This window comes from Heterodontus francisci, unplaced genomic scaffold (genome assembly GCF_036365525.1).
Source record: "Heterodontus francisci isolate sHetFra1 unplaced genomic scaffold, sHetFra1.hap1 HAP1_SCAFFOLD_152, whole genome shotgun sequence".
NCBI lineage: Eukaryota > Metazoa > Chordata > Chondrichthyes > Heterodontiformes > Heterodontidae > Heterodontus > Heterodontus francisci.
The window spans coordinates 4,028,444-4,100,532 of NW_027141229.1; the positions used below are offsets into that span (position 1 = coordinate 4,028,444).

Sequence of the window (72,089 nt, forward strand, 5' to 3'; positions counted from 1 at the left end):
GCACCTTTTCAAATGACCGCAATAAAACCAAAAACCAAAGAAAAAGTTATTTAACATTCTTACAACAAAAGATTTAACACCAGCTTTTTAAAGGGACAGAATCATTCCTATATCTCCTTTGTTTATTTATCTCTCCCTTAAAACAATATAACAGTCAGTAAAACATGCCTTCAAATTTGGACTGTAAAATAAAACAATAGCAGAGTTTCCAATTAAAACAATGTTCCAAACCCCAAATTAGATTTCTGCCAGACATCTTCAGGCCTTCAAGGCTGAAGCTTATCCCTCAGAAAATTGTTCATTGCCTTTTCACAGTTGGAAAACCAACTAAAAATAAAACTTTAACTTAAAATATAATTCAATTTTATATCCCATTCCTGGGTGCACAACACTAAGTCTAAATGAACACACTCAACAATCACTTTTCACACTCACTCAATTCCAAACAACTTAATAGAATTCGATTTTCAACATTAAAGCCAGACAACAAAGAGTTAACGACAGTCAGTTCTACAGAAAACAAGTTATACAGAACACAAGTTGTACATCCCAGATATTCAATTCATTTGTGGAAGCTTCCGACATTCTCACAGTCGGATCAAAGACACAGTTACTTGTTTTCATTCTAAAACATACCTATCTTTAAAACACATATTTACCATGGCACTTCTGCGTCTCCTTCGAGGGGGCAAACGGACGTGGGTCGCCTTTCTCCAGAGGACATGGTTTACTTGTCCCCGGGGGCAACCCTTCCTTCTTGGAAGCCGTTGAGTCCACTCTTACTTCTACTTTCTCAAAACCTTCTAAATTTACGAGTTCTTTTCTATGAATCAAGTAGCATTAAAACAAACGAAAACAAACAAGACACAACAAAACGAATAGACACAAGGATACGAACAGGCGCAGTTAATGTTAAATTCTCAAGGTCAACTAACCGAGTCACCCCTGTGTCTCAGGCCAACGCTCTTTCGTTCTCCTTCCGTCCCACAGCCTCTCTCTCTAGGGCCAGATTCCGGCTCGTGTACTCAGGAGCAACGATCACGTGCCTGTCGGGTCAATTTGTATTGTTTGGATACAGCCCCAGTCGTTCACCGTCCCAGACGGTTGTCCTAATTCCTTTTGTCCCACAGCCTCTTTACTCCACCCGGTGGAGGAACAGCTCGTGCAAACTCAAATTAGGATCACCAAATTCCCGGTATTTGGTACGACTACTACACCGAATTCGCCAAATTTTGCTGGATTTTCTACTTTAGGTTCCTAATCCCCGTTAGGTTCATTCAGGATCCCGTACAAAAGGGATCCTGCCGACTACGCCAAACTGTTGGAGAAAATCCAGATTGTGCCCAATTGTTGAACAAATTCTCCGGACTCAGGCGTTGAGAACAAACACTTTATTGCATGATATCATGGGCGGCGCACCTTTCCTAAAGGCGGTCCAGTGCTACTCCCTAAGCTACAGATCGCCGTGGACTTATATAGTATAACAAAGGCAGAGCAGACAGTTTCTCAATCAGACATAAAACCACAAGAGAACCACAGGACTGCCTAGGTGACTATTCACCATGCACAGTCCGAGGTCAGCTTCGCATAAGGTTGCAAGTCAATGCACACTCCAGGTACCACATCCGCCCGTTGCTGACGTCTGTCTGGGTTGCACAAGCAATTTGCAAGGCAGAAGGTTCAGCAGAATATTCTTTGCCCACTTCCCCACATCCGCCATGATCTCTGTCTCTACCTTATAACTGTTGATTGTGGTTAGCTGTTCTGTCTACATTTTCTGACCATTGGTTAAAATTAGCTACAAGCTGTGCCCTGTTTTTCTGCTTCTACAAAGTTGCATGACAATTAGCAAAGCTCAGGAAAATTCTCCAACAGGTATACTTGAATTTTCAGAAGGCTTTTGATAAAGTCCCCCACAGGAGGTTGGTTAGCAAAATTAAAGCACATGGGATAGGAGGTAATATATTGGCATGGATTAAGGATTGGTTAACAGGCAGAAAACAGAGAGTAGGAATAAACGTGTCATTCACACTTTGGCAGGCTGTGACTAGTTGTGTACCACAAGGATCAATACTTGGGCCCCAGCTGTTAACAATATCTATCAATGATTTGGATGTGGGGACCAAGTGTAATATATCCAAGTTTGTAGATGACACAAAACTAGGTGGGAATATGTGTTGTGAAGAAGATGTAAAGCGTCTTCAAGGGGATTTGGATAAAATTAGTAACTGGGAAAGAACATGGCAGATGGAATATAAAATGGAAAAATTAGGTTATCTTGAGTATGAGCACAAATGAATATTTCTTAAATAGTAAGAGATTAGAAAGTGTAGATGTGCAAAGGGACCTGGGTGTCAGTAAGTCACTGAAAACTAACATGCAGGTGCAGCAAGCAAGTAGGAAGGCTAATGGTCTGTTAACCTTTATCACAAGATGATTTGAGTACAGGAGTAATGAAGTCTTGCTTCAATTGTATAGAACCTCGGTTAGACCACACCTGGATAATTCTGTGCAGTTTTAGTCCACTTACCTTAGGAAGGATATTATTGCCATAGAGGTGTAACGAAGGTTCACCAGGCTTGTTCCCGGGGTGGCGGGACTGTCCTATGAAGAGAGATTGGGGAATCAGGGCCTGTATTCTCTGGAGCTTCAGAGAATGAGAGGCGATCTCATTGAAACCCACAAAATATTTAAAGGAATAGACCGGGTAGATGCAGCTAAGATGTTTCCCATGGTTGTGGAGTCGAGAACCAGTGGATACAATTTCAAAATAAGAGAGAAGCCACTTAGGACTGAGATGAGGTGAAATTTCATTACTCAGAGAGTTGTGAATCTTTGGAATTCTCCACCCCAGAGGGCTGCGGAATATCAGTCGTTGAGTATATTTAAAGTAGATATTGACAGATTTCTAACTACAAATAACAAAAGGGGATATAGAGATAATGTGTGAAAAAGACATTGAAGTGGATGATCAGCCATGCTCATATTGAATGGTGGAGCAGGCTCGATCGGCTCAATAGCCTACTCCTGCTCCTATGTCCCTATGTTCGGAAGCTGCTTAACTCTTTCAAACTCGAGGTAGGTTAGGTCAGGCTGCTTTCGGAGGGGTCAGAATGGTTGAGGGTACGCCTCCGGTACTATCTCACATGCACCCAGGAAAACATTTTTAGTCATCTCATAATCTGATGAAATTTCATCCGCCAACAGCCAATAAACCTGATGGGATTTTCCTGTTATTTTACTTTGTTGAAACAGCGTCCAGTTCTCTGCCAGCCATTTCAGTTGCTTTGCAATGTTTTCAAAAGTGACGAAAAATTCTGCCACATCCTTCTCATTGAACTTTGGAATTAAGTGGGTAAACTGTAAGAGCGCAGCACAAGGTCCTGAGCTAGGGGCAGCTCCCTCATTAGCTGTGTCTTCACTGGAGTATTGGGTCTTCCTCTAGTTGTTTGAGCTATCTTAACTCCCTTTCCTCCTTCTTCTTCTGGAACACCCTTACCTTTTCCCTTTCTTGACACTCACTCTGCTCTTTCTCGCTCTCCCTCGAATTCTAATTCTAGTCTTTTCTGTTCCAGTTCACATTAGCTCACATTACTCTATCTGTTCGTGATTTTAACCCTGTTTGAGTCTTCAGCTTCAAGTGAAAAATGGTTGGTCACAAGTCTTAGGATTTTGCGTTTCCTAGCTTTTGGACGGAGAGTAATCCCGAACTGTCCAGCTACATTACTCAACTTTTCAACAGACAGGGCTTTTAACCTGTCCCAGGTTACTTCACTCTGTATCCAACTCCTTTATTGCATACGTAACTCCTTTGGTCAGAAAGGGAGGGAGACAGAAAGCAGGAAACTACATGCCAGTTAGTATAACAACTGTCTTAGGGACCATGTTTGAAACAATTATTACAGATGGTACAGCCGGCACACAGAAAAAATTCAAGGTAATCAGGCAGAATCGACATGGTTTTATGAAAGGGAAATCATGTTTCACAATTTATTGGAGTTCTTTGAAAAAGTAACATGTGCTGTGGATAAAGGGGAACCGGTGGATGTACTGCACATAGATTTCCAGGATGCATTTGGTAAGGTGCCACATCAAAGGTTATGCGAAAATAACATCTCATGGTGAAGGGGGTAACATGTTGGCATGTATAGATTTGTTAGCTAACAGAAAACAGAGAGCAAGTATAAATGGGTCATTTTCTGCTTGGCAAGATGTAATGAGTGGTGTGCCACAAGGATCAATGCTGATGCCTCAATTTTTTGCAAATTATATAAATGACTTGGATGAAGGGACAAAAGGTATGGTTGTTAAATTTGCTGATGACACAAAGATAACTAAGAAAGTAACTTTTGAAGGGGACATAAGGAGGCTGCAAATGATTATAGGTAGGTTCAATGAGGGGGCAATGACCTGGCAAATGGAGTATAATGTGGTAAGAGTGAGATTGTCTATTTTGGCAGGAAGAATAAAAAAGAAGCATATTATCTAAATGAAGAGAGATTGCAGAGCTCTGAGTTGCAGAGCGATCTGGGGGAGTCTTAGTGCATGTATCACCAAAGGTTAGTTTGCAAGTTCAGCAAGTAATTAGGAAAGCGAATAGAATGTTATCCTTTATCGTGGGGAGAATTGAATACAAAAGTAGGGAAAGTATGCTTCAGCGGTACAGGGCATTGGTTTTAGATTTTAGATTTAGATTTTAGCCTTAAGATTTAGAGATACAGCACTGAAACAGGCCCTTCGCCCCACTGAGTCTGTGCCGACAATTAACCACCCATTTGTACTAATCCCATATTCCTAATACATCCTCACCTGTCCCAATATTCCCCTACCACCTACCTACACTAGGGTCAATTTATAATGGCTAATTTACCTATCAACCTTCAGGTCTTTTGGCTGTTGGAGGAAACTGGAGCACCCGGAGAAAACTCACGCTGACACAGGCAGTACCCAGAATTGAGCCCAGGACGCTGGAGCTGTGAGGCTGCGGTGATAGCCACTGTACCACTGTGCCGCCACATCTGGAGTACTGTGTACAGTACTGGTCTCCTTATTTAAGGAAGGATGTAAATGCGTTGCAAGCGGTTCAGAGAAGGTTTACTAGACTAATATCTGGAATGTGTGGGTTGTCTGATGAGGAAAGGTTGGACAGGCTGGGCTTATATCTAATGAAATTTAGAAGAGTAAGAGGCGCCTTGATTGAAACATAAAATATCCTGAGGCATCTTGACAGGTTGGAAGTGGAAAGGATGTTTCCCGTTTTGGGAGTATCTAGAATTAGGGGTCACTATTTAAAAATAAGGGGTCGCCCATTTAAAACAGGGGTGAAGAGGACATTTTCTTCTCTCAGTGGGTCGTCAGTCTTTTGAATTTTCTTCCTCAAAACGCAGTGAAAGAGACTATTTAAATAATTTTAAGGCAGCGGTAGATAGATTCTTGATGAGCAAGGGGGTGAAAGGTTATCAGGGGTAGATGGTAATGTGGAGTCGAGGTGACAATCAGATTAGTCATGATCTTATTGAATGGCCAGTGTCCTACTGGCTCATAATTCGTATGTTTATATGTTCGTGTGCTCTGGCTAAGGAATGTACTGTCTTCGAATGTGGACATTTTAGTGTTCAAGCAGTGAAAACCTCATTAAAACCTGCATTGACATTTTTAATTTTTTCTCAGGATCTATTGTTTTTCCGACTTCCAATTCCTCTTTTGTCATTGGGTTACAATCAATTTCTGTTACAGCCAGGTGAGGAGGGGTCCGAGGCTCCCCTCTTGTCATATATCTTATTTGACCACAACAGGGTTTATTCCATTTTAACAGTAGACGTGCTGAAGACCTCAGTGAGTATATGACCTTTTACCTTTGTTGTGATCGCAACAGAACCAATCGGACAGGTTTGCCTGAGTTTAAACAAGAGGTTAGTTTATTAGACGTAACAATCTAACCTGGATCTAAATAACATCACAAAAATATTACCGACTCATTCATGAAGAAACTCACACGGAAAATACACACAAATAAATTAGAGTGAGAAATAAATTTGTGTTGGATTAGTGACCAGAATAAATAAATTAAAAAAACGGTCTGTGGGCTTGTATCATTCGCTGGTCTGCATTTTCCCACTCTGAGTTATGAGTTTCATGTCATTCCCAAGAGTTGAAATTATGTTGTTTTTTACATATACGTTGGTGTCATTTATATATCTATCTATATGTCAGGAATAGCACTGGTTCTAATACTGACCCCTGAGAAACAGTACTGTATATTCCCCCTCCCCCAGTCCGAAGAATGTCGGTTCGCCACTTCTCTCTGCTTTCTGTCCCTGAGTCAGTGTCATATCCACACTATCTCTGTCACATTAATTCATGTGCTCCATGTTTAATAACAAGTCTATGAAATGTCATTTGATCACAGGTCTTTTGAAATTCCATAAACATAACGGTAAACACACTATTCTCATCATGACTCACAGTTATGTCATCAATGAACTTGATCAAGGTGATCAGACATGATCTGTCACTAACTTATCCGTGCTGCTTGACATTCATTATTCCAAGTTTTCAGATAGATAGATAGAACATTACAGCGCAGTACAGGCCCTTCGGCCCTCGATGTTGCGCCGACCTGTGAAACCATCTGACCTACACTATTCCATTTTCATCCATATGTCTATCCAATGACCACCTAAATGCCCTTAAAGTTGGCGAGTCTACTACTGTTGCAGGCAGGGCGTTCCACGCCCCTACTCCTCTCTGAGTAAAGAAACTACCTCTGACATCTGTCCTATATCTATCACCCCTCAACTTAAAGCGATGTCCCCTCATGTTTTCCATCACCATCCGAGGACAAAGACTCTCACTATCCACCCTATCTAACCCACTGATTATCTTATATGTCTCTATTAAGTTACCTCTCCTCCTCCTTCTCTCTAACGAAAACAACCTCAAGTCCCTCAGCCTTTCCTCATAAGAGCTTCCCTCCATACCAGGCAACATCCTAGTAAATCTCATCTGCACCCTTTCCAAAGCTTCACATCCTTCCTATAATGCGGTGACCAGAACTGCACGCAATACTCCAGGTGCGGCCGCACCAGAGTTTTGTATAGCTGCAGCATGACCTCGTGGCTCCGAAACTCGATCCCCCTACTAATAAAAGCTAACACACCATATGCCTTCTTAACAGCCCTATTAACCTGGGTGGCAACTTTCAGGGATTTATGTACCTGGACACCAAGGTACTCTGCTCATCTACACTACCAAGAATCTTCCCATTATCCCAGTACTCTGCATTCCTGTTACTCCTTCCAAAGTGAATCACCTCACACTTGTCCGCATTAAACTCCATTTGCCATCTCTCAGACCAGCTCTGCAGCCTATCTATGTCCCTCTGCAACCAACAACATTTCTGAGAAAGATATATTTTTGTGCTGGGTTCTGGCCTCTACTAATTTCCAACCACCAACATTAGACTGACTGGTCAGAATTTATCTAATCTCTGTTTTTGTAACAGGGAGTAACATTTACAGTCCTCCAGTCCTCTGTCATCACCCCAGATCCAAGGAGGATCGAAAGATTCTGGCCATTGCCTCTGCTATTTCCACCATTCCTTCTCTCGTCAACCCTCTCCATTGTTTTATCAAAGGTCTCCATCAAGTTTACCTGAGCACCACCTCTCTCCACTCCTCCGCTGTTGTTAAGTTATCAGACTGCTTATCCGACATCCAGTACTGGATGAACAGAGATTTCCTTCAATTAAATATTGGGAAGATTGAAGCCATTGTTTTCACTCCCCACTCCAACTCTGTTCCCATGCTATTGCTTCCATCCCTGTCCCTGGTAACAGTCTGAGATGCAGACAGTCTGTTTACAACCTTGGTGTCATGTTCGGGACATTAACAGGCACGTGGACAAACATGGGTTAATTAAGGAAAACCAGCACGGATCTGGTGAGGGAAAATGGTGTTTAATTAACTTGCTGGAGTTTTTTGAAGTGGTAAAAAGGAAGCTTGATGAGGACAATGCTGTTGATGTGGCGTCAATGAAATTCCAAAAAGCATTTGATAAAGTGTCACACAACAGACCTGTGAGCAACGTGATAGCTCATCGAATAAAAAGGATAACAACATGAAACTAAACTGGTTGAGTGACAGGAAACAGAGAGTCGTGATTATTGGATGCCTTTTGGACTGTAGAAAGCTTTGTTGTGGAATCAAAGCAAAACACTGCAGATGCTGGAAATCTGAAATAAAACCAGAATGTGCTGGAAATACTCAGCAGGTCTGGCAGCATTTGTGGAGGGAGAAACAGAGTTAATAAAAACAGCAAGTGCTGGAAATACTCAGCAGGTCTGGCAGTATGTGTGGAGAGAGAAGCCGAGTTAATGTTCCACGTTTGTGACCTTTCATCAGAACTGACAAAGGTTAGAAATGTGATAGGTTTCAAGCATGTAAAGCGGGGTGGGGCTGTGAACACAAGGTCAGAAATGTGGGCATTAGAGCGGTGGTGGGGATGGAGGGTTTTGAAATGACATGCGAGCGGAAGCTCGGGGTCATGTTTTTGGACTGAGTGGAGGTGTTCCACAACGTGGTCACCCAATCTGCGTTTGACCTGCTGCGGTGTTCCAGTGAACATCAACGCCAGCTCCTATTAGGCAATTTATAGATGTCTGGACTGAACATTAAGTTCAATAATTTCAGTGCATGACTGGCCCATTTTTAGTGTTATTTTGTTTTATCAGTTTTTTACCAGGTCCCAGCCTTAAACTGGGATTTTTATGTTGGTGCTTTTGGCTTGATCTGGCCATTATTCTGTCATTTAACATGATACTAAACTTGGAAGCACTGTGCACTGAGAGGAGGATAGTGTACAACTCCAAAAGGACAGCGATAAGTTGGTGGAATGGGCAGACAGGTGGCAGATGAAGTTCAATGTGGAGAAATGTGAAGTGATTTATCTTGGTTGGAAGAACATGAAGAGACAATGGTACAAAAAGTGTTGGATTGAAAGGGGTTAACTGAACCTGTTTGCTCAGTGATTGCAATTAATGACAGTCTTCATGGCACCTAATTGTGTCACTGGAGGATTTCCATCTTCTATTTATAAGGGGCTCCTTTTAACGTGTTATCCCATAGTGTCAGTGGGAGCATCATCCCCGACACTAACAGAGATCAGCAGCTCCAGAGAGAGGGAGAGGATAGATCAGAATCTGAGAACAATAGATTGGAATGTTACAACAATAGGTCAGAATCTGAGAACAGTAGATTGGAATGTTATCACAATGAACGGGAGTTCCATCTGGGAGTTTGACTTTCTTTCTGCAAAATATGATCGGCTATCATTAAATAGTCGGATCTATTTCGCACTGAAGATTACCCAACACATTTACTATCCCATCCTGGCTATTTTTGGTGTCCCTGGTAAGTCTCTCTAGCTAACTATTAATTCCATAAACCATGTGTAACTGCATTACCGTTCTTGCCATTTACTCTGCCCTCCTTGCTACTTTTGTTTTACCTGGCAAATCTCTATCTCCAGATATTAGCTCTATTATCCATTGCTGTGTATTAGAGTTCTTGTAATTTACTCTCTCATCTGTTCAGCTGTTGCCCTCCCTGGTAAGTCTCTATTTCCCGCTATGTGATCTGTAAAACCTGATTCACTGGAATATTGTTCTTGCCATTTTAATTTTGGGAAGAGTGGAGCTAGTGTCATCGGTCTCTGGAAGCAATTCTGTCCTTTATGCATGAACCACTTACTCCTCCGCAGCCAATGTCTGAAGCTGAAACAGACAGTTTGTAATCTCTGTATTCAATTAAAACCTGAGCTGAATTCACCACCATATTCTCTCCATCACCAGCCCTGCCGGCAATTACCTCTGTAATATCATCCACTCCACCTCTGCCTCAGCCCATCTGCTGCAAAAACCCTCATCTGTGCCTTTGTTAAACCACACTTGAATATTCCAATTCTAGCCTGGTCACCCACCCAGTTATAAACCTCCATAAACCACAGTCCATCCAGAACTCTGCTGCCTGTATCCTAACACACACCAAATCCCGATCACCCATCACCCCTGTGCTCACTGATCTGCATTGGCTCCCGGTCTGGCAGCAACAGAATTTTAATATTCTCATTCTTGTGTTTGAATCTCTCCATGGCCTCACCCCTCCAATTAGTCCCATTCCCCAACACATTCCCACATTCCGACAAATCTTTTGTCTCAAAGTATTTTTTTAAAATACCCTTTTAAATAACTGTTTGAAAAGGCACTGTTGAAAATTAAGGGTCGCATTTTTTGGGCAGGGATGAGGAGATTTTTTTCTCAATGAGGGTCATGTGACTCCGGAAAACTCTGCCTCTGAAGGTGCTGATGGCGGAGTCACATAATAATTATTAGGTGGAGATAGACGGATTCTTGTTAGGCAAGGGAATCAGAGGTTATCAACATCTGACATGTGGGAGTCTGTCAAATGTCAGCTGATTAGAATCCAGGACCAGCATGTTCCTGTGAGGAAGAAAAACAAGTTTGGCAAGTTTCAGGAAGCTTGGATAACGCGGGATATTGTGAGCCCAGTCCAAAAGAAAAAGGAAGCATTTGTAAGGGCTGGATGGCTGGAAACAGACGAAGCACTTGAGGAATATAAAGACAGTAGGAAGGAACTTTAGCAAGGAGTCAGGAGGGCTAAAAGGTGTCATGAAAAGTCATTGGCAAACAGGATTAAGGAAAATCCCAAGGCTTTTTATACGTATATAAAGAGCAAGAATGTAACCAGGGAAAGGGTTGGCCCACTCAAGGACATGGATGGGAATCTATGTTTGGAGCCAGAGGAAATGGGCGAGGTACTAAATGATTACTTTGCATCAGTATTCACCAAAGAGAAGGACTTGGTGGATGATGAGCCGAGAGAAGGGAGTGCAGATAGTCTCAGTCATCTCATTATCAAAAAGGAGGATGTGTTGGGTGTCTTGCAAAGCATTAAGGTAGATAAGTCCCCAGGGCCTGATGGGATCTACCCGAGAATACTGAGGGAGGCAAGGGAAGAAATTGCTGTGGCCTTGACGGAAATCTTTGCATCCTCCAGCAAAAATTATAGCTGGGGGAAAGGAAATTATGATGCGATTAGGCAAGATTTAGGATGCGTAGGATGGGGAAGGAAACTGCAGGGGATGGGAACAATCGAAATGTGGAGCTTATTCAAGGAGCAGCTACTGCCTGTCAGGCAGGGAGGAAGTTGTCGAGCGAGGGAGCCGTGGTTTACTAAAGAAGTTGAAGGGCTTGTCAAGAGGAAGAAGAAGGCTTATGTTAGGATGATACGGGAAGGCTCAGTTAGGGCACTTGAGAGTTACAAGCTAGCCAGGAAGGATCTAAAGGGAGAGGTACAAATATGTAAACAGATTATGGAAAGATGTAGGAGCAACAGGGTGGTGGTGATAGGAGATTTTAATTTTCCCAACATTGACTTGGGATTCACTTCGTGTTGGTGGTCCAGATGGAGCAGAATTTGTAAGGAGCATCCAGGAGGGTTTTCTAGAGCAGTATGTAAATAGTCCAACTCGGGAAGGGGCCATACTGGACCTGGTGCTGGGGAATGAGCCTGGCCAGGTGGTTGAAGATTCAGTAGGGGACTCATTTGGGAATAGTGATCACAATTCCGTAAGTTTTAGAATACTCATGGACAAAGACGAGAGTGGTCCCAAAGGAAGAGTGCTAAATTGGGGGAAGGCCAACTATACCAAAATTCGGCAGGAGCTGTGGAATGCAGATTGGGAGCAGCTGTTTGAAGATAAATCCACATTTGATATGTGGGAGGCTTTTAAAAAGAGGTAGATTAGCGTGCAAGAGACATGTTCCTGTGAAAATGAGGGATAGAAATGGCAAGATTAGGGAACCAGGTGAAATAGTGAGACTAGCTAAGAGGAAAAAGGCAGCATACATAAGGTCTAGGAGGCTGAAGAAAGACGAAGCTTTGAAAGAATATCGGGATTGTAGGACCAATCTGAAACGAGGAATTAAGAGGGCTAAAAGGGGTCATGAAATATCTTTAGCAAAAAGGTTAAGGAAAATCCCAAAGCCTTTTTTTCATATATAAGGAGCAACAGGGTAACTAGAGAAAGGAGTGGCCCACTCAAGGACAAAGGAGGAAAGTTATGCGTGGAGTCAGAGAAAATGGGTGAGATTCTAAACGAGTACTTTGCATCGGTATTCACCGAGGAGAGGGACATGAACCATGTTGAGGTTAGGGACAGATGTTTGATTACTCTAGGTCAAGTCAGCATAAGGAGGGAGGAAGTGTTGGGTATTCTAAAAGGCATTAAGGTGGACAAGTCCCCAGGTCCGGATGGGATCTATCCCAGGTTACTGAGGGAAGCGAGAGAGGAAATAGCTTGGGCCTTAACAGATATCTTTGCAGCATCCTTAAACACGGGTGAGGTCCCGGAGGACTGGAGAATTGCTAATGTTGTCCCCTTGTTTAAGAAGGGTAGCAGGGAAAATCCAGGTAATTATTGACCGGTGAACCTGACGTCAGTGGTAGGGAACCTGCTGGAGAAGATACTGAGGGATAGGATCTATTCCCATTTGGAAGAAAATGGGCTTATCAGTGATAGGCAACATTGTTTTGTACAGGGAAGATCATGTCTTACCAACTTAATAGAATTCTTTGAGGAAGTGACAAAGTTGATTGATGAGGGAAGGGCTGTAGATGTCGTATACATGGACTTCAGTAAGGCGTTTGATAAGGTTCCCCATGGTAGGCTGATGGAGAAAGTGAAGTCGCATGGGGTCCAGGGTGTACTAGCTAGATGGATAAAGAAACGGCTGGGCAACAGGAGACAGAGAGTAGCAGTGGAAGGGAGTTTCTCCAACTGAAGACGTGTGACCAGTGGTGTTCCACAGGGATCCGTGCTGGGACCACTGTTGTTTGTGATATACATAAATGATTTGGAGGAAAGTATAGGTGGTCTGATTAGCAAGTTTGCAGACTGCACTAAGATTGGTGGAGAAGCAGATAGTGAAGGGGACTGTCAGCGAATACAGCAGAATATCAATAGATTGGAGAGTTGGGCAGAAAAATGGCAGGTGGAGTTCAATCAGGGCAAATGCGAGGTGATGCATTTTGGAAGATCCAATTCAAGAGTGAATTATACAGTAAATGGAAAAGCCCTGGGGAACATTGATGTACAGAGAGACTTGGGTGTTCAGGTCCATTGTTCCCTGAAGGTGGCAACGCAGCTCAATAGAGTGGTCAAGAAGGCATACGGCATGCTTTCCTTCATCGGACGGGGTATTGAGTACAAGTGTTGGCAGGTCATGTTACAGTTGTATAAGACTTTGGTTCGGCTACATTAGGAAAAGTGCGTGCAGTTCTGGTCGCCACATTACCAAAAGGATGTAGATGCTTTGGAGAGGGTGCAGAGGAGGTTCACCAGGGTGTTGCCTGGGATGGAGGGCGACAGCTATGAAGAGAGGTTGAGCAGATTAGGATTATTTTCATTAGAAAGACGAAGGGTGAGGGGGGACCTGATTGAGGTGTACAAAACCATGAGAGGTATGGACAGGGTGGATAGCAAGAAGCTTTTTCCCAGAGTGGGGGATTCAATTACTGGGGGTCACGAGTTCAAAGTGAGAGGGGAAAAGTTTAGGGGGGATATGCGTGGAAAGTTCTTTCCGCAGAGGGTGGTGGGTGCCTGGAACGCGTTGCCAGCGGAGGTGGTAGACGCGGGCACGATAGCGTCTGTTAAAATGTATCTAGACAGATACATGAATGGGCAGGAAGCAAAGAGATACAGACCATAAGAAAATAGGCGAAATGTTTAGATAGAGGATCTGGAACGGCGCAGGCTTGGAGGGACGAAGGGCCTGTTCCTGTGCTGTAATTTTCTTTGTTCTTTGTTTTTTGTTCTCAGAAGAGCAAGGAGAGGACACGAGAAGTCATTTTGGATAGGATCAGGGAAAATCCTAAGGCTTTCTTTCAGTATATCAGGAATAAAAGAATTACCAGAGTTAGATTAGGGCCAATCAAGGATAGTAGTGGGAAGTTGTGTTTGGAATCAGAGAAGATAGGGGAAGCGTTAAATGAATATTTTGCGTCAGTATTTACAGTAGAGAAAGAAAATGTTGTCTAGGAGAATACTGAGATTCAGACTACTAGGCTAGATGGGATTGAGGTTCACAAGGAAGAGGTGTTGGCAATTTTGCAAAGTGTGAAAATAGATAAGTCCCCTGGTCCAGATGGGATTTATCCTAGGATTCTCTGGGAAGCTAGGGAGGAGATTGCAGAGTCTTTGTCCTTGATCTTTATGTCGTCATTGTCGACAGGAATAGTGCCGGAAGACTGGAGGATAGCAAATGTTGCCCATTTGTTCAAGAAGGGGAGTAGAGACAGCCCTGGCAATTATAGACCTGTGAGCCTTACTTCGGTTGTGGGTAAAATGTTGGAAAAGGTTATAAGAGACAGGATTTATAATCATCTTGAAAAGAATAAGTTCATTAGCGATAGTCAGCACGGTTTTGTGAAGGGTAGGTCGTGCCTCACAAACCTTATTGAGTTTTTCGAGAGGGTGACCAAACAGGTGGATGAGGGGAAAGCAGTGGATGTGGTGTATATGGATTTCAGTAAGGCGTTTGATAAGGTTCCCCATAGTACGCTATTGCAGAAAATACGGAAGTATGGGGTTGAAGGTGATTTAGAGCTTTGGATCACAAATTGGCTAGCTAAAAGAAGACAGAGGGTGGTGGTTGATGGCAAATGTTCATCCTGGAGTTTAGTTTCTAGTGGTGTACCGCAAGGATCTGTTTTGGGGCCACTGCTGTTTGTCATTTGTATAAATGACCTGGAAGAGGGTGTAGAAGGATGGGTTAGTAAATTTGCGGATGGCACTCAGGTCGGTGGAGTTGTGGGTAGTGCTGAAGAATGTTGTAGGGTACCGAGGGACATTGATAGGCTGCAGAGCTGGGCTGAGAGATGGCAAATGGAGTTTAATGCGGAAAAGTGTGAGGTGATTCACTTTGGAAGGAGTAACAGGAATGCAGAGTACTGGGCTAATGGGAAGATTCTTGATAGTGTAGATGAACAGAGAGATCTTGGTGTCCAGGTACATAAATCCCTGAAAGTTGCTACCCAGGTTAATAGGGCTGTTAAGAAGGCATATGGTGTGTTAGCTTTTATTAGTAGGGGGATCGAGTTTCGGAGCCACGAGGTCATGCTGCAGCTGTACAAAACTCTGGTGAGACCGCACCTGGAGTATTGCGTGCAGTTCTGGTCACCGAATTATAGGAAGGATGTGGAAGCTTTGGAAAGGGTGCAGAGGAGATTTACTAGGATGTTGCCTGGTATGGAGGGAAGGTCTTACGAGGAAAGGCTGAGGGACTTGAGGTTGTTTTCGTTAGAGAGAAGGAGGAGGACAGGTGACTTAATAGAGACATATAAGATAATCAGTGGGTTAGATAGGTTGGATAGTGAGAGTCTTTTTCCTCGGATGGTGATGGCAAACACGAGGGGACATAGCTTTAAGTTGAGGGGTGATAGATATAGGACAGATGTTAGAGGTAGTTTCTTTACTCAGAGAGTAGTAGGGGCATGGAACGCCCTGCCTGCAACAGTAGTAGACACGCCAACTTTAAGGGCATTTAAGTGGTCATTGGATAGACATATGGATGAAAATGGAATAGTGTAGGTCAGATGGTTTCACAGGTCGGCGCAACATCGAGGGCCGAAGGGCCTGTACTGCGCTGTAATGTTCTAATTGTAATTCTCATTGGCTGCACGTGAGGTCCCAGAGGACTGGAGAATAGCCAATGTAGTTCCTTTGTTTAAGAAGGGTGTCAAGGATAATCCAGGAAATTATGGGCCGGTGAGCCTTACGTCAGTGGTAGGGAAACTATTAGAGAGGATTATTCGGGACAGGATTTACTCCCATTTTGAAACAAACGAACTTATTAGCGAGAGACAGCATGGCTTTGTAAAGGGGAGGTTGTGTCTTACTAATTTGATTGAGTTTTTTGAGGAAGTGACAAAGATGATTGATGAAGGAAGGGCAGTGGATGTTATCTATATGGACTTTCGTAAAGCCTTTGACAAGGTCCCGCATGGCAGACTGATACAAATGGGGTAGTCACACGGGATCAGACGTGAGCTGGCAAGATGGATACAGAACTGGCTCTGTCATAGAAGACAGAGTGTATCAGTGGATGGGTATTTTTCTGAATGGAGGGATGTGACTAGTGGTGTTGCGCAGGGATCAGTGCTGGGACCTTTGCTGTTTGTAGTATATATAAATGATTTGGAGGAAAATGTAGCTGGTCTGATTAGTAAGTCTGCGGATGACACAATGGTTGGTGGAACTGCAGATAGTGTTGAGGATTGTCAGAGAATTCAGCAGGATATAGGTCGAATGGAGACTTGGGCAGAGAAATGGCAGATGAAGTTTAATCCGGACAAATGTGAGGTCATGCATTTTGGAAGGGCTAATGCACATGGGATGTATACAGTAAATGGCCGAGTATTAGGAGTATTGACAGGCAGAGAGATCTGGGCGTACAGGTCCACAGGTGGCAAGAAGGCATACGGCATGCATGCCTTCATCGGTAGGGGCATAGAGTATAAAAATTGGCAAGTCATGTTGCAGCTGAACAGAACCTTAGTTCGGCCACAATTAGAATATTGCGTGCAATTCTGGTCGCCAAACTCCCAGAAGGACGTGGATGCTTTGGAGAGGGTACAGAGGAGGTTTCCAATGATCTTTTTCTGGTACATTGATGACTGTATCGGTGCCGTTTCCTGCTCCCGTCCCGAATAGGAAAACTTTATCAACTTTGCTTCCAATTTGCACCCTTCTCTCACCTTTACATGTTCCACCTCTGACACTGCCCTTCCCTTCATCGACTTCTCTGTCTCCATCTCTGGGGTTGGATTGTCTCCTAATATCCATTAAAAGCCGACCGACTCCCACAGCTTGCTCGACTCCATTCCATTCTTCCAGTTTCTCCATCTCCGACGCATCTGCTCTGATGATGCTACCTTCCATGACGGTGCTTCTGATATGACTTCCTTTTGCCTCAACGGAGGAATTCCCCCCACTGTGGTTGACCGGGCCCTCAACCGTGTCCGGCCCATTTCCCGCACCTCAACCCTCACCCCCTCCCCTCCCTCCCAGAACCGTGACAGGTACCCCTTGACCTCACTTTCCACCCCATCAGCCTCCCTATCCAACGGATCATCCTCCACCATTTCTGCCACCTCCAGCGTGATGCCACAACCAGTCGCATCTTCCCCTCCCTTCCCCTGTCAGCATTCCGAAGGGATCATTCCCTCCGCGACACCATGGTCCACTCCTCCATTACCTCCAAAACCTCGTCACCGTCCAATGGCACCTTCCCCTGCAATCGCAGGAGGTGTAATACCTGCCCATTTACCACCTCTCTCCTCACTATCCCAGGCCCCAAACACTCCTTTCAGGTGAAGGAGCGGTTTGCTTGTACATCTTTCAATGCAGTATTCTGTATTCGCTGCTCACAATGTTGTCTCCTCTACATTGGGAAGACCAAGCGCAGACTGGGTGACCACTTTACGGAACATCTCCGCTCAGTCCGCAAGCAGGACCCTGAGCTTCCGGTTGCTTGCCATTTCAACACTCCCCCCTGCTTTCATGAATACATCTCTGTCCTTGGATTGCTGCAGTGTTCCAGTGGACATCAATGCAAGCTCGAGGAACAGCATCTCGTCTACCGATCAGGCACACTACCGCCTGCCGGACTGAACATTGAGTTCAATAATTTCAGAGCATGACAGCCCCCCATTTTACATTCATTTTTAGTTACTATTTCTTTTTTTCTTTTTTACATTTTTTACAATCTTTTTTTTTCATTCATTTCATTTCATCTTAGTTTGTTCAGTGTGCTTACCTACTGTTTTTTTCATGTTTGCACTTGCTGCTGTTCAATATTCATTCCGTTAACACCTAATGTGGACTAATGCTTTGTCTTTCAACACACCATTAACATATTGTTTGCCTTTGCTCCGTGACCTTTTGGTCAGCTATGTGGCCTGGTCCAATCTCGATCTCCTTTGTTATCTCTTGCCCCACCCCCACCTCACTTGCTTATAACCTGTGACGTTTCTAATATTTGTCAGTTCCGAAGAAGGGTCACTGACCTGAAACGTTAACTCTGCTTCTCTTTTCACAGATGCCGCCTGACCTGCTGAGTGGTTCCAGCATTTCTTGCTTTTACCAGGATGTTGCCTGGTCTGGAAGGCATTAGCTATGAGGAGAGGTTGGAAAAACTCGATTGTTTTCACTGGAAAGACGGAGGTGGAGGGGCGACATGACAGAGGTTTACAAAGTTATGAGCGGCATGGACAGAGTGGATAGTCAGAAGCTTTTTTCCAGCGTGGAAGAGTCAGCTACTAGGGGACATAGGTTTAAGGTGCAAGGGGCAAAGTTTAGAGGGGATGTGCGAGGCAATTTTTTTACACAGAGGGTGGTGAGTGCCTGGAACCTGCTGCCAGGGGAGGTGGTGGAAGCAGATACGATAGCGACGTTTAAGAGGCATCTTGACAAATACATGAATAGGACGGGAATAGAGGGATATGGTCCCCAGAAGTGCAGAAGGTGTTAATTTAGGCAGGCATCAAGATCGGTGCAGGCTTGGAGGGCCGAATGGCCTGCTCCTGTGTTGTACTGTTCTCTGTTCTTTGCTTGTTCTTTGTAAGCCTTTTCTTCAAATCCCCTTTAAAAGTAACTGTTTGAAACGGCAGTGTTTGAAAATTAGAGCTCGCCCTTTTTGGATAGAAATGAGGAGATTTTTTTTCCCTCAGAGGGTTGTGAAACTTTGGAACTCTCTGACTCTGAAGGTTGTGGAGGCGGGATCATTGAATATTTTTAAGGTGGAGGTAGATAGATTCTTGTTAGGCAAGAGAATCAAAGGTTATTGGGGTAGATGGGGGTGTGGAATTCGAAACACAAGCAGATAATCCATGATCTTATTAATGGTGGAGCAGGCTCGACGGACTGAATAGCCGACTTCTGCTGCTAATTCGTATGATCGTATGGTCTTTCTCTCTGTATCTACCCCCCAGCAATGATTTTCAGCTCCACAGCGCCACTGGCCCAACACTATCGAGGCTTGGATCCATAAAATGTTATGCGCTGAGCTTCCGATCACTTCCAGTGTTCCATGCTGGACAGGGCTCTAGCTCCCGTTCACCAAACATGTGCTGTTAATGTGAGGAGAGGTTTGAAGTGACATCAATCAGCCGTTCCAGCAACTTTGATTTACGTCTTTGAAACTTGGTCTGTGCATGTCCACTGACCACCGTATTAGTCACTCTCAGCTGAACAAACATTCACCAGCACGAGGAACCCCTTCTCGTATTATTTATAAGGACCAGGCATCCAACTTACAAGTGAGGGGCTTTTGACTTACTTCTGCTGTTGTAACGTCAGTGGAGGTGTTATGGATGGTTTTCTGGAGGTTGTGCTGTGAGCTTCTGCAGCCATTCAGGGAGTTCAGAGGATTTGGTAACCCAACTCTGGACGAGGTTTGGGGACTGTAGTTACAGTGTCTCTGGAGATGCTTCTCTCTTTGTGTTGGGAATTCCTCGACGGGGTAGATCTTATAATCCGTGCTGAGGAGGGAGACCGGATGCCCTTTCTTAAACAAGTGATCTCCCCTCTCCAGAAACAGGATGACAAGCACCCTGTGCCACGAGGGAGGCATCTCCCCAGTCGCCAGGCCTTCTGCCAGGATCCGCGTGCAATCGCCACCCAGGGCATCCCAGCATACCCTGAGAAACTCCACAGTCAGCCAGTCCAAGCCCAGGGATTAGCCACGAGATCAGGGGTAGGGCTGCAGTCAGCTCCAGCAACATGAGCAGAGCCTCCAATCCTTTAGCATCCTCTGGGCTGACCTTCAGCACGTCCTCCCACAAAACGCTGCACACGTCCTCGCTGTTCAGATGCGGAGAGAACAACGTGCTGTAATAGGTAAGGACCAAGAGGCCCATTGCCTCCAGATCCATGAGAGCAGAGCTGCTTACGGCCCCCCTGCCATTTTTCCAGCGAGTTGGAGAAGGGTGAGGCGTGGTCCAAATCTTCCAGAATCTGGATCCGCTATCTCACGTATGAGCCTCGGGACCTTACGAGTGCAGGTTCCTCAGTGAGCTCTCCTTCTTTTTGTACGCCTGTCACAGGGATAGGTCAGCGACGGCATGACCGAGGTGGGACCAAGTTGTGGGAGCTGATCCGTCCCTCAACTTCTCCATCGATGCTTGGCCACGCTGGAGACCGAAACAATCCCCCACTTCGAGGGTACAGTTAAAATCCAACCCCCACCACCCTCCCCCCCCAAGGATGCTAGACTCACCACTATCGATAGAGCTCAAGAGAGTGGACACTTCTTCAAGGAAGCACGTTTGTTCACTAAGTAGAGCAGCATGCTACCCAGGCAAATGGCGAGGTGGCGCAAGTGGCCCGGCACAAGCTCCTTGACCGCCCAAGTTCTCCTGCTGAAAGTTCGGGGCCAACAAGATAGCCACCCCACGAGAAACAGGGGTGACATGACTCACGTAGACTGCACCCTGCCACTCCAGGAGCCAGTTGGCTTCGTCTCCCGGCACGGTGTGTGTTCCCTGTGGAGTGAGAGATTGTCTAATCATTGGTGAGATCCCCTGCTGCCGTTGACGTTGAGGCTGGCTATGGTTATCTTCATGTCAAAACCCTTAGAAACCCGGCACCAACACCGGACTGTTAGGAGCAAATGGAAGTGCACCTCTCCTTCCACTCCTCCAGCAACCCATTGAGGGACACTGTAAACCAGCGCCTCTCAACCAGTTTCACGCCCGTGCCCTTCCCCGCTTTCTTGAAGGCGACATGGGCCGACTGGATGATCAGCTCCAGATTCAACCAACAGCCGAGGGCGAGCTGAACTTTATTGTGGCAACCCCTGCATGCCGTGAGGAATTCCCAGAGTTCCACCGTGGGGATGAGAGGAGACTCAGTGGGAAGTAAGAGGGACTCCACAACTGCACTGGCAATGGAATCAAGGCCGTCCTCCGTGCCCCACATTGATTCCCCACCCTCCTCTGGGTCGTCACCGCCCGTGGCAGACACACCCACCACACACTGTTGGGTGGATGTCCTGGCTGTGCCAGCTAGTCCTGCCTCCATCATGATCCCACCCCCAGTATCGACGGTGGAGGTTCCTTTCTGGGTTCTACTGTGAAAGTGGAGCCGATGGATACCTGAGGTTCAGGACACCTCTCCACCTCCGTCTGCAGGTCAATGAGCGGTCCAGGGGAGATGGAGGTTCCCGACTCTGGAAATCCAGCCGGAGCCAAGACCAGAGGCAGAGAGAGGAAGCCATCTCCCGTCTCACCACTGCCAGCATACGAGGCATCATTTTCAATTAATAACTGGGTTGCGTACATCCTGGTTGGGAGTGGACTTTGGCTGGACTTTCGGGACTCGTCCTCTCCTCCACTCAGGGCACCCGACCCAGTGGCAGAATGAGAGGCTTCTCCAGGAGTGTCCCCAGGCTCCAGCATCACAAGCAGGGCTCCATGATTAGAGATACAACACTGAAACAGGCCCTTCGGCCCACCGAGTCTGTGCCGAACATCAACCACCCATTTATACTCATCCTACACTAATCCCATATTCCTACCAAACATCCCCACCTGTCCCTATATTTCCCTACCACCTACCTATACTAGTGACAATTTATAATGGCCAATTTACCTATCAACCTGCAAGTCTTTTGGCTTGTGGGAGGAAACCGGAGCACCCGGAGAAAACCCACGCAGACACAGGGAGAACTTGCAAACTCCACACAGGCAGTACCCGGAATCGAACCCGGGTCCCTGGAGCTGTGAGGCTGCGGTGCTAACCACTGCGCCACTGTGCCGCCCTATGTTCTCCTTCAGAAGGGGCTGCATGTACAGGCGTCCCCTCCTCCCTTCAATACTGAAGAATAGGGAGCCCCTGCCCAGACTTTACAGCCTTGATGGTATTGGTGGGTGGAGGACCCTGGGGACCCGAAACAGGAGACAGCTCCCATCCAGCAGATGTGCCCTGCACCTCAGGGCCCTGTGTTAGCTCTGTAGAGGGGTGCCTTCCCCTCTTTTCTCCCACTTTGGCGTGGAGGCTCAGAGACCTCCATGTCATCAGAGGCCTCCAGCTCTGCACGCTCCATTTGTTTGGATACCCTGGGCCTGAGCCCAGCCCTGAGGCAGGTTTGTTCCCCAGGATCGGGAGCTGGGCTAAGCTCAGGGTCAGGTTCTGCCGCTGTGTCCAGGGCACGCACCTCTCTGTATTTATTTTTCCTTCACATCTTCCTTCCATTCATACGGACACCCCATTTCCCGCTGGCGGCGATGAAAACCACAGGCTCCTGAACCAAATGAGGAGTGTCTGTTGGAGGTGTAGGGGGAGTGGGAGGAAGTGCAGTAAGCACCACCCTGGGCCGCTGAGGTGGAGTTGGCGACGGGGAGGTTGGGGCAGTTCTTACGAACGTGACCTACCCCCTTGCAGGCACAGCACCGCGCCCCATCCGAGGTCCAGAAGATGCATTGGGCCGCCCCAGAACTCCCCATTGAAGTGGCCTTCCATGACATCCTCCCGTACCCGCTGCATGAATAGCTGGCAGCGGAAGGAGTAATCATGTCGGAGGCTGTTTTCCCAAAGGCTGAGCGGGACTGGGGTGATCCCCGAACTCACCACCCCCAGCTGGTGTAGGTGGGGAGAGGAGGAGGTCATCGGAAATGAAGGGTGGGACGTTTGAAATTATCACATGCTGTACAGTGGCTCCCAGGGGGTCCACTGGCTGGAAAGCCCCGCCAACAGTGACCCCCCTGCTCGGTGCCAGGCCCACTGCCCGCAAAGTCTTCAGGAAACACACTGCCTTTCCATACATCTTTGAGGCTGTGACAATGGCCGAGGGGCCGACAACCTCGGCTATTGCCTTAACGCATGCCTGAGCAGTCATGGCTAGGTGGGTGTAACTCTTCACCCCATGCTTTGAGGTCAAGATTTAAAAGGGTGATGGGGATCCAGGAGCGGCTGCAGCTGCTGCAGCATAGGAAGTCCCGCCACAGGAGAGGACTGTGAAGCCATGGGGTAGAAGGCACACCCACCGCGGAATAAATGCAGTTTGAGACAATGGAGGGGGGAAAATAGAATATCAACAACAAATAGAACCACAGATACTTTGCTGGGGTTTGTCCCAAGGAAGAGAAGCTGAAGGAGAGAAAGGTCAGGAGGAAGCAATCTCTTTGTCGGAGTTTCTTTAAGGCAGTCCTTTCGCTGGTCTTGGAGTTGGTGATGGGGTTACGGGTGGGGGAAGGGGGAACGATGTCTTCAGCTGAGACAGCTGTAAGCTCCCCAGGCACACTTTACTTCCGGTGTTGAGGGAAAAGAGAAAGTCCCTTCACTTGGGCAGCTCCAGCAATCCCAGCTAGGCTGTTGGGGTGGGAACGGAGATCCGATCTGATGCTGTTAAAAACAGGAGTTCCTGTTCAAACAAAGAAGCCCCACCCAAGATCTCTCCCCACAACAATCAATGAAAGGGCTTCAACTAATGCCAAACTCACAAGAGCTGACAGTTCTTTTTGTCTCCTGTTTTCCTCTTTTAGAATATGGTTAGATAGAACATTCTTCCTCTCTGCATCTGTTGCTCTCTCCCTTCAGCGGTCACACAGCCTCCAAATTCCAGCCTCCAACTCCCAGTCCACAATTCGCATTCAGTTGAGTCTCATTGTGCACCCAGCAGTCAGTTGTCTCAATTAGGCAGCAGCCAACCCCAGTGCTGTACCTGTCCTGGGAACGTTTGATGTGGAAAGTGTAGAGAGAGATTTACTCTGTATTTAACCCCGTGCTGTACCTGTCCTGGGAGCCTTTGATGGAGCAATGCAGAGGGAGCTTTACTCTACATCTAACCCCCGTTTCTTTTTCCTTTTTTCTGGTAGAGGGAGCTTTTCTCTGTCTCTAACCCCGTTTTATTTCTCTTCTTTTTTAAGGTGGCCTTTATACCCCAGGCCCCTGTTATATTTCATATCGAAGGGGCCTTTATTCCTCAGACCACCTTTATCCACATATTCATATTTTTAAAATAACTTTATTAAAAACAGATAAATAAACAAAAAAATTCAAATTAAAATGCCATTCTCCGTGTCGACGGTGCACTCCAGTCCCTGCGATGCCCACTGGTCACGGAAGGCCTCAAGCGTACCAGTGGACACCAGACACAATCAGGAAGGACGGACTCACCGACGACACGCAGCCTGGACCTGTGAATTGCCACCTTGGCCAGGCCCAGGAGAAGACCAACGAAGAAATCCTCCTCCCGGCACACGCCCCTCTGCACCGGGTGCCCAAAGATCAGGAGCGTGCGACTGAAATGCAGCCAGAACTGGAGGAGCAGCCCCTTCAAATACTCAAACAGGGGCTGCAACCTCGCACACACCATATATACAAGGAACCCGGACTCGTCCAGGCCGCAGAAAGTACAGGCAGCCTGGCAGTCTGTAAACCTGCTTAAAAGTCTATTGCACAGGACTGCCCAGTGGAACACCCTCCACCCCAGGTCCCCGATGTAAAGGGGGAACACTCCCGCGTAGAGAGACCTCCATGGGGGCTTCCCCTCGCCGCCAGATGGCAACACCGACCGCCAGGGTGTGTCCGGCCGGCTGACCAGGGCGAGGAAGTGGAGAGTGTGCAGGAGCAGCCTGTACAGGAAACCCCTCTGCGCCAATTGGAATGGCACAGAGAGCATTTCCGAGAGGCGGCTCGGGTTGTGCAGGACCGGCTCTCTAGGAGGGCTTCGGGGCTTGGGTCAGATGAGCAGTTCCGGCCGAGTGGAGGTCATCTCGGATGGGAGCGCTCCGCTCTCCGGAGACTCCTCGCCACCCACAGTGAGGAGCGTCCAGCGGGCTTTGGCTGCTCCTCCGCTCACCGGTCCGTCCCCAGTGTCGGCCGGAAGGACAGCCGAGGCGCTCTCCTCCGCTGGCAGGGGAGCGCCCTGACTGGAGGTGACCATGTGCCAGACTCAGAATAGATCCCGGTAAAAGACAGGCAACTCCCTCAGAGAGGCACGGCTAATGGTCTCCACCGGGAGCTGTGTGCCATCTTGAAGGCAATGACACTGGCTGAAAACATATTTCGCCAGCGCCCACCATCTGGGAGGACGCTCGACGTACAGGTCTCTCTGCAGGGTCCGAAGGTGGAGAGTCACAGCCTGGAATCGGACGCACCCCAGCGACTGGCCACCCTCCTAGATCAGGAGACTCAGGAAAATGGCAGAGACCCAGTGTTACCTCTTGCCCCAGAAGAAATCGACGAGTTGCTTCTGAATTTTGTTGGCGAATGCAGGGCGCGGGGCCAAAGTGACCAACCGATACCACAGCATGGAGGCCCCTGTAGGAAAGCACTCGGAGCAGTCCTGTCCAGAGCCCCAGCCGAGTGGTGACTTTCACCTCCAATTCCTGCCAGTTTGTCAGCCAGGCGTCCTCAGCGGGGCGAAGGTGGACTCCCAGATAGATGAGGTGCGTGGTGCTCCACACAAAAGGAGTCAACTCCTCTGGCAGGGAGTTCACCCGCAACTGACCCATCAGGAGACCGGGACATTTCTCCCAACTGATCCATGCAGAGGACACGGCAGAAAAGGTCTGCTGGCAGTCATGCATCTTCCGCAAGTCAACGGGATCTGTGACCGTGAGGAGCACGTCATCAACGTAAGCCGAGAGGTCGATCCGCATGGCCGGCTTGTGCAGAGCCAATCCCGTCAACCTCCTGTGAAGCAGGCACAGAACGGCTCCACGCAGAAGGTCTACATTTGGCCGGACTAGGGCATCCCTGACGCACTCCTCTCCCAAAGCAAAGAGGCGCCGTCAAGGACCCGTTAACCTTGACTAGACACTTTGCGGCCCGAGTCCAAAAGCGTGCAAAGTCCCGAAAAGGTATTCGTGATCCACCCTGTCGAAAACCTTCTCCTGATCGAGGGAGAAAAAGGTGACTGACTGACCAGTCCTCTGCGAAAGACGGATCAAGCCCTGTACCAGGTGAATGTTGCCCTGGATGGACAGGCCCAAGACCATGTTGGACTGGTTGGGGCGGATCATGCAGGCCAGGACGGAACCAAGGCGGGTATACATAGCCCTGGCAAGGATCTTATAATCTGTACTGAGGAGGGAGACCGGACGCCAGTTTTTAAGCAGGCGGAGATCGCCCCTCCTCGGCGCAGGACGATGACTGCCCTGTGCCACGAGAAGAACATTTTCCCGGTCACCAGGCTTTCCCCGAGGACAAAAAGCCAAATCGTCCCGCAGGATGTCCCAGAACGCCCTGAGGAACTCCACGGTCAACCCGTCCAGCCGCAGGAATTTGCCACTCGAGAGCTGGTGGAGGGCGCCAGTCAGCTCCACCAATGTGAGCAGAGCTTCCAATCCTCCGGTGCCCTCCGAGCAGACCTGCGGCAGGTCCTCCCACAAAATCTGCGCACGTACTCGCTGGACGGATCCGGAGAGAACAACGCACTGTAATAAGTACGGACCAGGAGGCCCATTCCCTCCGGATCGTGATGGAGGATCCGTCGTCGGCCAGCAGCTCGACGAGCTGCTTATGGAGCCCCCGCCATTTTTCCAGTGAGTAGTAGAAGGGTGAGGTGCGGACAAAATCTTCCAGGATCTGGATCCGCGACCTCACGTATGCGCCCCGGGACCCTATGAGCTGCAGGCCCATCAGCGCACCCTTCTTCTCTTTGTACACCTGCCACAGGGCCTGGTCCGCGACGGCATGACCGAGGTGGGACTTCAAGTCGAGCACCTCCCTCTCTAGTCGCCCGAACTCGGCTTCCCGCCTCTTGATCGACCCCTTCGCCTACTCCTGACAAAAGACGTGGATGTGAGTCATACCCACATCCCACCATAGCCTCAAGGAGGGGAACGCCACCCACCGCGCTTCCTTCTGCAGTCGGTCCAGAAATGATGGAACACATCCCGGAATCACTTGTCTTCCAGCAGCCGTTGAAGCGCCAGTACGCAGACTCTGCCCGCGTGCGGATTGGAATGAACTCTGCCCACACCAGATGATGTTCCGAGCACAGCACCAGACGCATGGAGGGCGCCGTGACGCGGGAGACGTACGCCTGCGAAAAGTAGAGACTGTCGATTCGGGACCATCCTCCTCCAGACCTCCACATGAAGGTGTTGGAGCCAGGATGGAGATTCTGCCAGACGTCCACCAAGTTGAGGGAGCTGATTAGTTCCCTCAACTTCTCCAACGACGTTTGGCCGCGCTGGGGACCGGAGTGATCCCCCACCTCGTGGGAGCAGTTAAAATCCCCCCCGAGGATGATGCACTCGACGCTATTGATGGAGCTCAAGAGTGCGGACACTTCTTCAAAGAAGCGTGCTTGCAACGCGCCGGATCTGGGGGCGTACACGTTCACACAGTGGAGCGACACGCATCCCAGGCGAACGGCGAGGTGGATCAAGCAGCCCGGCACTAGCTCCTTGACCCCCAAGATATCTGGCTGAAATGTTGCGACCAACATGATAGCTACTCCGCTAGAAATAGGGGTGAGGTGACTCATGTAGACCCTACCCTGCCACGCCAGGAGCCTGGTGGCTTTGTCTCCCGGAAGGGTATGGGTTTCCTGCAGAAAGCTCACTACGTATCTCCCTTCCCTGAGGACTGAGAGATTGTGCAATGTGCGATGAGAACCCCTGCTGCCGTTGAAGCTGAGGCTGGCTGTGGTTATCTTCATGTCAAAGGTACTTAAAAAAAAACCTTCATCAACATCTCACAGTGAGGAGGGAGCAGAAATGCACCTGGCCTTCCACTGCCCCCAGCGACCCATTGAGGAACGCATTAAAACGGCGCCTGTCAACCAGTTTCACGCACGTGCTGTTGCCCGCTTTCTTGAGGGCGGCAGGAACGGACCGGATGATCAGCGCCAGATTCGACCAATGGCCGAGGGCCAGCTGAACTTTATTGTGGCAACCCCTGCTAGTCCCGAGGAAATCCCGGAGTTCAGCCGTAGGGATGAAAGGAGACTCGGTGGGAGGCACGAGGGACTTCACCACCTCACTGGCAATGTAATCAAGGTCATCCTCCGTGCCCCACACCGGGTCCTCACCCTACTCCGGGTCGTCACCGCCAGCGGCCGACACACCCACCACACACTGTGGGGCGGATGTCCCGGCCGCGCCATCTGGTCCCGCCTCCATTGCGATCCCACCCCCAGGATGACTTGTGGAGGAGTCCTCTCTGGGTTCTAGGATAGAACTGGAACCTGTGGGTATCAGCGGCTCAGGACCCGCCCCCATCTCCTTTCCCAGGCTAATGAGCGGTCTAGGGGAGACGGAAGTTCCAAACTCCAGAACTCCAGCTGGAGCCGGGACCAGAGGCGGAGAGAGGAGGCCCTCTCCTACCGCGCCAGTGCCCACAGGACCAGCAGATAGGGAATTAAACAGATTGGCCTCTGGGTCCGGAACTTTCCGGGCGGCAGCCTCAGGCTGTTGGAAGGGCGGACCCTCATGGGTGTCGCTGCCACCCAGGACACCCGACCCAACGGACAAAAGAATGATTTCTCCCGTGGGATCCACCGATTCCCCTACCAAGGACGGGTCCCCCACCTCAGGAGATGACAAAATCACAGGGACATCTCCCGCATCTCCGCTCCAAGGGGTGGAGGGCTCCCGCCCTGGGCTCGAGGCCCTGATTGGGCTGGTGAAAGGGGAGCCTGAGGACCTACACCACGAGAAGGACCCCGTGGTTCAGGGCCTTCGGCAGAGGAGGGACGTCTCCTCCTCTTATTTCGGGAGGGGCGCGAAGGCTCAGAGAGCTCCATATCATCAGGGGCCTCTGCCTCCGAACGCACCTTCTGTCTGGTTACCCTGGGCCTGAGCCCAGCCCTGGTGCAGGTGGTTTCCCTGGGAGCAGGCCTTGGGCTGAGCTCAGGCTTGGGTTGTGTCACAGTGTCCAGGGGATGTGGCCCTCGATGTTTATTTTTCCTCCACTCCTTTCTTCCACTTTGACGGACCTCTGGCACCGACTGAACGGTATTTGGTGGAGGTTTAGAGGCGGTGGGAGGAGGTGCAGCGGCGCCACCCTGGGCCGCCGAGGTGGAGTCGGCAGCCGGGAGATTGCGGCAGTTCTTACGAACATGCTCCACCCCCATGCTGACATGGCAACACACCTCTTCCAAGGTCCAGAAGACGTGGTAGGCAGTCCCCTGGAAGTCTACATTGAAATGGCCATCCGTAACCTCCTCCCGCACCAACTGCATGTACAGCTGGCGGCGGAAAGAGTACACGTGCTGTTCTTCGGAAGACCGAGCGGAACTGGGGTGAGCGCCGTCTTTACCTCCCCTGGATGTTGCAGGTGGGAAAGGAGGAGCTCACCAGGAATGAAGGGCGGGACATTTAACAAAATGACTCTTTGCACAGTGGCCTCCAGAGGGTTCACTGGCAGAAAGGTCCCACCCACGGTGTGCCCCTTGCTCAGAGCCAGGGACACCGCCTGCTCGGTCTTCAGGAAAAGCACTGTCTACCCATACATTTTAGAGGCTGCAACAATGGCCGAAGGGCCGACAACCTCGGCCATTGCTTTAACATATGCCTATATGGTCATGTTTGGATGGACTTAACTCTTGACCGCATGCTTTGATGTTATTAGTGCAAACGATGATGGGGCAACAGCTGCAGTAGCCACAGCAGCATACGTGCTAGAATGCCCCGCCACGGGTGAAGAGGGACTTGCCAAGTGGTCGCAGAGCCGTGCCCACCCTTAAGAAATAAACTAACCGTTTCTTTTAAACTAAATCAATATGATGGGAGGGGTGGTGGTAGAGGAGAATAGGGGTGCAAAGGAAAAGGACAAGGAGAGGAGAGGCAAGCCAGCCGAGTGTTGGAAGGGACAGATGAGCTGCGAGGATGTTGCTGTGGTTTGATAGTTGAAGCACCTTACTTCAGATTTCACAGTCCTGTCTTCCAGTTAGGTGAGGGTTCTTCGCCCGGGTCAGTTAGAGCCGCTCAGTTCTCTCCTTTACCACTGTTCTGTAAAGACTATGAAGACTTTCTTCAGCTGCGCAGCTCCAGCTGTCCCAAGCCACGCAGTTGGGGGTGGAGAGGGAGCCCCTTTTGTGCAGGATGCCAGATAAACACAAGTGCAAATACAAGAGCTCCATATAGAATTTGGCAGCCCCACCCCTGGAGCTCCTGGTGCCTCCTCCCTCCCCCAATAGTCCAAACAACAAACTGTTCTCTGGTGCTCCAACACCTACCTCTGAAATATGACTTGCAGGTCTTCTAGTCTTGAAAAAAGTGCAACAGTTCCACAGTAAATGCAGCTGTCTCCACTCTACAGTGACCTCTTTGCAGTGACTCTACTCTGCTGTCTCCTCTCCAGTTACTCCACTCCAGTTGCAGTTGCAGCAACACAGGTGCAGCTGCTCCCACTGATTGCAGGCAGGAAGTGCTTCCCAAATTGCCCAGTCAATCCCAGTGCTGTACCAGTCCTGGGAGTGTTTTCTCGGGACAGTGTGGAGGGAGCTTTACTCTGTATCTAACCCAATTCTGTACCTGTCTTGGGATTGTTTGATGGGAAAGTGTAGAGGCAGCTTTACTCTGTATCTAACCCCGTGATGTACCTGTCCTGGGAGTGTTTGATGGGACAGTGTAGAGGGAGCTTTACTCTGTATCTAACCCCCGTGCTGTACCTGTCCTGGGAGCGTTTGATGGGACAGTGTAGAGGGAGCTTTACTCTGTATCTAACCCCTGAGCTGTACCTGTCCTGGGAGTGTTTGATGGGGACAGTGTAGAGGGAGCTTTACTCTGTACCTAACCCCCGTGCTGTCGCTGTCCTGGGAGTGTTTGATGGGACAGTGTAGAAGGAGCTTTATTCTGTATCTAACCCCTGAGCTGTACCTGTCTGGGGAGTGTTTGATGGGGAAAGTGTAGAGGGACCTTTACTCTGTATCAAACCAAAGTTATTTGTTTTTTTTTGGCCTTTATACCCCAGGCCCCTTTTATATTATTCACGTCGAGGGGGCCTTTATTCCTCAGGACCCCTTTATATACATATTTACAGTTTTAAAATAACTTTATTAAAACCAGATAAATAAACAAAAAACTCAAATTAAAATGCCATTCTCGGCGTCAACGATGCACTCCAGTCCCTGCGGTGAACACCGGTCGTGGAAGGCCTCCGGCGTACCGGAGAACATCGCATGCTCCTTCTCCAGGGACACCTGGGTGGCGAACGTAACCGCGGAAGAGGGGCAGGCAATCGCGGAGGACGGATCCCCGACGGCCCATAACCTGGACCTGTGAATTGCCACCTTGGCCAGGCCCAGGAGCAGACCGACGAGGAGACCCTCGTCCCGGCACAAGCCCCTGCACTCCGAGTGCCCAAAGATCAGGAGCGTGGGACTGAAGTGCAGCCAGAATTTGAGGAGCAGACCCTTCAGATACGCAAATTGGGGCTGCAACCTCGCACACTCCATATAAACGTGGAACACGGACTCGTCCAGGCCGCAGAAAGTACAGTCGGCCAGGGAGTCCGTGAACCTACTTAAAAGCCTATTGCACCCTCCAACCCAGGTCCCCGATGTAAAGGGGAAGAATCCGGCATAGAGAGACCTCCATCGGGGAATCCCCTCGCCGCCAGATGGCAACGCAGACCGCCAGGGCGTCTCCGCCCGGCTGACGAGGGCGAGGAAGTGGAGAGTGTGCAGAAGCAGCCGGTACAGGAAACCCCTCCGCGCCGATTGGAATGGCACAGAGGGCATTTCCGAGAGGCGGCTCGGTTTGTGTGGGACCGGCTCCCAAGGAGGGTTTCGGGGCCTGGGTCTGATGAGCATTTCCGGCCGAGTGGGTTCAGCTCGGCCGGGATTGCTCCGCGCACCCGAGACACCTCACCCCCCGCAGTGAGGGGTGTCCCGGGGGTTTCGGCTACTCCTCCACCAGCCGGATCATCCACGGACTCGGCCGGCCGGACAGCCGAGGTGCACTCCTCCGCTTGTGGGGGAGCGCCCTGACTGGAGGCGACCATGTTCCAGACTGGCAATAGATCGCGGTAAAAGAAAGGCAGCTCCCTCAGAGAGGCGCGGCTAACGTACTCCACCGGGAGCTGCATGTCGTCTTTATGGCAGTGACACTGGTGGAAAAAATACGTCGCCAGCGCTCACCATCTGGGAGGACTCTCGACGTACAGGTATCTCTGCAGGGTCCAAAGGTGGAGAGTAGCAGCCTGGGTGCGGACGCACACCAGCGACTGACCGCGCTCCTCAATCGGGAGACTCCGGACCACGGCAGAGACCCAGTGTTTCCTCTTGCCTAAGAAGAAATCGACGAGTTTCTTCTGGAACTTTGTAGCAAATACAGGGGGCGGGTCCAAAGTGACCAACCGGTACCACAGCATGGAGGCCACCGGTTGGTATATGACCAGCGCTCGGCCCTGCAGGAAAGCACTCGGAGCAGTCCTGTCCAGCGCCCCAGCCGAGCAGTGACTTTCGCCTCCAACTCCTGCCAATCTGCCGGCCAGGCTACATTAGCGGGGCAATGGTGGACTCCCAGATAGAGGAGGTGCGTGGTGCTCCACGCAAAAGGTGTCATCTCTTCCGGGAGGGAGTCCACCCGCCAATGACCCACCAGGGGTCCGGAACATTTCTCCCAATTGATCCTCGCCGGGGACGCGGCAGAAAAGGTCTGCTGGCACTCGCACATCCTCCGCAAGTCAACGGGATCTGTGACTGCGAGGAGCACATCGTCGGCGTAAGCCGAGACCACGAATGGCCGGCTGGCGCAGAGCCAATCCCGTGAACCTCCTGTGAAGAAGCCACAGGAAGGGCTCCACGCAGATAGTATACAATTGGCCAGACACGGGGCATCCCTGACGCACTCCTCTCCCAAAGCGAAGGGGCGCCATCAAGGACCCGTTAACTTTGCCTAGACACTCTGCGGTGGCGTATAAAAGTCGGACCCGGGCCACGAAATGCGGCCCGAGTCCGAAAGCGCACAGAGTCCCGAAAAGGAAGTCGTGATCTACCCTGTTGAACGCCTTCTCCTTATCGAGGGAGAGAAAGGCGACCGACTGACCAGTCCTCTGGGAAAGTTGGATCAGGTCCCGGACCAGGTGGATGTTGTCCTGGATGGACCGGCCTGGGACCGTGTAGGACTGGTCGTGGTGGATCATGTGGGCCAGCACGGAGCCCAGGCGGGTCGTCATAGCCCAGGCAAAGATCTTATAATCCGTGCTGAGGAGGGAGACCGTACGCCAGTTTTTAAGCAGGCGGAGATCGCCCCTCTTCGGCAGTAGGACGATGACCACCCTGCGCCATGAGAGGGGCATCTCCCCGGTCGCCAGGCTTTCCTCTTGGACCCACACGTAATCGTCCCCCAGGATGTCCCAGAACGCCCTGAGGAACTCCACGGTCAACCCATCCAGTCCTGTGGATTTGCCACTTGAGAGCTGGTGGAGGGCGCCAGTCAGCTCCGCCAACATGAGCGGAGCCTCCAATCCTTCGGCGCCCTTCAGGCTGACCTGCAGCAGGTCCTCCCACAAAAGTCTGCTCGCATCCTCGCTGGACGGATCCGGAGAGAACGACGCACTGTAATAAATTCGGACCAGGAGGCCCATTCCCTACGGATCCATGATGGGGGATGCGTCGTCGGCCAGCAGCTCAACGAGCTGCTTACGGAACCCCCGCCATTTTTCCAGCGAGTAGAAGAAGGATGAGGCGCGGTCCAAATCTTCCAGGATCTGGATCCACGACCTCTCGAACGCACCTCGGGACCCTATGAGCTGCAGGTCCCTCAGCGCGCCCTTCTTCTCTTTGTACGCCTGCCACAGGGCCATGTCCACGACGGCATGACCGAGGCGGGACTCCAAGTCGAGCACATCCCTCCCAAGGCACCCTATCTCGGCGTCCCGCCTCTTGGTCGACCCCTTCGCGTGCTCCTGACAGAAGACGCAGATGTGAGTCTTGCCCACATTCCACTATAGCCTCAAGGAGTTGAAGCCCCCCTACTTCCTTCTCCAGTCGGCCCTGAATCGACAGAACGAGTCCCGAAATCGCTCGTCCTCCAGCAGCCGGTTGTTAAAGTGCCAGTACGAGGACCCCGCCCGCGAGCGGAGCGGAGTAAACTCCGCCAAAGCAGGCGGTGGTCCGAGCACGGCACCAACCGCATGGAGGTCACCGAGACGTGGGAGACGTACTCCTGCAAAAAGTAGAGGTGGTCGATTCGCGACCCTCCTCCTCCAGACCTCCACGTGAAGGCGTTGGTGTCGGGATGGAGATTCCTCCAGGCGTCCACCAAGTTAAGGGAGCTGATCAGTCCCCTCAACGTCTCCACCGACGCTTGGCCGCGCTGGGGACCGGAGCGATCCCCCACCTCGAGGGTGCAGTTAAAATCCCCCCAGAGGATGGAGCTCAAGAGTGTGGACACTTCTTCAAAGAAGCGCGCTTGCAACGCGTTGGGCCTGGGCGCGTACACGTTCACAAAGTGGAGTGGCATGCTACCCAGGCGAACGGCGAGGTGGAGCAAGTGGCCCGGCACTAGCTCCTTGTCCTCCAAGATCTCCGGCTGACAAGTCAGGTCCAACAAGATAGCCACCCCACTAGAAATAGGGGTGAGGTGACTCATGTAGACCCCACCCTGCCACTCCAGGAACCAGGTGGTTTCGTCTCCCGGAAGGGTGTGGGTTTCCTGCAGAAAGCTCACTGCGTATCTCCCTTCCCTGAGGACTGAGAGATTGTGAAATCTGCGGTGAGACCCCCTGCTGCCGTTGATGTTGAGGCTGGCTATGGTTATCTAAATGTCAAAGGTACTTCAAACCCGTCACCAACACCTCACTGTGAGGAGGGAGTGGAAGTGCACCTGGCCTTTCACTCCCCCAGCAACCCATTGAGGAACACATTAAAACGGCGCCTCTCAACCAGTTTCACGCCCGCGCGCTTGCCCGCTTTCTTCAGGGCGGCACGGACGGACTGTATGATCAGCGGCAGATTCGACCATTGACCGTGGGCCAGCTGAACTTTATCGTGTCAACCCCTGAAAGCCACAAGGAAATCCCGGAGTTCCGCCGTGGGGATGAGAGGTGATTCGGTGGGAGGCAGGAGGGACTCCACCATCTCACTAGCAATGGAATCAATATCATCCTCCGTGCCCCACACAGAATCGACATCCTCCTCCGCGTCATCACCGCCAGCGGCCGACACATCCACCACAAACTGTGGGGCGGGCATCCCGGCCGCGTCAGCTGATCCCGTCTCCGGCACGATCCCAACCCCAGCATCGATGGCGGAGGAGTCCTCTTTGGGTTCTATTGTAAAACTGGAGCCTGTGGGTACCAGCAGTTCAGGACACCCCTCCACCTCCGTCCCCAGGCCAATGAGTGGTCAAGGGGAGACAGAAGTTCAAGACTCCGGAATTCCAGCCGGAGCAGAGACCGTAGGCGGAGAGAGGAGGCCATTTCCCATTCCGCCAGCACCACAGGACCAGCAGATGGGGCAGCATTCTCGGTTATAACCATGTCGGGTGTCTCCTGGTTGGTGGTGGACTCCGGCTGGGAGGGCCGCCCTTTGGGGCCCCGCCCTCCCCTCAGCTCAGGACACCCGACCCAGTGGCAGTGGCAGAGTGGGCGTCGTCCCCAGCCTCCCCCAATACAAGCAGGGCTCCACTGTCTTCCCCTGGAGTGGCCACACGTACAGGAGTCTCCTGCTCCACTCCATCCTGAGGAATAGGGAGCTCCTGCCCGGACTTTGCAGCCTTGATGTTCGTGGTGGTGGTAGGGGAAACCTGGGGACCTGAAACAGGAGACAGCTCCCCTCCAACAGATGGACCCTGCGCGTCAGGGCCCCTTGTCACCTCAGTGGAGGGGTGTCTTCTCCTCTTTTTCCCAGTTGGGTGCAGAGGCTCAGAGACCTCCAAGTCATCAGAGGCCTCCGCCTCCACACTCTCTTTTTTTCTTATTCACCCTGGGACTGAGCCCAGCCCTGGGGCAAGTCGACTCCCCGAGATCGGGCTTTGTGCTCAGCTCAGACTCGGGTTGTGTCAATATGTCCAGGAGACGCGCCTCTCGACGTTTATTTTTCCTCTGCACCTTCCTTCCACTTGGACTCTGCCGGAGGCCGTGAAAAACACAGCCTTCGGTACCGACTGAATGGTATCTGGTAGATGTGTGGCGAAGGGGGGGGGGGATGGGAGGAGGTGCAGCGACGCTACCCTGGGCCGCCGCGTTGGAGTTGGCAGCCGGGAGGTTGGGGCAGTTCTTACGAACATGCCCCACCCCCTTACAGACATGGCACCGCACCGCATCCAAGGTCCAGAAGACGCGGCAGGCCGTCCCCTGGAATTCTGTATTGAAGTAGCCCTCTGTAACTTTCTCCCGTGTCAGCTGCATGAATAGCTGGCGGTTCAAAGAGTACACATGCCGGAGGCAGTTCTCCCGAAGACCGAGCGGGACTGGGGTGAGCCCCGTCTTTACCTCCCCCAGATGGTGCAGGTGGGGAAGGAGGAGCTCACCAGGAATGAAGGGCGGGACGTTGGATAAAATGACCCTTTGCGCAGTGGCCTCCAGGGGGTCCACTGGCAGAAAGGTCCCACCCACGGTGAGCCCCTTGTTCAGAGCCAGGGACACCGCCCGCTCGGTCTTCAGGAAAAACACTGCCTTCCCGTTCATTTTAGAGGCTGCAACAATGGCCGAAGGGCCGACAACCTCGGCCATTGCTTTCATGCATGCCTCTATCGTCATGTTTGGGTGATCGTAACTCTTGACCCCATGCTTCGATGTTATTAATGCAAACAGTGACGGGGCAACAGGTGCAGCCACAGCAGCCGCAGCAGCATATGTACGGGAAGGCCCCGCCACCGGCGAAGGAGGGCTTGCCATGGGGTCTAAGAGCCATGTCCACCCCCAAGAAGCAAAGCAATTTTATACAATTGAAACAAAACAAACAAACTTTAAACAAAGTGGAGTGGGAGTAGAGGAGGATTGGGGTAGGAAGGTAAAGGAAAAAGGGGGGAAGGTGACTGAGGCGACTGAGTGGAGGAAGGGCGAGAAAGGCTGAAAGGGATATTTGATACAACTGCCAGTTGGAGCACCTTTGTAACAAGTAGTCCAAAACTGTTTGCTGTCTTCCAGTTGGGGGAGGCTTCTTCGCCTGGGATGGCTGGAGCCGCAAGGTCCTCTCCTCTTCTGCTTTTAACAAGACAGTCTTCACCCGGGCAACTCCAGCTGTCCCGAGCAGGAAGTTGGGGTAGGGAGGGAGCTCCCTGTGTGCAAGCACCAATACAAATACAGGGGCCCCCTACTGGATTTGGCAGCCGCACCCAAGTCTTCCGGCCTCTTCTCCCTCCCCCAAACAGTCCAAACGTAAGAGTTCTTCAGGTGCCCTGACACCCACCTCTCCAAAACAATTGCAGTCTTCCTTGATGGTTTCTTGCCACTGGGCATTCACCTCTCTCCACTTTCTCCAATTACTCCAATCTCCTCTCCCCAGTTGCTGCAGTCTCCAGTCTCCACTCTGCAATTGCTGCAGCACAGGTGCATCTGCTCCCCCTGATTGCTGGCAGGAAGTGTTCCAAATTGCCCAGCCAATCCCCGTGCTGTACCTGTCTTGGGAGAGTTTGATAGGGGCAGTGCAGAGGGAGCTTTGCTCTGTATCTAACCCCGTGATGTACCTGCCCTGGGGGTGTTTGATGGGGACAGTGCAGAGCGGGATTGATTCTATATCTTGCCCACACAGTACCTGTCCAGGGAGCAGATGAAACTAATATGATTAATATTCTGCATGTGTGGAATTCCTGAACATTAATTCCTGTGACATTGTTTGTGCTGTTCTATCCTTATATTATAAAACTCATTCAGTTGCTGTTTATCGCCGGGGTCTGTGTTCCTCAAGTAGTTGCCTCATTGGTTATTGCTGAATGTTGCTATTGAACTACGAGAGCAGTCACTGCCGGTCGCCATAATGACCTTGCTCAATTGACCCTATCCACCACTCCATCCCACTCCACAGCCAGTGTCTGTGGCTGAACCAGCTTGTTCACAACCTAGGCTACCTATAGAACTATAGTTCTATATAGTAGAACTATACCTGTAGAACAGATTGGTACAAAAGGTGAAGTCACACGGGATTAGAGGTGAGCTGGCACGATGGATACAGAACTGGATCGGTCATAGAAGACAGCGGGTATCAGTGGATGGGTGTTCTTCTGAGTTGAGGGATGTGACTAGTGGTGTTCCGCAGGGATCAGTGCTGGGACCTTTGCTGTTGGTAGTATATATAAATGATTTGGAGGAAAATGTGATGAAATGCATCTTGGAAGGTCTAATGCAGGTGGGAGGTATACAAAAAATGGCAGAACCCTTAGGAGTATTGACAGGCAGAGAGATCTGGGCGTACAGTTCCACAGATCACTGAAAGTGGCAACGCAGGTGGATAAGGTAGTCAAGAAGGCATACGGCATGCATGCCTTCATCGGTCGGGGCAAAGAGTATAAACATTGGCAAGTCATGTTGCAGCTGTACAGAACCTTAGTTAGGCCACACTTAGAATATTGAATGCAATTCTGGTCGCCACACTATCAGAAGGACGTGGAGGCTTTGGAGAGGGTACAGATGAGGTTTACCAGGATGTTGCCTGGTCTGGAGGGCATTAGCTATGAGGAGAGGTTGGAAAAACTCGGATTGTTTTCACTGGAACGACGAAGGTGGAGGGGCGACATGCTAGAGGTTTACAAAGTTATGAGCGGCATGGACAGAGTGGATAGTCAGAAGCTTTTTCCTAGGGTGGAAGAGTCAGTTGCTAGGGGACATAGGTTTAAGATGAGAGGGGCAAAGTTTAGAGGGGATGTGCGAGTCAATTTTTTTACACAGAGGGTGGTGAGTGCCTGGAACATGCTGCCAGGGCAGGTGGTGGAAGCAGGTACGATAGCGACGTTTAAGAGACATCTTGACAAATACATGAATAGGAAGGGAATAGAGGGTTATGGGCCCCGGAAGTGCAGAAGGTATTAGTTTAGGCAGGCGTCAAGATCAGCGCAGGCTTGGAGGGCCGAATGGCCTGTTACTGTGCTATACTGTTCTTTGTTCTACGGGTGTCACATTTGCCACTCTCCAATCCTTTAGAACCTCAACCGTCTATGGAGGATTGTAGGATGATGGCATGCTGTTGTGTTATCTCCAATTCCACTTCCTTTAGCAGACAGCGATGGAAGCCATCCAGACCAGGTGTAACAGTTCGGCATACCAATCAGTATCCTGAGCTGCTTGACCCACATAAAGACTACCAGCTCGGCATGGCGACCAGTATCCTGGGCTGGTTGACCCATATTCACACTGTACCAGTTCAGCATGGTGATCAGTATCCTGGGCTAGCTGACCCATATTCACACTGTACCAGCTCGGCATGATGATCAGTATCCTGGGCTGGCAGACCCATATTCACACTGTAACAGCTCAGCATGGTGATCAGTATCCTGGGCTGGTTGACCCATATTCACATTGTAACAGCTCAGCATGGTGATCAGTATCCTGGGCTGGCTGACCCATATTCACACTGTACCAGCACAGCATGGTGATCAGTATCCTGGGCTGGCTGACTCATACTAACACTGTGCCAGCTGCGCATGACGATTAGTATCGTGGGCTCCTTGACCCATATTCACACTGAACCAGTTCGGTATGGCGGTCAGTATCCTGGGCTGGTTGTCTCATATTCGGGCTGCACTAGCTCGGCATGATGAACAGTATCCTGGGCTGGCTGACCCATATTCACAGTGTACCAGCTCGGCATGGTGATCAGTACCCTGGGCTGGTTGACCCATATTCACACTATACCAGCTCAGCATGGTGATCAGTGTCCTGGGCTGGTTGACACATATTCACACTGTACCAGCTCGACATTGTAATCAGAATCCTGAGCTGGTTGACCCATATTCACACTGTAGATCAGTATCCTGGGCTGGTTGACCCATATTCACACTGTGCGAGCTCTGCATGACGATTAGTATCGTGGGCTCTTTGATCCATATTCACATTGCACCAGCTCGACATGGCGATCAGTATCCTGAGCTTGTTGACCCATATTCACACTGTTCCAGCTCAGCATGGTGATCAGTATTCTGGGCTGGTTGACCCATAGTCACACTGTACCAGCTGGGCATGGTGATCAGTATCCTCAGCTTGTTGACCCATATTCACACTGTACCAGCTCAGCATGGTGATCAGTATCCTGGGCTGGTTGACTGATATTCACACTGTAGCAGCTCGGCATGCTGATCGGTATCCTGCGTTGGTTGACCCATATTCACCCTGTACCAGATTAGCATGGTGATCAGTATCCTGGGTTGGTTGACCCATATTCATACTGTGCCAGCTCGGCATGGTGATCAGTATCCTGGGCTGGTTGACCCATATTCACACTGTAACAGCTCAGCATGCCGATTCGATTCGTGGGCTCTTGGACCCATATTCACACTGCACCAGCTCGGCATGGCGGTCAGTATCCTGGGGTGGTTGTCTCATATTCGGAAAGCACCAGCTCGGCATGGCGATCAGTCTCCTGAGCTGCTTGACCCATATTCAATCTGTACCAGCTCGGCATGGCAATCAGCATCCTGAGCTGGTTGACCCATATTCAATCTGTACCAGCTCGGCATGGCGATCAGCATCCTGGACTGGTTGACCAATATTCACACTGTCCCAGCTCAGCATGGTGATCAGTATCCTGGGCTGGTTGACCAATATTCACACTGTACCAGCTCGGCGTGGCGATCAGTATCCTGGACTGGTTGAGCAATATTCACACTGTACCAGCTCAGCATGGTGATCAGCAACCTGGGCTGGTTGACCAATACTCACACTGTACCAGCTCGGCATGGCGATCAGTATCCTGAGCTGGTTGACACATATTCACACTGTACCAGCTCAGCATGGTGATCAGTATCCTGAGCTGGTTGACCCATATTCACACTGTACCAGCTCGGTATGGCGGTCAGTATCCTGGGCTGGTTGTCTCATGTTCGGACTGCACTAGCTCGGCATGATGATCAGCATCCTGGGCAGGTTGACCCCTATTCACACTGTACCAGCTCAGCATGGTGATCAGTATCCTGGGCTGGTAGACCCATATTCACACTGTACCAGCTCGACATGGTGATCAGTATCCTGGGCTGGTTGACACATATTCATACTGTTCCAGCTCGGCATGGTGATCAGTATCCTGGGCAGGTTGACCCCTATTCACACTGTACCAGCTCAGCATGGTGATCAGTATCCTGGGCTGGTTGACCCATATTCACACTGTACCAGCTCGACATGGTGATCAGTATCCTGGGCTGGTTGACACATATTCACACTGTACCAGCTCGACATTGTAATCAGAATCCTGAGCTGGTTGATCCATACTCACACTGTACCAGCTCAGCATGGTGATCAGTATCCTGGGCTGGTTGACCCATATTCACACTGTGCGAGCTCTGCATGACGATTAGTATCGTGGGCTCTTTGATCCATATTCACATTGCACCAGCTCGGCATGGCGATCAGTATCCTGGGCTGGTTGTCTCATATTCGGACTGCAACAGCTCGGCATGGCGATCAGTATCCTCAGCTTGTTGACCCATATTCACACTGTACCAGCTCAGCATGGTGATCAGTATCCTGGGCTGGTTGACTGATATTCACACTGTACCAGCTCGGCATGCTGATCAGTATCCTGAGTTGGTTGACCCATATTCACCCTGTACCAGATTAGCATGGCGATTAGATTCGTGGGCTCTTGGACCCATATTCACACTGCACCAGCTCGGCATGACGGTCAGTATCCTGGGCTGGTTGTCTCATATTCGGAAAGCACCAGCTCGGCATGGCGATCAGTCTCCTGAGCTAGTTGATCCATATTCAATCTGTACCAGCTCGGCATGTCGATCAGCATCCTAGGCTGGTTGACCAATATTCACACAGTGCCAGCTCAGCATGGTGATCAGTATCCTTGGCTGGTTGACCAATATTCACACTGTACAAGCTCAGCATGGTGATCAGTATCCTGGGCTGGTTGACCAATATTCACACTGTACCAGCTCGGCATGCTGATCAGCATCCTGAGTTGGTTGACCCATATTCACCCTGTACCAGATTAGCATGGTGATCAGTATCCTGGGTTGGTTGACCCATATTCAATCTGTACCAGCTCGGCATGGCGATCAGCATCCTGGGCTGGTTGACCAATATTCACACTGTGCCAGCTCAGCATGGTGATCAGTATCCTTGACTGGTTGACCAATATTCACAGTGTATCAGCTCGGCATGGTGATCAGTATCCTGGGCTGGTTGACCAATATTCACTCTGTACCAGCTCGGCCTGGCGATCAGTATCCTGGACTGGTTGACCAATACTCACACTGTACCAGCTCAGCATGGCGATCAGTATCCTGGGTTGGTTGACCCATATTAACACTGTGCTAGCTCAGAATGACGATGAGTATCGTGGGCTGGTTGACCGATATTCACACTGTGCCAGCTCGGCATGGTGATCAGTATCCTTGGCTGGTTGACCCATATTCACACTGTAACAGCTCAGCATGCCGATTAGATTCGTGGGCTCTTGGACCCATATTCACACTGCACCAGCTCGGCATGGCGATCAGTCTCTTGAGCTGGTTGTCCCATATTCAATCTGTACCAGCTCGGCATGGCGATTAGCATCCTGGGCTGGTTGACCAATATTCACACTGTGCCAGCTCAGCATGGTGATCAGTATCCTGGGCTGGTTGACCAATATTCACACTGTACCAGTTCGTCAAGGTGATCGGTATCCTGGGCTGGTTGACCAATATTCACACTGTACCAGCTCGGCATGACGATTAGCATCCTGGGCTGGTTGACCAATATTCACACTGTGCAGCTCGGCATGGCGATCAGTAACCTGAGCTGGTTATCCAATATACCCACTGTACCAGCTCGGCATTGCTATCGGTATCCTGGCCTCTTTGACCAATATTCACACTTTATTAGTTCGGCATGGTGATCCGTATCCTGGGCTGCTTGATTTGATGCAGCAAGTGCTCTGGTGAAGTGGGCTTAAATGCAGTACAAATGTTATCACACTGAGACTGGACAGCAGGTTGGTTCTCCACTGAGACATTGCCACTCCCACTGGTCGACACCTCAGCAAACCTGGTATTTAGTTAAAGCATCTGCTGTGTGAGCCATTGAGCACGGAGATCCACAGCCATTGGAACATTGGAAATCGGAGCTGGACTAGGCCATTCAACCCCTCAAACCTGCTCTTCCATTCGTCAGTATCATGGCTGATCATCAATCTGTATGCATTTTCCCACACTACCTCCATATACCTTGATGTTTTTAATATTTAGAAATTTGTCTATCTCTGTTCAAAATATACCCAATGACTGAGCCTCCACCGCCCTTTGCGGTAGAGAATTGCAAAGATTCACGAGCCTCTGTATGAAGATATCCCTCCTCATTTCAGTCCTAAATGTTCCAGCTCCCACTCTGAGACTGTTTCCTGGTTCGGGATTTTGTGCAGTTTTGGTCTCCTTATCGGAGGGAGGATGTTCGTGCTGTAGAGGGAGTGCAGCAAAGGTTTACCAGACTGATTCCTGGGATGGCGGGACTGACGTATGAGGAGAGATTGAGACGGTTAGCATTATTATGGCTGGAGTTCAGAAGAGGTGGGGCGGAATCTCATAGAAACCTATAAAAGTCTAACAGGACTTGACAGGGTAGGTGCAGGAAGGATGATCCAGATGGTGGGGTAGTCCAGAACCAGGGGTCATAATCTCATGATTTTGCTTTCAGATTACCAGCATCGGCAGTATTTTGCTTTTATTATTTTCATAGCCTAAAGATACGGGGTAAACCTTTCAGGACTAAGATGAGGAGAAATTTCTTCACCCAGAGAGTGGTTAACCTGTGGAATTCACTACTGCAGAAAACAGTTGAGGTTAAAATATTGTATGTTTTCAAGAAGGAGTCAGATATCGCTCTTGGGGCGAAAGGATATGGGGGGAAAGCGGGAACAGTTTACTGAGTTAGATGATCAGCCATGATCAAAATGAATGGTGGAGTAGGCTCGAAGGGGTGAATGGCCTACTGCTGCTCCTATTTTCTGTTTCTATGAGACCTCACAGCCAGGGGCAACATCCTTCCTGCATCTATCCTGTCGAGCCCTGTACGAATTCTGTATGCTTCAATGACATCTCCTCTCATTCGACTGAACTCCAGGGAATAAAGGGGCAGTCTCCTCAATCTCTCCCCAGAGGACAATCCTGCCATCCTAGAATCAGTCTGATGACTGATCAGTACTTTGTTGCACTTCCTCTTTGGAAATGTATCCTTCCTTAGGTAAGGAGACCACAACTCTACACAATACTCCAGGTGTGGTCTCACCAAGGCGCTATACAATTGCAGCAAGACTTCTTTACTCCTGTCCTCAAATTCTCTTGCAAAAAAGGCCAACATCATTTGCCTTCCTAATTGCTTGCTGCACCAACATGTTTGCTTTGGTGACTTGCGAACAAGGGCACCCAGGTCCCGTTGGAGACGAACACTCCTCTCAGGTGAAGCAGTGATTTACCTGTACTTCTTTCAATTTAGTATACTGTATTCGCTGCTCACAATGTGGTCTCCTCTACACCGGGAGACCAAGCACAGACTGAGTGACCGCTTTGTGGAAGACCTCCACTCATCATAATATGACCCCAAGCTTCTGTTTGCTTGCCATTTCAACACCCACCTTCACGCCCCGCCCCTCCCCCCACCCACTCTCAAAACAACATTTCCGACTTTGGCCTGCTCCAGTGTTCCAGTGAAAATCAACACAAGCTCGAGGAACAGCACCTAATCTTTTGATTAGGCACGCTGCAGCTTTGCGAACTGAACATTGAGTTCAATAATTTCTGGGCATGACTGGCCTTTTTCATATTTTAATATTTTCACTTCAGGAAGTATTTATATGACCACGTGAAACGCCATAGCATACAAGGGTACGGGCCAAGTGCAAGAATATGGGATTAGAATAGTTGAGTGCTGTATGGCCGGCACAGACACGATGGACCGAAGGGCCTGTTTCTGTGCTGTATAACTCTATGACTCTATTTCATTTCTTTTAACAATGTGCCTGTTTTTCATGTAGACAGAGATACTCATTATTCTGCTATTAACACCCTCTTTGGACTAATGCTTTGTCTTTCAACACAAGCATTAACACATTCTTAGCCTTTGTCTCAGGTTAGTTTTGTTATTTAATCTCTCCTTCCTCTAGCCGATCAGACACTTGCCCTTTTGTTCCCTTCCCCACTATTCTCCACCCACCCCTTAACTTACTTAAAACCTAATTCTTATCTAATATGTGCCAGTTCTGATGTTAACTCTGCTTCGCGCTCCACTGAAGTTATACTGCTGGCCTATAGTTGCTAGGCTTATCTTCGCATCCTTTTTTTTTGAATAAGGATATAACATTTGTAATTCTCGAGTCGCCTGGCACCACTCCCGTGTGTAAGGAAGATTGTAAAATCATGGCCAGTGGCTCTGCAATTTCTAGTCTCATTTCCCTCAGTATCTATGGATGCATCTCATCCGGCTCTGGCACTTTATCATCTTTCAGTACAGAAAGCCTATCCAATAATTCAACTTAATCATTGTTAAATATATCTAGTGTATTAGTTATCGCCTCTTTCACTGTGGCCTGTGCAGCACCATCTTCCTTGGTGCGGACAGATGTATTCATTTAATACCTCAACTCTTCCCCCCTACCTCCATGTGTAATTCCCCATTTTAGTCCCTAATTGGTCCTATTCAATCTTTAGAACATAGAAAATATAACAGTACAGTACAGTCCCTTCGGCCCACGATGTTGTGCCGAACCTTTAACCTACTCTAGGATCAAACTACCAACATACCCTTCATACTAATATCATCCATGTACTTATCCAAGAGTCGCTTAAATGTCCCTAATGTATCTGCTTCCACTACCACCGCTGGCAGTGCATTCCACACACCCACCACTCTCTGTGTAAAGAACCTATATCTGACATCTCCCCGAAACCTTCCTCCAATCACCTTAAAATTATGCCCCCTGGTGATAGCCCTTTCCACCCTGGGAAAAAGTCTCTGGCTATCCACTCTATCTATGACTGTCATCGTCTTGTACCCCTCTGTCAAGTCACCTCTCATCCTTCTTCGCTCCAATGAGAAAAGCCCCAGCTCTCTCAACCTTTCTTCTTAAGACATGCCCTCCAGTCCAGGCAGTATCCTGGTAAATCTCCTCTGCACCCTCTCTAAAGCCTCCACATCCTTCCTATGATGAGGCGACCAGAAATGAAGACAATATTCCAAGTGTGGTCTAACCAGGGCTTTAAAGAGCTGCAGCATAACCTTGCGGCTCTTAAACTCAATCCCCCTGTTAATGAAAGCCAACACACCATACGCCATCTTAACAACCCTATCAACTTGGGTGGCAACTTGGAGCGATCTAAGGACATGGACCCCAAGATCCCTCTGTTCCTCCACACTAACAAGAATCCTATCTTTACCATGTATTCTGCATTCAAAGTCGACCTTCCAAAATGAATCACTTCACACTTTTCCAGGTTGAACTCCATCTGCCACTTCTCAGCCCAGCTCTGCATCCTGTCAATGTCCCGTTGCAACCTACAATAGCATTCCACACTATCCACAACTCCAGCAACCTTCGTGTCATCGGAAAACATGCTAACCCAGCCTTCCGCTTCCTCATCCAAGTCATTTCTAAAAATCACAAAGAGCAGAGGTCCCAGAACAGATCCCTGTGGAACACCACTGGTCACCGAGCTCCATGCTGAATACTTTCCATCTACTACCACCCTCTGTCTTCTATGGGCCAGCCAATTCTGTCTTGGCCAACCTTCCCGGGATCCCATGCCTCCTTACTTTCTGAATGAGCCTACCATGGGGAACCTTATCAAACGCCTTGCTAAAATCCATATGGACCACATCCACTGCTCTTCCTTCATCAACGTGTTTTGTCACATCTTCAAAGAATTCAATAAGGGTTGTGAGGCATGACCTGCCCCTCACAAAGCCATGCTGACTGTCTCTAATCGAACTATGCGTTTCCAAATAATCATAAATCCTGTCTCTCAGAGTCCTCTCCATTAATTTGCCCACTACCGACGTAAGACTGACTGGTCCATAATTCCCAGGGTTATCCATATTCCCTTTCTTGAACAAGGTAACAACATTTGCCACCCTCCAACCATCTGGTGCTACTCCAGTGGACAGTGAAGACGCAAAGATCATCGCCAAAGGCGCGGCAATCTCTTCCCTCGCTTCCCGTAATATCCTTGGGTATATCCCGTCTGGTCCTGGGGACTTATCTGTCCTCATATCATTAAAAATTTCCAGCACATCCTCCCTCTTAACATCAACCTGTTCGAGCATATCAGCCTGTTCCACGCTGTCCTCACAAACGACCAGGTCCCTCTCACTGGTGAATACTGAAGCAAAGTATTCATTTAGGACCTCCCCTACCTCCTCCGACTCCAGGCACAAATTACCTCCACTATCCCTGATCGGCCCTACCCTCACTCTGGCCATCCTCTTGTTCCTCACATACGTGTAGAACGCCTTGGGAGTTTCCTTAATCCTACCCGCCAAGACTTTCATGTCCCCTTCCATTTCTCCATAGTCCATTCTTCAGTTCCTTCCTGGCTACCTTGTAACCCTCTAGAGCCCTGTCTGATCCTTGCATCCTGAACCTTAAGTAAGCTTCCTTCTTCCTCTTGACTAGCTGTTCAACATCTCTTGTCATCCAAGGTTCCTTCACCCTACCATCCCAACCTTGCCCCATCGGGACAAACCGATCCAGCAGTCACAGCAATTGCTCCCTCAACAACCTCCACATTTCTGTCGTGCATTTCCCTGAGAACATCTGTTCCCAATTAATGTTCCCCAGTTCCTGCCTAATAGCATTGTAATTTCCATTCCCCCAATTAAATATTTTCCCATCCCGTCTGCTCCTGTCCCTCTCCATGACTATAGTAAAGGTCAGGCAGTTGTGATCACTATCACCGAAATGCTCTCCCACCGGGAGATATGCCACCTAGCCTGGTTCGTTGCCAAGCACCAAATCCAACATAGCCTCCCCTCTTGTCGGCCTATCTGCATATTGAGTCAGGAAACATTCCTGGAGACACCTGGCAAAAACTGCTCCATCCAAATTATTTGCACTAAGGAGGTTCCAATCAATATTCGGGAAGTTGAAGTCAACCATGACGGCAACCTTGTTACTTCTGCATCTTTCAAAAATCTGCCTCCCAATCTGTTCCTCCGTGTCTCTGTTGCTATTGGGGGGTATATAGAAAACTCCCAATAAAGTGACTGCTCCTTTCCTGTTTCTGACTTCCACCCATAATGACTCAGTAGACAAACCCTCCTCGACGACCTCCCTTTCTGCAGCTGTGATACTATCCCTGATTTGCAATGCCACTCCCCCACCTCTTTCACCTCCCTCCCTATTCCTTTTGAAACATCTAAACCCCGGAACATCCGACATCCATTCCTGCCCCTGTGATATCCACGTGTCCGTAATGGCCACAACATCGTAGCTCCAAGTGCTGATCCATGCTTTAAGTTCATCACCCTTATTCCTGACACTTCTTGCATTAAAATAGACACACTTCAACCCATCATACTGGCTGCAACTTTGCCCTGTTACCTGTCTAACCTTCCTCACAGACTCTCTGCACTCTGTATCTGCCTTTTCAACAGCTACCCCATCCTCTGATCCGCAGCTCCGGTTCCCATCCCCCTGCCAAACTAGTTTAAACCCTCCTGAAGAGCTCTCGCATACCTCTCGCCCAGGATATTGGTCCCCCTCCAGTTCAGATGCAACCCGTCCTTCTTGTACATGTCCCACATTCCCCAGAAGGAATCCCAATGATCCGCATATCTGAAGCCCTCCCTCCTGCACCAGCTCTGTAGCCACGTGTTCAACTGCACTCGCTCTCTGTTTCCAGCCTCACTAGCACGTGGCACCGGTATCAATCCTGAGATTACTTTCCTGGTCGTCCTGCCATTTTGCTTCCAACATAACTGCCTATATTCGCTTTTCAGGTCCTCATCCCTTTTCCTAGCCATGTCACTCCCTTTTACTATTTCTATGCCCACAGATGACTTTGGGAATTCCTTTTGTGTTAGCTGCCAGTCTCGTTTCATACTCTCTCTTTGCTTCTCTTGTTTGCTTTTCACTTCCCCTGTGAACTTTCTATATTCAGCCTGGTTTTCCATTGTATTAACCAACTGACATCTGTCAAAAGGACAATTTTTCTTCTTCATCATCATGTCCTTCGCTTTTGTCATTCAGGGAGCTAAGGATTTGTTTGCCCTACCTTTCCCCTTCGAGGGAACACAACTTGACTGTGCCTGAAAAATCTCTCCTCTGAGGCAGCCCATTATCCACATACCATTATTTCTTGTTAACCTTTGATTCCAAATTATTCAGCCCTGATCGATTCTCAGTTTAATTCTTTTTGTGGGATGTAGGCGTCACTGAGTAGGCCAGTATTTATTGCCCATCCCTAAATGCCCTTGAAATGAGTATCTTGCTCGGCCATTTCAGAGGGCAGTTAACAATCTAACTCCATTGAAGTTGACTTTCCGCCAGTTAATTACTCTTACTCTGGATTGTTCTTCATCCTTTTCCATAGACAGCCTTAACCTTATGATACAATAATCACTGTCCCCTAAATGCTCTCCTACTGACACTTGATCCGCTTGGCCCAGCTCATTCCCAGGAACCAGATCCAGCAGTGTCTCCTTTCCTATTGGACTGGAAACATACTGCTGTAGAACATTTTCCTGATTCCCGTTGACTCCAGTTTTGCTAGGGTTCCTTGATGCCATACTCAGTAAAATGCTGCCTTGATGTCAAGGGCAGTCACTGTCACCTCACCTCTAGGGTTCAGCTCTTTTGTCCATTTTAAACCAAGGCTGTAATGAGGTCAGGAGCTGAGTGGCCCTGGCGGAACCCAAACTGAGCGTCACTGAGCAGGTTATTACTAAGCAAGTGCCGCTTGATGGTACTGTTGATGACACCTTCCATCACTTTATTGATGATTGAGAGTAGACTGACGGGGCGGTAATCGGCCGGGTCGGACTTGTCCTGCTTTTTGTATGCAGGGCATACCTGGGTGATTTTCCACATTGCAGGGTTGATGCCAGTGTTGTAGCTGTACTAGAATAGCTTGACTTGAATAGCTTGAATAGCTTGAATAGCGACACATTCTGTGGCACAGGTCTTCAGTACTGTTGCCGGAATATTGTCAGGGCCCGAGCCTTTGTGGTATCCAGTGCTTTCAGTCGTTTCATGATATCACGTGGAGTGAATCGATTTGGCTGAAGTCTAGCATCTGTAATGCTGGGGTCTTCAGGATGAGGCCGAGATGGATCATCAACATGGCACTTCTGGCTGAAGGTTGTTACAAATGCTTCAGCCTTCTCTTTCACACTGATGTGATGGGCTCCCCCATCACTGAGGATGGGGATATTTGTGGAGCCACCTCCTCCAGTTAGTTGTTTAATAGTCCACCACCATTCACGACTGGATGTGGCAGGACGGCAGAGCTTAGATCTGATCCGTTGGTTGTGGGATCGCTTAGCTCTGTCTGTCGCATGCGGCTTACACAGCTTGGCATGCAGATAGTGCAGTGTTGTAGCTTCACCAGGTTGACACTGCATTTTGAGGTATGCCTAGTGCTGCTCCTGACAGGCTCTCATGCACTCTTCATTGAACCGGGGTTGGTCTCCTGGCTTGATGGTAATGGTAGACTGGGGGATATGCCAGGCCATGAGGTTACAGATTGTGGCTGAGTACAGTTCTGCTGCTGCTGATGGCCCACAATGCCTCATGGATGCCCAGTTTTGCATTGCTCGAACTGTTCGAAATCTATCCCATTTAGCACGGTCACCGTGCCTCACAGCACGATGGAGGGTATGCTCAATGTGAAGGTGGGATTTCATCTCCACAAGGACTGTGCGGTGGTCTCTCCTACCAATACAGTCATGGACAGTTGCATCTGCAGCAGGCAGATTGGTGAGGATGAGGTCAAGGCACACACGCAAACACACACACATACACACACAGATACACAAAGACATCAAGCAGAACCCAGCCCCGAGACACACACACATTTACATGCACACATACACACACGTACACACACAGTACACAGGCCCTGAGACACATATACAAACTCACACATACAAGGCACAGCACAAATACTGACACACACACACAAAGACACAAAGCACAACCCAGTCTTGAGACACACATACAAACACACACACACACACATAGTACAGCACAAATATTGAAACACACACACAGGCACTCATCCACACAGAGACACATACACACGCACTCACCCACGGAAAAACACAGATACATACATGCGCAAGCGCACTCTCACACACACACACACACACACACACAAAACACAGCCCAGGCCCTGGGATACACACGCACAGACACAAGACAAGCACTGAGGAACTCACAGAGACTCACAAACATGCAGCATAACCCATGCACTGAGACAAACTCACAAATTGACACAAACAGACACACACATAGATGTGCGCATGCACATACACGAAGACGCAAAGTACAACCCAGGCCCTGAGACACTCATGCACCCCCACCCCCACCCACACACACACAAATACAGAAATGCACACACACAAACAGACACGCACACAACCCAAGTACTGAGACACACAAACACAGTCACAAATACTCTTAACACAGGTTACTGAGTGAGGTACAAACTGACACACACACACACACACACAGCACAACTCAAGCACCAACACACACACACAGACACACACTCTCACTCTCTCAGACACGCACCCACTCTCTCAGATACACACAGACACATACACACACATGCTCTTTCTATCTTACACGCGTACTCTGTATCTCACGCACATGCTCTCTCTCTCTCACACACACACACGCTCTCTCTCTCTCTCTCTCACAAACACACGTACGCTCTCTCTCTATCTCGGCACAGACTCGGTGGGCCGAAGGGCCTGTTTCAGTGCTGTACCTCTAAACTAACTAAACTCGGTCTCTCTCAAACAGACACACATACACACACACTCTCTCTCTCACACACACACACACACAAACACACACACACAAACACGTTCTCTCTCTCACACACACATACACACACGCATAATCACACGCACACACACTCTATTTCCCACGCGCACACTCACGCTCTATCTCGCACACGCTCACTCTCAGAAACAACCCACACACAGTCTCTCTCAGACACACACATGCTTTCTCACACACAAACACACACACATGCCAACTCACAAGCACACACTCTCTCTTCCTTACACACATAAACACACTACTCTCGCTCTGACACACACACTATCTCTCTCACACTCACACACACTCTGTCTCTCAAACACACACACCCTCTCTCTCACACACACTCGTACACGTGCTCTCACACACACTATGTCTCTTAAATACACATACACGCACTCTCTCACACACATGTACACACGCTATCTCACACACACTGCCTCTCTTACACACACCCACACACAAAAACACACACACACTGTGTCACACGCACACGTACACTCTCTCAGACAATCGTACACTCGCTCAGACACACGCACACACACTCGCTCGGACGCACATACACACTCTCTCCCTCTCTCAGACACCGACAAGCTCTCTCTCAAACACACACACATAAACACACACAAGCTCTCTCACACACACGCGCTCACACAACAACACGTACAAATGCGCTCCGTCTCTCACACACACTGTCTCTCTTACACACAAACACCCACTCTCTCACACACGCACATACACTCTCTCTCGGACACACACACACGCACACTTCTCGGACACATACGTGCACTTTCTCTCTCACACACACACGCGCTCTCTCTCTCCGACACACGCACACACTCTCTCTCACACACAAACATACCCTCTCCCTCTCTCTCACACAGACCCCACACATACACCCCACATGCATCACACACGCACACTCCCTCTATCACACACACTCACACACGCTGTCACACGCACAGACACAGACACACACACACACACTCTCTCCCTCTAACACACACAAACTGACACTCACACACAAACACACATTCTCCCTCTCTCTCACACACACACCACACACACACCGCACATACACCACACACACACACTCTCTCTCTCTCACACACACACACACGCTGTCACACGCGCACACACACACGCTGTCCCATTCACACACGCTCTCTCTCTCAGACACACACACATAGACACATTCTCAGACACCCAGACACACACGCTCTCTCCCACACACACACTGTCTATCTCTCTCTCTCTCACACACACACACTCTCTCTCTCACACACACGCACTATCTCTCTCTCTCTATCACACATACACACACGCACACTCTCTCTCACACATGTCCTCTCCCACACACACGCACACGCTCTCTGTCCTTCTGTCACACACACACACATGCACGCACGTTCTCTCTCACACACACACATACACTCTCTACCACACACACAGACTCTCACACACACACAAACATGCTCTCTCACTCTCTCTCTCACACACACACGCTGCCCTAGTCACACACGCTCTCTCTCAGACACACACACACAGACACTCACACATTCTCAGATACCCAGACACACACGCTCTCTCCCACACACACATACTGCCTCTCTCTCCCTCTCACAAACACACAATCTCTCTCTCACACACACACACTCTCTCTCTCTGTCTATCACACATACACACGCACACTCTCTCACACATGCCCTCTCCCACACACACACACACTCTCTCACACACACGCACGCTCTCTCTCTCACACACACGCTCTCTCGCTCACACACATACACGCTCTCTCTCACACACACACACACACACACGCTCTCTCGCACACACAACCAATCTCTCAGCCACTCACACGCTCTCAGTCTCACACACACTCTCCCTCCCACACTTACACACTCTCAGACTCAAGCACACACTCTCTCTCTCACACACACACTCCCTCCATCACACACTCACTAACACACACACTATCTCACTCACACACACACACTCTCTCTCAAGCACTCACACAAACACACGCACACACTCTCTCTCTCTAACACACACACACATGTTGTTCACAAACAAACGCTCTCTCAGAAACACACTCACACACACACACACATTGTCCCTCTCTCATACACACACACGCTCATTCACTGACACACACACGCATACATGCTCTTTCTCTGCCACACACACACGCTCTGTCTCTCTCTCTCACGCAGACACACGCTCTCTCTCTCACACCACACACGTAAACACATGCTCTCCCTCTCTCTCACACACCCATAAAAACAAGCTCTCCCTCTCTCTCTCTCTCACAAACACACACACACGTGCTGTCTCTCTCTCTCTCACACACACACACACACACGCTATCTCACACACATTACACACATACGCCCTCTCTCACACACACATACACACACAGACACACACAGACACACACATGGTCTCTCTCTCACACACACACAGACACACGCACACGCAATCACATTATCGCTCATACACACAAAATCACAAGCACACACACACTCTCTCCCTATCACACGCGCACACACACACTCTCTCTCATTCACATGCTCAATCTCAGACGCACTCACACACACAGTCTCTCTCTCACACACACACTCTCTCTCTCACACACACAAACACAGGCACACACAAACACACGCTCTCTCTCTTTCACAGACAGATACACGCTCTCTCACACACGTTCTCCCTCACACACACGCTGTCCCTCTCACGCACACACACGCTCTCTCTCTCTCTCTCGCACACACCAACACACGCACACACAAACACACGCTCTCTCTCTTTCACAGACAGATACACGCTCTCTCACACGCGCTCTCCCTCACACACACAGTCTCTCTCACACACACACGCTCTCTCTCAAACACACACACATACAAACACGCTCTCTCTCTCCCTCTCTCGCTCTCTCTCTCTTTCTCACACACACACACACTCTCTCCCTCTCTGCCTCACCCACACACACTCTCTCTGATAAACACACGCTGTCTCTCACACACACTCTCACATACACGCACACACACACACAGACACACACACGTTCTAACTGACACACACCCAGTCTCTCTCTCTGTCTCTCACACACACATGCTCTCTCTCACACACACACTCTCTGACACACACACACTCTCTCTCTCGAGCACACATACACACACAGATGCGCAAACACACACTCTCTAGCGCACACTCTCTCAGACACACACACGCTCTCTGACACACGCACTCTCTCTCAGACATACACACATGCGCTCTCGCTCTAACACACACAAGCTCCCTCTCACACACACACGCACTCACACTCACACACATATACACACCACACATGCTCTCTTTCTCTCTCACACACGCACACACTCTCTCCCTTTCATGCACACACAGTTACTCTCTCAGAGACAAACACACACTCTCTCACACACACACACGCAATCTCACACACATACACAAATTCTCACTCTCTCACACGCGTGCTCTCTCTCACATATACATGCACGCACGCATGATCTCTCTCTCACACACACACTTTTTCTCTTAGACACACACTCACAGCTCTCTCACACATACATGCACGCACGCATGATCATTCTCTCACACACGCACTGTCTCTCTTACACACACACTCACAGCTCCAGTGACCCGGCTTCAATTCTGGGTACTGCCTGTGTGGAGGTGCAAGTTCTCCCTGTGTTTGCGTGGGTTTCCTCCGGGTGCTCCAGTTTCCTCCCACATGCCAAAGCCTTGCAGGTTGATTGGTAAATTGGCCACTATAAATTGCCCATAGTATAGGTAGCTGGTAGGGAAATATAGGGACAGGTGGGGATGTGGTAGGTATATGGAATTAGTGTAGGATTAGCATAAATGGGTGGTTGATGGTCGGCACAGATTCGGTGTGCCGAAGGGCCTGTTTCAGTGCTGTATCTCTAAATAAACTCGTTCTATCTCAAACAGACACACACACGCACACACTCTCACACACGCACACACACACGCACACACACACAAACACACACACACGTTCTCTCTCACACACACACACACACATACACACCCGCAAAATCACAGACACACACTCTCTTTTCCGCACGCGCACACACACGCTCTATCTCACACACACTCACTCTCTGATGCACACACACACAGTCTCTCTCAGACACACACATGCTTTCTCACACACAAACACACACACACGCCAACTCACAAGCACACACTCTCTCTTCCTTACACACACAAACACACCACTCTCTCTCTGACACACACACTATCTCTCTCACACTCACACACACGCTGTCTCTCAAACACACACACCCTCTTTCTCACACACACTCGTGCACGTGCTCTTACACACACTATGTCTCTTAAACACACATACATACACTTTCTCACACACACGTACACACGCTCTCTCACACACACTGCCTCTCTTACACACACCTACACACAGAAACACACACACACTGTCACACGCACACGTACACTCTCTCAGACAATCGTACACTCGCTCAGACACACGCACACACAATCGCTCCGACGCACATACACACTCGCTCCCTCTCTCAGACACCAACAAGCTCTTTCTCAAACACACACACATAAACACACACAAGCTCTCTCGCACGTACACGCTGACACAAAAACACGTACACATGCGCTCTGTCTCACACACACACTATCTCTCTTACACACAAACACCCACTCTCTCAAACACGCACGGACACTCTCTCTCAGACACACACGTGCACTCTCTCTCTCTCTCACACACACGCACGCACACACACACGCTGTCCCAGTCACACACGCTCTCTCTCTCAGACACACACACATAGACACTCACACATTCTCAGACACCCACACACACACGCTCTCTCCCACACACACACTGTCTCTCTCTCTCTCACACACACACACACTCTCTCTCACACACACGCACTCTCTCTCTCTCTCTTTATCACACATACACACGCTCTCTCACACATGTCCTCTCCCACACACACGCACACGCTCTCTGTCCTTCTCTCACACACACACATGCACGCACGTTCTCTCTCACACACACACATACGCTCTCTACCACACACACAGACTCTCTCACACACACACACATGCTCTCTCACTCTCTCACACACACACACGCTGTCCCAGTCACACACGCTCTCTCTCTCAGATACACACACACAGACACTCACACATTCTCAGACACCCAGACACACACGCTGTCTCCCACACATACACTGTCTCTCTCCCTCTCACACACACACTCTCTCTCTCACATACACGCACTCTCTCTCTCTCTATCACACGTACACACACACACTCTCTTACACATGTCCTCTCCCACACACACGCACACGCTCTCTGTCCTTCTCTAACACACACATGCACGCACGTTCTCTCTCACACACACACATAAGCTCACTACCACACACACAGACTCTCACACACACAGCCACATGCTCTCTCACTCTCTCTCACACACACTCTCTCACACACACACACACTCGCTCATTCTCTCTCTCTCACACACACACTCACCCACCTACACACACACACACACACACACGCTCTCTCTCTCTCTCTCACGCACGCACACACATACTCACCCACCTACACACACACACACACACACACACGCTCTCTCTCATACACACCCAATCTTTCTCACACACATGGCCTCTCTCACACACACACATTCTCATACACACACACAATCACACACACTCACTCTCTCACCCACACACACAAACATGTACACACGTACATGCTCTCTCTCAGCCGCACTCACACACAGGCTCTCTGAAACTCGCACACGCTGTCTCTCTGACACATGCGCTCACATGCGCACACACACAGAATGTCTCTCTCACACACACACTCTCTCACACACACACGGTCTCTCTGATGCACACCCACTCTTTCTCACACATATGGTCTCTCTCACACACACGCTCTATCTCACGCACACAGATTCTCTCACTCTCTCTCCCCCTCTCTCTCACACACACACACAAGCTCTCTCTCTCACACACACACTCTCTCACACAGACACACAGAACATCTGTCTTTCACACACACACACTTTCTCTCTCTCACACGCAACACACGCACATGCTCTCTGTCACACACACGGTCTATCTCACACACACTGATTCTTTCATTCTCTCTCTCTCTCACACATACACACACAAACTCTCTCTCCCTCACACACACATTCTCTCTCACACACTTTCTCTCTCTCACACAAACACACTTTATCTCCCTCTCACACACACACACACACGTTCTCTCTCAGATGCACTAACACACGAACACTCTCTGACACACACAAGCTGGCTCTCTCACCCATATTCTCACACGCATGCACACACACATACACACACATGGTCTCACTCACACACAGTCTCTCTCTTTCTCTCAGACACACACACACCCACGCTCTCTCTCTCACACACATACACAGACTCTCACACATATACACACACACGCTCTCTCTCTCTCACACACAGTCTCTCACTTTCATCACATACACATAGTCTCTGTCACACACACATTCTCTCTCTCTCCCTCTCTCTCACACAAACACTCTCACACACCCACACACACACGCTCTCTCGCTCACACTCACATGCGCGCTCTCTCTCAAACACACACACATACACACACAAACTCTCATACACACACAATCACACGCACTCTCTCTCTCACACGCACACACATACACACGCTGTTCCTAACACACACACACTCTCGCTCAAACACACACACAGGTCACACCGCAGCACTGAGCCAGGCATATAAACGCACACACATCTATACTCACGCACACACACACAGAGATCACACCACAGGCATTCAGACAGAGTCAGTCAGTTCAACATTTAACTATCTATACAAGACCACAGTGCTGCAGATGCTGGAAATCTGAAATAAGAACAGAAAATGTTAGAAATACTCAGCAGGTCTGGCAGGACTTTTTGAGATAGAAAAAGAGTTTAATGTTTCAGGTCGGTGACCCTTCATCAGAATTGGGAGAGATTAGAGATGGAGCAGTTTTCAAACAAGACGGGGAAAGGAGGGAGGAGGAGGATTGTGATCAAAATTCTGTTTAACAATTTCAATATCATCCTTTTATTATTTAATCTCTCCTGTCTTCCACCGTATCACAGAACTTCCCATTTGTTCATTTAGATTCAATCATTGTGATATATCACTCGATACAGGAACACATTTATAAATCTCAGTAAGTCCTCAATCAAACTGGTAACTTTGCTCCAGCCTGATGTATGATTTCTCTGTTTATTTCCCTTTCTCACAGTTAACTTGCTGACGATTGGGATCCTGTCTCGGGGAAAGTGTGGTCTCTCCAAATGTGTCACTTGCTACCTGGTGGCCATGTCAGCGGCGGATCTACTGGTCATTATCCTGGACCTGATATTGAGACACATTCCCATTGTTTATCGGGAACAGTTTCTGTTCCTGGAGTCCATCCCCGTGTGTAATATCCACGCCGTCCTGCTTTACACAGCCACAGACTGTTCTGTCTGGTTCACCGTCACTTTCACCTTTGATCGATTTGTGGCCATTTGTTGCCAGAAGCTGAAAAGTAAATATTGCAGTGAGAAAACGTCGGCTGTGGTTGTGGGAACAGTGACTGTGCTGAGCTGCTTAAAGAACATCTTCTGGTATTTTATGTTAATAGGTGAGTATTCGCTGGTGAACAGCCCCTGGTTTTGTTTTGTAACAATAGATGTTCTGCTCTCTCGTGTCTGGACAACAATCGAGTTGCTCCATTACATTCTAACCCCCGGGCTCCCATTTGTGCTGATTCTGCAGCTCAACGCTCTCACCGTCAGACACATTTTAGTGAACAGCAGAGGACGCAGGAGACTCAGGGCTCACATCAGTGGGGGGAGTCGCAGAGACCCCGAGATGGAGAGTCGAAGGAAATCTATAATTTTACTGTTAGTTATCTCGGGGAATTTCATCCTGTTGTGGATGATGTTAATGGTGTTTTCAATACATAACCGGATGCTGGTTTTGGAGTATTTGGGGACTATGTCTGTTTCTCTCCCTGTGTTTTTCCAGGATTTGGCCTTCATGCTGCAGCTCCTGAGTTGCTGCACAAACACTGCGATTTACGCCGTGACCCAGACTCAGTTCAGAGAGCAGTTGAAGAATGTGCTGAAATATCCCTTTACGACAATTGTTAAATGCATTCAATGATCAGAGAAGGGAATGAGGCCCGTCACCATGGAGACAGAGCAGGGGGCAGGGCCTATCACCATAGAGACAGAGTGGGGGCTGGTTCTGTTTCCCACTGATGGGGAGTAGGGGCGGTCTCTGCTTCCAGGGGGATGGAGAAGTGGAGGCGCGGTCTGTTTCCAGGGTGACAGAGGAGGGGAGGCGGGGTCTGTTTCCCGGTGATGAAGGAGTAGGGGCGGGGTCTGTTTCCAGGGAAACGAGGAGTCGGGGCGGGGTTTGTTTCCAAAGTGACGGTGAGTTGGGGCGGGGTCTGTTGCCAGGCTGATGTAGGAGTGGGGGCGAGGTCTGGCTCCCGGTGATGGAGGAATGGGGCGGGGCCTGTTTCCAGGGTGACAGGGGTGTGGAGGCGGGGTCTGTTTCCAGGGTGACGGAGGAGTGGGGGCGCTGCCTGTTTCCAGAGTGACAGGGAGTGGGGGCGGGGACTGTTACCCAGTGATGGAGGAGTGTTCCGAAGAAGGGTCACTGACCCGAAACGTTAACTCTGCTTCTCTTTCCACAGATGCTGCCAGACCTGCTGAGTGGTTCCAGCATTTCTTGGTTTTATTATGGTGGAGTGTTGGCTGTGTCTGTATCCAGGTTCACGGAGGAGTGGGGCGTGGTTAGTTTCCAGGGTGACGGTGGAGTGGGGGCGGGGTCTGTTTCCCCAGTGACGAAAGTGGCGGCGGTGTCTGTTTCCCCAGTGATGGGGAGGGAGCGTGGTCTGTTTCCAGGGTGACGGGAGTGAGGGCGGGGTCATATTCCTTCCGAATCTTTTATAATCTTTATGTTTCCTTTATAATAAAAGAATCCTTTTAATTATTGATAATCCTTTATAATCATTTATAAACATTTACAGAACTTTATAACCTTTACAAACTGTTTACAATTCTTCCTAACACTTTGTAAATTTTTAGAATCCTTTATGATTGTTTATGATTTATTATCCTTTATGAGCCTTTACTGTCATTTATAACCTGTTACATTCACTGCCGTGGACAGAAAACACTAAAAATGATCGCCGTGTATTGCTCTCAATTCAAACAGACCACAGTGCATATCATTTAAAATGGCCACAGCACATGTCGCTTAAAATGGCCGAAGTGCAAGTGACATCAAACAGCCGCACGGAACGTCAATTAAAATGGCAGCAGCGCATGTCACTTAAAATGGCCACAGTGCAGGTGACATGAAACAGCCGCACGAAATGGCATTTAAAATGACCACAGCAAATGTCGCTTAAAATGGCTGCAGTGCAGATGATATCAAGCAGCCACATGGAAAGGCATTTAAAATGGCCACAGCAAATGACGCATAAAATGGCCGCAGTGCAGATGACCTCAAACAGCTGCACAGAATGTCGCTTAAAATTGCTGCAGTGCATGTCACATGAAATGGCCGCAAGACTTATGACTTAAAATGCCTACGGTGCAAGGGATATTAGAAGCAGCAATCCTTTAATCCCTGTTAAGTGCTACATACTCACACTCACAGACCAGCAAATGCCCAGTTCAAATCAACCATGTTAAAAAACCCATTTGGAGTGGTACTCAGTCCAACACACAAACCAGAAAAGAGCCAATTCAATACAGGCCTCTCCTAATATCAGCTGGAGTGGTACTGAGTCCCACTCGCACACCAGGAATGAGCCAATTAAATCCACGCCTCCAATAATACCAGGTGGAGTGGTGAAGAGTACACCTCACACACCAGGACAGAGCCAATCAACAAAGGGCTCCATAAAGACCAGCTGGAATGGAAATGAGTCCCACTCAAACACCAGGAAGTAGCCAATTCAATCCAGGCCTTTATTAATACCTGCTGGAGTGTTACTGAGTCACATACACAAACCAGGAACGAGCCAATTCAATCCAGGCCTCTATTAATACTAGCTGGTGTGGTACTGAGACACACCCACACACCAGGGAAGAGCCAATTCAATCCAGGCCTCTATTAATCCCAGCTGGAGTGGTACTGCGACGCACTCACACACCAGGAAAGGGCCAATTCAATCCAGGCCTATATTAATACCAGCCGCAGTGGTACTGAGTCCTATACACACACCACTGTAAAGAGCCAATTCAACACAGACAAAGAACAAATAACAATGAAAATTACAGCACAGGAACAGGCCCTTCGGCCCTCCAAGCCTGCGCCGATCCAGATCTTCTATCAAAACATGACGCCTATTTTGTAAGGGTCTGTATCTCTTCACTTCCTGCCCATTCATGTATCTGTCTAGATACATCTTAAAAGACGCTATCGTGCCCGCGTCTACCACCTCCTCAGGCAACGCATTCCAGGCACTCACGACCCTCTGCGTAAAGAACTTTCCACGCATATCCCCCCTAAACTTTTCCCCTTTCACTTTGAACTCGTGACCCCTAGTAATTGAATTCCCCACTCTGGGAAAAAGCTTCTTGCGATCCACCCTGTCTATACCTCTCATGATTTTGTACACCTCAATCAGGTCCCCCCTCAACCTCCGTCTTTCCAATGAAAATAATCCTAATCTACCCAACCTCTCTTCATAGCTAGCGCCCTCCATACCAGGAAACATCCTGGTGAACCTCCTCTGCACCCTCTCCAAAGCTTCCACATCATTTTGGCAATGTGGCGACCAGAACTGCACGCAGTATTCCAAATGTGGCCGAACCAAAGTCCTATACAACTGTAACATGACCTGCCAACTCTTGTACGCAATACGCCGTCCGATGAAGGAAAGCATACCGTATGCCTTCTTGACCACTCTATTGACCTGCGTTGCCACCTTCAGGGAACAATGGACCTGTACACCCAAATCTCTCTGGACATCAATTTTCCCCAGGACTTTTCCATTTACTGTATAGTTCACTCTTGAATTGGATCTTCCAAAATGCATCACCTCGCATTTGCCCTGATTGAACTCCATCTGTCATTTCTCTGCCCAACTCTCCAATCTATCTATATTCTGCTGTATTCTCTGACAGTCCCCTTCACTATCTGCTACTCCACCAATCTTAGTGTCGTCTGCAAACTTGCTAATCAGACCTCCTATACTTTCCTCCAAATCATTTATGCACATCACAAACAACAGTGGTCCCAGCACGGATCCCTGTGGAACACCACTGGTCACACGTCACCATTATGAGAAACTCCCTTCCACTGCAACTCTCTGTCTCCTGTTGCCCAGCCAGTTCTTTATCCATCTAGCTAGTACACCGTGGACGCCATGCGCCTTCACTTTCTCCATCAGCCTACCATGGTGAACCTTTTCAGACCTATATTAATACCAGCTGGAGTGGTACTGAGCTTCATTCACAAAACAGGACCGAGCCAATTCAATCCAGGCCGCTATTACTACCAGCTGGAGAGGCACTGAGTCCCATTCACACACCAGGAAAGAGCCAATTCATTCCAGGCTTCTCTTAATGTCAGCTGGAGTGCTACTGAGTTCCACTCACAAACCAGGGAAGTGCCAATTCAATCCAGAACTCTATTAATACCAGCTGGAGAGGCATTGAGTCCCACTCACACAACACGGAAGTGACAGTTCATTCCAGGCCTATATTAAAACCAGCTGTAGTGGAACTGAGCCCCAATCACCCACCAGAAGGAGCCAGTTCAATCCAGACCTCTATTATTACCAGCTGGAGCGGTACGGAGTCCCACTCACACACCAGAAAGAGCCAATTGAATCCAGACCTCTATTAATACCAGCTGAAGTGGCACTGAGTCCCACTCACCCACCAGGAAAGAGCCAATTCAATCCAGACCACTATTATTGCCAGCTGGAGTGGCACTGAGTCCCACTCATACACCAGGTAGGAGACAATTTAATCCAGACCTCTATTATTACCAGCTGGAGTGGTACTGAATCCCACTCACACACCAGGAAAGAGCCAATTCATTCCAGAACTCTATTAATACCAACTGAAGTGGTACTGAGTCCCACTCAAACATCAGGAAAGAGCCAATTCAATCCAGGTCTCTATTTTAACCAGCTGGAGTGGTACTGAATCCCACTCACATATCAGGAAAGAATCATTACTATACAGGCCTCTATTAATATCAGCTGGAATGTTACTGAGTCCCACTCACATACCAGGAAAGAGCCAATTCGATCCAGGCCCCTATTAATACCAGCTGGAGTTTTACTGAGACCCCTTCACACACCAGCAAAGAGCCAGTTCAATCCAGTCCTCTATTAATACCAGCTGAAGTAGAACTGAGCCCCACTCACACACCGAAAAGAGCAAATTCAATCCAGGCCTCTATTAATAACATTTGGAGTTGTGCTGTGCCCCACTCACTAACCAGGAAAGTGCCAATTCAATCCAGGCCTCTATCAATACGAGCTGGAGTCGTACTGAGTCCCACTCACACACCAGGGAAGGGAGAGTTCATTCCAGGCCTCTATTAATACCAGTTGGAGTGGTACTGAGTCCCACACACACATCATGAAAGGGACAGTTCAATCCAGGCCTCTAATAATACAAGTAGGGGAGCTACCGAACTCTACTTACACATCAGGAAAGATCCAATTCATTCCAGACTTCTCTTAACACCGGCTGGAGTGGTACTGAGTTCCACTCACACATCAGGAAAGAACCAGTTAAATCCAGACCTCTAATATTACCAGCTGGAGTGTCACTGAGTGCCACTCACACACCAGGAAAGAGCCAATTAATTCCAGACCTCTATTATCACAAGCTGGAGTGGTACTGAGGCCCACTCACACACCGGGAAAGAGCCCATTCATTCCAGACCTCTATTAATACCACCTGAAGTGGTACTGAGTCCCACTCACACACCAGGAAAGAGCCAATTCAATCCAGTCCTCTATTATTACCAGCTGAAGTGGTACTGAATCCCACTCACATACTAGGAAAGAGCCAATTCAATCCAGGTCTTTCTTAATACCTGCTGGAGTGGTACTGAGTCCCAATAACATATCAGGAAAGAGCCATTTCTATCCAGGCCTCTATTAACATCAGCTGGAATGGTGATGAGGCCCACTCACATCCCAGGAAAGAGCGAATTCAATCCAGGCCCCTGTTAATACCAAATGGATTGGTACTGAGCCCCACTCACTCACCAACAAGAGCAAATTCAATCCAGGCCTCCATTAATAAAATTTGGAGTCGAACTGTGCCACACTCACACACCAGGAAAGGGACAGTTCAATCCGGGCCTCTATTAATACCAGTAGGAGAGCACCCAAAACCCACTCACAGACCAGGAAAGAACTAATACATTCCAGACTTCTCTTAATACCAGCTGTAGTGGTACTGTGCCCCACTCACACACCAGAAAAGAGCCAATTCAATCCAGACCTCCATTAATACTAGCTGGCATGATTGTGAGCCCCACCCACATACCAGGAAACAGTCACTTCAATCCAAACCTCATTAATACCAGGTGGAGAGATCCCGAACACCACTCATCACACAGGAAAGACCTAATTCATTTCAGACCTCTCTTAATACCAGCTGGAGTGGTAGTGAGCCCCACCCACATACCAGGAAAGAGTTAATTCAATCCAAACCTCTATTAATACCAGCTGAAGTGGTACTGAGTCCCACTCACACACCAGGAAAGAGCCAGTTCAATCCAGACCTCAATTAATACCAGCTGAAGTGGTACTGAGTGCTGCTCACACACCAGGAAAGAGCCAATTCAATCCAGGTCTCTATTATTAACAGCTGGAATGGTACTAAGTCCCACTCACACACCAGGGATGAGCCAATTCAATACAGGCTTCTATTAATACCAGCTGGAGAGGCATTGATTCCCACTCACATGCCAGGAAAGAGGGAATTCAATCCAGGCCTCCATTAAAACCAGCTGGAGTGGTACTGAGTACCAGTCACACAATTTGAAAGAGCCAATTCAATCCAGGCTTCCATTAATACCAGCTGGAGTGAGAATGACTCCCACTCAAAAACCAGGAAAGAGCCAATTCAATCCAGACCTCTAGTATTATCAGCTGGAGTAGTACTGAGTCCCACTCACACACCAGGAAAGAGCCAGTTCAATCCAGACCTCAATTAATACCAGCTGAAGTGGTACTGGGTGCCGCTCACACACCAGGAAAGAGCCAGTTCAATCCAGACCTCTATTAATACCAGCTGGAGAGCTCCTGAACCCCACTCACCCACCAGGAAAGAACTAATTCATTCCAAACTTCTCTTAATACCAGCTGGAGTGGTACTGAGTCCCACTCACACACCAGGAAAGAGCCAATTCAATCCAGAGCTCTAATATTACCAGCTGGAGTAGTACTGAGTCCCACTCACGCACTAGGAAAGAGCCAGTTCAATCCAGACCTCAATTAATACCAGCTGAAGTGGTACTGAGTGCCGCTCACACACCAGGAAAGAGCCAATTCAATCCAGGTCTCTATTATTAACAGCTGGAATGATACTGAGACTCACTCACGCACCAGGAAAGAGCCAATTGAATCTAGGCTTCTATTAATAACAGCTGGAGTGGTACTGAGTCCCACTCACACACCAGGAAAGAGCCAATTCAATCCAGACCTCAATTTGCAAGTTCTCCCTGTGTCTGCGTGGGTTTTCGCTGGGTGCTGCAGTTTCCTCCCACATCCAAAAAGACTTGCAGGTGATAGGTAGATTGGCCGTTGTAAATTGCCCCTCGTGTAGGGAGGTGATAGGGAGTATGGGATCACTGTAGGGTTAGTACAAATGGGAGGTTATTGGTCGGCACAGACTCGGTGGGCCGAAGGGCCTGTTTCAGTGCTGTATCTCCAAATAAATAACTAAAATATTAATACCAGCTGCAGTGGTACAGAGTCACACTCACACACCAGGGAAGAGACAGTTCATTCCAGGCCTCTATTAATACCAGCTGGAGTGGTACTGAGTCCCACTCACACACCAGGAAAGTTCCAATTCAATTCAGGCTTCCATTAGTACCAGCTGGAGTGGTTCTGAGCCCCACTCTCGCACCAGGGAAGAGACAGTTCATTCTAGGCCTCTATTAATACCAGCTGGAGTGGTACTGAGTCCCATTCACACACAAGGAAAGTGCCAATTCAATTCAGGCTTCCATTAATAGCAGCTGGAGTGGTACTGAGCCCCACTCACACATCAGACAGAGCCAATTCCATCCAGGCCACTATTAATAACATTTCGAGTGGAAATGTGCTCCACTGACACATCAGGAAAGTGCTAATTGAATCCATGCCTCCCTTAATACCAGCTGATGTGGTACGGAGTCCCACTCACATTCCAGGGAAGAGACAGTTCATTCCAGGCCTCTATTAATACGAGCGGGAGTGGTACTGTGCCCCACTCACACACCAGGAAATTGCCAATTCAATCCGGACCTCGATGATTACCAGCTGGAGTGGTACTGAGTCCCACTCACACACCAGAAAGAGCCAATTCAATCCGGACCTCTATTATTACCAGCTGAAGTGGTACTGAGTCCCACTCACACACCAGGTAAGAGCCAATTCAATCCAGACTTCTAATATTACCAGCGGGAGTAGCACTGAGTCCCACTCACACACCAGGTAAGAGCCAATTCAATCCAGACTTCTAATATTACCAGCGGGAGTAGCACTGAGTCCCACTCACACACCAGGTAAGAGCCAATTCAATCCAGACTTCTAATATTACCAGCGGGAGTAGCACTGAGGCCCACTCACACACCAGGAAAGAGCCGGTTCAATCCAGACCTCTATTAATACCAGTTGGAGAGCTCCCGAACACCACTGACTTCCCAGGAAAGACCTAATTCATTCCAGACTTCTCTTAATACCAGCTGGATTGGTACTGAGTCCCACTCACACCCCAGGAAAGAGCCAATTCAATCCAGACCTCCATTAATACCAGCTGGAGTGGTAGTGAGCCCCACCCACATACCAGGAAAGAGTCAATTCAATCCAAGCCTCTCTCAATACCAGCTGAAGTGGTACTGAGTCCCGCTCACACACCAGGAAATAGCCAATTCAATCCAGACCTCTCATAGGACCAGCTGCAGTAGTACTGAGTCCCACTCACACACCAGGAAAGAGCCAGTTCGATCCAGACTTCTATTAATACCAATAGGAGAGATCCCGAACCCCACTCACACACCAGGAAAGACCTAATTCATTCCAGACTTCTTTTAATACCAGCTGGAGTGGTACTGAGTCCCACTCACACACCAGGAAAGAGCCAGTTCGATCCAGACTTCTATTAATACCAATAGGAGAGATCCCGAACCCCACTCACACACCAGGAAAGACCTAATTCATTCCAGACTTCTTTTAATACCAGCTGGAGTGGTACTGAGTCCCACTCACACACCAGGTAAGAGCCAGTTCAATCCAGACCTGTATTAATACCAGCTGAAGTGGTACTGAGTCCCACTCACACACCAGGAAAGAGCCAGTTCAATCCAGGTCTCTATTATTACCAGCTGGAGTAGTACTGAGGCCCACTCACAAACCAGGAAAGAGCCAGTTCAATCCAGACCTCTATTAATACCAGCTGGAGAGCTCCTGAACCCCACTCACCCACCAGGAAAGAACTAATTCATTCCAGACTTCTCTTAATACCAGCTGGAGTGGTACTGAGTCCCACTCACACACCAGGAAAGAGCCAATTCAATCCAGAGCTCTAATATTACCAGCTGGAGTAGTACTGAGTCCCACTCACGCACCAGGAAAGAGCCAGTTCAATCCAGACCTCAATTAATACCAGCTGAAGTGGTACTGAGTGCCGCTCACACACCAGGAAAGAGCCAATTCAATCCAGGTCTCTATTATTAACAGCTGGAATGATACTGAGACTCACTCACGCACCAGGAAAGAGCCAATTGAATCTAGGCTTCTATTAATAACAGCTGGAGTGGTACTGAGTCCCACTCACATACCAGGAAAGAGCCAATTCAATCCAGACCTCAATTTGCAAGTTCTCCCTGTGTCTGCGTGGGTTTTCGCTGGGTGCTGCAGTTTCCTCCCACATCCAAAAAGACTTGCAGGTGATAGGTAGATTGGCCGTTGTAAATTACCCCTCGTGTCGGGAGGTGATAGGGAGTATAGGATCACTGTAGGGTTAGTACAAATGGGAGGTTATTGGTCGGCACAGACTCGGTGGGCCGAAGGGCCTGTTTCAGTGCTGTATCTCCAAATAAATAACTAAAATATTAATACCAGCTGCAGTGGTACAGAGTCACACTCACACACCAGGGAAGAGACAGTTCATTCCAGGCCTCTATTAATACCAGCTGGAGTGGTACTGAGTCCCATTCACACACCAGGAAAGTTCCAATTCAATTCAGGCTTCCATTAGTACCAGCTGGAGTGGTTCTGAGCCCCACTCTCGCACCAGGGAAGAGACAGTTCATTCTAGGCCTCTATTAATACGAGCTGAAGTGGTACTGTGCCCCACTCACACACCAGGAAAGTGCCAATTCAATCCAGACCTCTATTAATACCAGCTGGAGAGCTCCTGAACCCCACTCACCCACCAGGAAAGAACTAATTCATTCCAGACTTCTCTTAATACCAGCTGGAGTGGTACTGAGTCCCACTCACACACCAGGAAAGTGCCAATTCAATTCAGGCTTCCATTAGTACCAGCTGGAGTGGTTCTGAGCCCCACTCTCGCACCAGGGAAGAGACAGTTCATTCTAGGCCTCTATTAATACCAGCTGGAGTGGTACTGAGTCCCATTCACACACAAGGAAAGTGCCAATTCAATTCAGGCTTCCATTAATAGCAGCTGGAGTGGTACTGAGCCCCACTCACACATCAGACAGAGCCAATTCCATCCAGGCCACTATTAATAACATTTCGAGTGGAAATGTGCTCCACTGACACATCAGGAAAGTGCTAATTGAATCCATGCCTCCCTTAATACCAGCTGATGTGGTACGGAGTCCCACTCACATTCCAGGGAAGAGACAGTTCATTCCAGGCCTCTATTCATACGAGCTGAAGTGGTACTGTGCCCCACTCACACACCAGGAAAGTGCCAATTCAATCCAGACCTCTATTAATACCAGCTGGAGAGCTCCTGAACCCCACTCACCCACCAGGAAAGACCTAATTCATTTCAGACCTCTCTTAATACCAGCTGGAGTGGCAGTGAGCCCCACCCACATACCAGGAAAGAGTCAATTCAATCCAAGCCTCTCTCAATACCAGCTGAAGTGGTACTGAGTCCCGCTCACACACCAGGAAATAGCCAATTCAATCCAGACCTCTAATAGTACCAGCTGCAGTAGTACTGAGTCCCACTCACACACCAGGAAAGAGCCAGTTCAATCCAGACTTCTATTAATACCAATAGGAGAGATCCCGAACCCCACTCACACACCAGGAAAGACCTAATTCATTCCAGACTTCTTTTAATACCAGCTGGAGTGGTACTGAGTCCCACTCACACACCAGGAAAGAGCCAGTTCAATCCGGACCTGTATTAATACCAGCTGAAGTGGTACTGAGTCCCACTCACACACCAGGAAAGAGCCAGTTCAATCCAAGTCTCTATTATTACCAGCTGGAGTAGTACTGAGGCCCACTCACACACCAGGAAAGAGCCAGTTCAATCCAGACCTCTATTAATACCAGCTGGAGAGCTCCTGAACCCCACTCACCCACCAGGAAAGAACTAATTCATTCCAGACTTCTCTTAATACCAGCTGGAGTGGTACTGAGTCCCACTCACACACCAGGAAAGAGCTAGTTCAATCCAGACCTCTATTAATAACACATGAAGTGGTACTGAGTCCCACTCACACACCAGGGAAGAGACAGTTCATTCCAGGCCTCTATTAATACCAGCTGGATTGGTGCTGAGTCCCACGCACGCACAAGCAAAGAGCCAATTCAATCCAGGCTTCCATGAATACCAGCTGGAGTGCTACTGAGTCCCACTCACACACCAGGTAAAAGAGCCAATTCAATCTAGACCTCTATTAATACCAGCAGGGGAGGCAGTAAGTCCCACTGACACATAAGGAAAGAGCCAATTCTATCCAGGCCTCCATTAATACCAGGTGGAGTGCTGCTGAGTGCCACTCGCACACCAGGAAAGAGCCAGTACAATCCACACCTCATTTAGTACCTGCTGGAGTGGTACTGAACCCCACTCACACACGAGGAAGGAGTCAATTCAATCCATGCCTTTACTAATAACAGCTGGAGTGGCACTGAATTCCACTAACACAACAGGAAAGAACATATTCAATCCAGGCCTATATTATTCCCAGCTGGATTGGTTCTGAGTCCCACCCACACACCAGGAAACAGCCAATTAAATACAGGGCTCTATTAATATCAGCTGGAGTGGTACTGAACCCCACTCACACACGAGGAAAGAGCCAATCTAATCCAGGCTACTATTAATACCAACTGGGGTGGTACTGAGTCCCATACACAGAACCAGGAAAGATCCAATTCAAACTTGGCCTCCATTAAAAGCAGCTTGAGTGGTACCGAACCCCACTCACACACTAGGAACGAACCAATTCAATCCAGGCCTCTATTAATACCAGCTGGAGTGGTACTGAGTCGCATAAACACAGCAGGAAAGAGCCAATTCAATCCAGGCATCTGCTAATACCAGCTGGAGTGGTAGTGAGTCACATTCACAAACGAGGAAAGAGCCAATTCATTCCAGGTCTCTCTTAACTGCTGATGGAATGGTACTGAGCTCCACCCAAACACCAGCAAAGA

The 72,089-nt window shown here is 49.2% G+C and overlaps 1 protein-coding gene across 1 annotated transcript; it reads left to right on the plus strand.

Moving 5' to 3' along the window:
* The first annotated feature begins 5,843 nt into the window (after positions 1-5,843).
* On the plus strand, positions 5,844-60,400 carry LOC137362490 (probable G-protein coupled receptor 139). Its single transcript, XM_068026871.1, has 4 exons — positions 5,844-5,889; positions 6,410-6,493; positions 9,213-9,410; positions 59,493-60,400. Exons 1-4 carry the CDS (start codon positions 5,844-5,846, stop codon positions 60,398-60,400), a joined length of 1,236 nt encoding a protein of 411 aa, XP_067882972.1.
* The last annotated feature ends 11,689 nt before the right edge of the window (positions 60,401-72,089 follow it).

What these genes read in the sequence shown, in the direction of transcription:
- LOC137362490 (XM_068026871.1), top strand. Translation starts at nt 5,844, where the DNA reads ATGACCTTTTACCTTTGTTGTGATCGCAACAGAACCAATCGGACAG. An exon ending in CAACAGAACCAATCGGACAG is followed by an intron (nt 5,890 to 6,409) that starts GTTTGCCTGAGT and finishes ATTTGATCACAG; the next exon opens with GTCTTTTGAAATTCCATAAA. An exon ending in CATCAATGAACTTGATCAAG is followed by an intron (nt 6,494 to 9,212) that starts GTGATCAGACAT and finishes TGAGAACAATAG; the next exon opens with ATTGGAATGTTACAACAATA.